Source organism: Panicum virgatum, chromosome 6K (assembly GCF_016808335.1).
Source record: "Panicum virgatum strain AP13 chromosome 6K, P.virgatum_v5, whole genome shotgun sequence".
NCBI classification, from domain to species: Eukaryota; Viridiplantae; Streptophyta; class Magnoliopsida; order Poales; family Poaceae; genus Panicum; species Panicum virgatum.
Genome location: NC_053141.1, coordinates 7,637,980 through 7,710,068, shown reverse-complemented (window position 1 = coordinate 7,710,068; position 72,089 = coordinate 7,637,980). Strand labels below are relative to the sequence as shown.

Here is a 72,089-nt window from a genome sequence, read left to right as displayed (position 1 = left end):
TATATTTCTTTAAGTAACAAATATCATAGGAAGTTATGAGAAATGGAAGCCAGCTCAAACAATTTCCTCATTCGAGCCGGGGCGTTAAGAAGCTGCCATATCAGAAGTATACATACAGGATGATGCAAAGACAGCGGCAAGAATATTCTCTTTTTATGTGCCCGTGACTTCGAAGCCAAAATTAATATTGGGCATACGTGGCAGCATGGATACGTACTTTACCCTCATATTCGCCGCCTTCTTTATTTTTTTAGAAAGACACCAATAAGGTGTCTCATATCTGATTCATATCAAGTAAATAATTGGTGGCATAAAAGAAGGACAACGACATAAAGAAAATAAAATTACATCGAAGAGTTCTCTCTTCGACTTCTTCAATCGATTGTTTGTTGTCCACCGAAGTTTGAAAAATGCAGTGGAATGATAGCATGGGAAAAAGGACGCCTTATGCCATCGTCACACAAGGTTTTGACCGAAGGGTAGTGGAAACGGAGTCGGTGCTGGTTTGGTCGACCACTGGTTCGGCCCAACCGACATAAGCCTCGTATGTGGTTTCAATTCTGAAATTTGGCTTCAATCCTTAAACGAGTTTCTCACAAAAATCTAAAATTTGAGCACATGGCTTCCTGATGACTTCACAAAATCATTACCTATACCGGTATTAGAGAATTTCGAGAACAATGCGAATCTAAAAATGTTGAAATTAATTGTCCTTTTCTACTATTGGTTGTAATTGGTCATATAAAATCAGGAAATATATTTTTTTCTGTAGAAATATTCCCGACCATCGTCTCGATGTTTGACTCGTCGGTCGTCGCATGAAGTCACAAGGTGGCGGTTATTCCGAGGCAATCAACATGCAGGGAGCGCACATGGTTTGACCCCAAGATAGCTGGAGTTGGGTGCTACACTGCTACTTCCACGTAACCACCTGGCAAACAATCACCAATAAACAATTCAGCCTCAGTGCTTATTATTTTAGGTTACGGAGAACCACCACTCACTGCTCTGCTATTTAAGTTGCAGCTTACTAAGCTAGCAAAGCCACACCAATCACCAGGAGCTTGCATTGGGAGCAACACCAATGGAAGACCACCAGCACTGCCTCTACCTCGTATTAGCTCTCGTCTCGCTGCTCGTCATCTTGCTCGCCAAGCGCCTGCGCTCCGCCGCGGCGCCCGAGCACGGCCTGCGGCTGCCACCGGGGCCATGGCAGCTGCCAATCATCGGCAGCCTGCACCACATGATCGGCAAGCTCCCGCACCACGCGATGCGTGACCTCGCGCGGCGCCACGGGCCGCTCATGCTGCTCCAGCTCGGCGAGGTGCCCACGCTGGTGGTGTCGTCCCGGGAGGCGGCGCGGGAGGTGATGAGGACGCACGACGCGGTGTTCGCGACGCGGCCGATGAGCCCCACCATGCGGGCGCTCACCGACGGCGGCCGGGGGATCATCATGGCGCCCTACGGGGCCCACTGGCGGCAGCTCCGCCGGATCACCATCACCAAGCTCCTCAGCGCGCGCCGCGTCAACTCCTTCCGCACCGTCCGCGAGGAGGAGGCCGCCGCCATGCTGCGCGTGTGCGCCGCGGCGGCGGCGGAGTCTCGCGCCGTGAACATGCGCGAGCGGCTGTCCGAGCTCATCACGGACACCACGATGCGCGCCGCGATGGGCGACCGGATCAAGGACCGCGAGGTCTTGCTGCGGGCGCTCGACGAAGCCATCGTGCTCGCCGCCGGGTTCAACCCAGCCGACCTGTGGCCGTCATCCCGGATCGTCAGCTGGCTCAGCAGCGCCGTGCGCCGCAGCGAGGAGATCCGTCAAACCTCGTTCGGGATCCTCGACGAAATCATCAAGGACCACCTGGAGAGGATGGAGCGCGGCGACGGCGGCGAGGTCGAAGACCTCCTCGACGTGCTGCTCAAGGTACAGAAGGATGGTGAGCTGCCGATCCCCCCTCGACACGGACGTCATCAAAGTCGCCATCACTGTAAGCAATCTTCAACTCATCAATCAATTCAATCCGATCCGTTAGTTCTGTACCGATTACTTAGAGATCGACACTCCGTATGATTGCTCGCAGGACATCTTCGCCGGCAGCGAGACGACAGCGCCGACGCTGGAGTGGGCCATGGCGGAGCTCGTCCAGAACCCCAAGGTCATGGAGCGGGCGACGGCGGAGGTGCGACGCGCCTTCGCCGCGCACGGGTCGGTGCGGGAGGAGAAGCTCGTGGAGGCGGGGCTCCAGTACCTGCCCCTCGTCATCCGCGAGACGCTCCGGCTGCACACGCCACTGCCGTTCCTGATCCCGCAGGCGTGCCAGGAACCCTGCCGCGTGCTGGGCTACGACGTGCCGCAGGGCATCACGGTGATGGTGAACGCCTGGGCGCTGGGCCGCGACGAGCGCTACTGGCCGGGGGACCCCGACGCGTTCCGGCCGGAGCGGTTCGAGGCCGGCGGCGGAAGCGCGGCGGATTTCAAGGGCACCGACTACGAGCTCCTGCCGTTCGGGGCCGGGCGGAGGATGTGCCCTGGCCTGGGGTTTGGGCTGGCCAACATGGAGCTCGCGCTCGCCAGCCTCCTCTTCCACTTCGACTGGGAGGTGCCCGGCGGCGCCAAGCTCGACATGACCGAGGCCTTCGGCATCACCGCGCACCGGAAATCCAGGCTCCTGCTCCGCCCCATCCTTCGCGTTCCTGTGCCAGGCGTCTAGGTCCTGATCATGTTTGTGATGTACTGTGTAGTGGTAAACTTTGTCATGTTATGTGCTGTATGGTTTGTTTTTGTGCCGAATATTCTTCTTTCATTATACTAGTTTGATATCTTTTGTGGAGAATCAATATTTATGAGTCGATTTTTTTTGCCAAAATCTATATGATTCCTAATGTTCCAAACTATAGATAAAAGTATTCTAGCAAAAAAAATAAATGTACAAAGAGCACACATCAATTTTTCTTAATAAATTAACTTTTGGGAACAATATATAATATAAGAAGACATTTACACCTTACTCCCTCCATATAGGATTTAGATGACGTTTTGGACAAGATTTGAGTCAAACATTGAGAATATAAATCATGAATAATTTTTAAGTTATTGAGTTTGAAAATGTGAAAATTATATGAATAGATTTGTCTTAAGAAATATTTTCATAAAAATATACATATATCACTTTTCAACAAATATTTTTATAAAAATAAGCGATCAAAGTTATACTTTGAAGACCGTGTCACTGTTCTAAACGTCATCTATTTCTTATATGGAGGGAGTACATATGTTTTGCTTTGTGTGTTCCCAAGCCGATATTTTTTCAGCGGTCGATGGATCTTGTTGTAAATCTTGTTGTAAGCAACAAATTTACCAATATGTAAAATTACGTGCAGAAGGGCAGTAAAGCTGCCTCCGTGAAGCCTTGCCTCGATATGTGCCGTAGTTTACTAGCCTCTTGTAACCTATAAAGACATCGTTATCTTTTGCAATAAAATTTCAGGCACACCTTTTCTTAAAAAAAAACTGGAGCCTGGCCAACTGCATGTGGAAAGAAGCCAAGACCAGGAGTATCTTGCAGATTTTCAACAGTGCTAGGTGCTAGGACATGACAAGTGTAATTAAAATAGAATGCTGCTACTCTTGTGGACTCCCAAGGATATCTTCTTCTCTTGATAGCTATAATTTTCGTAGCCGCTGCATGCAGAGCTGCACTTCCACAACTAATGGCCCTGTTTGGATACTCTAACTGGATTACATGTTAGAGTTAGTTTCTAGCTCATGACTAACTCTGAACTAACTCTAACTAAAATGGTGTTTGGATGCAAGGGTTAGACTACAATAAAAACACTTTTTCAATCATTTGGTTCTTTTAAATCCTCTTTCTTGCCGGATCTGGTGTGGCCACCTCTTTCTTCCCCTCTTCCCTTTCTCTCTCCACTGTTCTCTCTTTGCGCCTCCTCCCAGTGCCAGTCTCTCCCTCTCCCTCTCTCCCCGGCATATCCTCTCCGGTGGCTCCTCTTCGGCGGCGCCGCCCTCCTTCGGCCTAGCCTCCGCTGCCTAAATGGTGTCATGTTCGTTACAAACCCAAATAAGCACCCTTTGGAGATAGTTTTTTGGGCACCCTGTTTGGATTTTTTTTGGGTTAGAGTGGCAAAAAAGCCAACTCCAACTCTAACCCTGGTATCCAAACAGGGCCAATGTAGAGTAGCATCTCAACATCTAGTCCACATTCTTTCCCCGTCCTCACTGTTGCCCATGCCAAGTGTTGACCGTGTTGAAGTGCTTTGACAGGTACTGAAAATGAGAGTTGGAGGAAAACAAAGTGCTTGATCATCAGGTTTTGCAACGGAACGATGGGAAAATTATATATGATCTTCTTTCGGCATGCTTTCCTCCAATAATATCTCACCTTCAGTTGGTTACTGTGGCCACAGACAGTATGAGAAGCAGATGTGCCGTTTGAAGTGAGGAATACAAGGAACTGAACCCAATTTCATCCACGGGGAGAAAGTAAAGGGGGACCTTCAGGTTCCCCATGATGCAGTCACCCTACTCAGATGGATAGAAAGATATAAAAAAAATGTTGGCTATAGTTTGAGACCAATTTTGTAGTGGGCGAGCGTCCGCGGAAGAGTCCAGTGCGTGTACGGTGTACCGCGCGCACCATATATGTAAGCGTAAATCCAATTCTGAGGACGCTCGCCCCAAGCCTTGCTGGCGTGCAACGGACGAGCGGTCCACATGCCGCACGCCGCTCCCACCTGCTCGGTTATAGCGGTCACGCCAACTACTTCGACAGCCGCCTGCTCGGGGTATCGACTACTTCGACTAATCCATCGATCAAGCTAAGACGTGCTTTTATAAGCGTTAGTTACTAAATATTTTTAAGTCTCTGCGACCATATTCTCAAGTCTCCGCGACTGCTGCCGAACATGTCATGCATGTTCCCAACTTTCTATGTGGTCTGCCAGTACCTTAGGGTGCTGAGCGCCACTCGACGTGTCTCCGTGACCCTGCCAGTGCCTCAGGGTGTTGGGCGCCGCTCGGCATGTCTCCGTGACCCTGCCAGCACCTCCGGGGGCTGGGTGCCGCTACTCCACTCGGCGTGTCTCCGTGACCCTGCCAGTACCTCAGGGTGCTGGGCGCCGCTCGGCATGTCTCCGTGACCCTGCCAGCACCTCCGGGGGCTGGGTGCCGCTACTCCACTCGACGTGTCTCCGTGGACCTGCCAGTACCTCATGGTGCTGGGCGCCGCTCGGCATGTCTCCATGACCCTACCAGCACCTCCGGGGGCTGGGTGCCGCTACTCTACTCGGCGTGTCTCCGTGACCCTGCCAGTACCTCAGGGTGCTGGGCGCCGCTCGGCATGTCTCAGTGACCCTACCAGCAGCTCCGGGGCTGGGTACCGCTACTCCACTCGGCGTATCTCCGTTACCCTACCAGTAACTCAGGGTGCTGGGCGCCGCTCGGCATGTCTCCGTGACCCTACCAGCACCTCCGGGGGCTGGGTGCCGCTACTCCGCTCGGCATGTCTCCGTGACCCTGCCAGCACCTCCGGGGGGCTGGGTGCCGCTACACCACTCGGTGTGTCTCCGTGACCCTGCCAGTACCTCAAGGTGCTAGGCGCCGCTCGGCATGTCTCCGTGACCCTACCAACACCTCCGAGGGCAGGGTGCCGCTAGTCCACTCGGCGTGTCTCCGTGACCCTGCTAGTACCTCAGGGTGCTGGGCACCGCTCGGTATGTCTCCGTGCCCCTGCCAGCACCTTCGGAGGCTGGGCGCCGCTACTCCACTCGGCGTGTCTCCGTGGACCTGCCAGTACCTCAGGGTGCTGGGCGCCGCTCGGCATGTCTCTGTGACCCTGCCAGCACCTCCGGGGGCTGGGTGCCGCTACTCTACTCGGCGTGTCTCCGTAACCCTGCTAGTACCTTATGGTGCTGGGCGCCGCTCGGCATGTCTCCATGACCATGCCAGTACCTCCGGGGGCTGGGTGCCGCTACTCCACTCGGCATGTCTCCGTGGACCTGCCAGTACGTTAGGGTGCTCGGCGCCGCTCGGAGTGTCTCCGTGACCCTGCTAGCACCTCCGGGGGCTGGGTGCCGCTACTCCACTCGGCGTGTCTCCGTGACCCTGCCAGTACCTCAGGGTGCTGGGCGCCGCTCGGCATGTCTCCGTGACCCTGCCAGCACCTCCGGGGGCTGGGTGCCGCTACTCCACTCGGCCTGTCTCCGTGGACCTGCCAGTACCTCAGGGTGCTGGGCGCCGCTCGGCATGTCTCCGTGACCCTGCCAGAACCTCCGGGGGCTGGGTGCCGCTACTCTACTCGGCGTGTCTCCGTGACCCTGCCAGTACCTCAGGGTGCTGGGCGCCGCTCGGCATGTCTCCGTGACCCTGCCAGCACCTCCGGGGGCTGGGTGCCGCTACTCCACTCGACGTGTCTCCGTGGACCTGCCAGTACCTCATGGTGCTGGGCACCGCTCGGCATGTCTCCATGACCCTACCAGCACCTCCGGGGGCTGGGTGCCGCTACTCTACTCGGCGTGTCTCCGTGACCCTGCCAGTACCTCAGGGTGCTGGGCGCCGCTCGGCATGTCTCCGTGACCCTGCCAGCACCTCCGGGGGCTGGGTGCCGCTACTCCACTCGGCGTGTTTCCGTGACCCTGCCAGTACCTTGAAGCGCCCCGACCCAAAGATCAAGTCTAAACCATGTATTAATTACTAAATAAGATCTCCGGCATAATACATGTTACATCAAGTGGAGTCCAGAGTCATACAGAGAATTATTCAACACGTACACGAGGGGTGAAGTAACAACACAACACTACACAGAACAACCATAGGATAATGACTAGCATGACGGCATGGAGGACTAGCTCTTCTTCCATCACGGCTCCACTCGATCAGCTTGGGTGCGGACACGATCTACTCGTAGTCTTCTGGCACAAAGTCAGGATCCTCTGGAGAAAAATCAACAAGGGTTGAGTACAAAAGTACTCAGCAAGTTCCACCTCACCCTACGGGAGGGAATGACATGCACGACACACATTAAGCACAATGCATTAGCAATGCAACTAATGGTATGCAACCCTTCCCGACACAACCCACAGTAGGTAGCTCACTAGTTGTCAGGACCACACCGTAGCCTGTCCATACCGTGGACACGGACCATTCGAATGGATTATACACTCTGCAGAGGTCGTACATTGTACCCACATGCTCGACTGCCCGAACGGACAACCGACATAGCCGACACCCAGCCGTGGTCTCGCCCTAGCCCGGCCACACAAACCCTCGGGCCCTGACCCCAATGGTTTATACACGTAAACCATCCCCGCGACCGTCAGGCTAACCAGTGGGATTAGGCTAAGTCCGGCCCATACCGGAACCTGTGGTCGTACTAAAGTAAGCTATGTGAGATGTCAAAACAACTCGGTCCTTATAGTTCACCAGGGCAGCAACCATCCCTCAACATGTCAACTCGAGCCTACCACCACGGTAGCACTCACCTGCCAGTCTACCACCACGGTAGCGCCGGCTCCAGCATACACAGCTGCCCTAGTCTCAGCCAAAACCCTTCATATCCTAGTCTCAACTCTGGATATGCATAACTACTCATATGCATGTATGAGCACACTCAATCATTCAAGTTCCGGTATATGTAATCGATCCTAAACTAGAGCTACAACTAGATGTCCTCACATGGATGCAACCGCTCATGTAGGGGTCGATGAAACTTGCCTTCGCTTACGTACGCGTCGGCAGCGGCGGCTTCCTGCTCACTGTACGGGTCTTCTGGCTCCGGCTCGCGGTACTGGCCTTCGTACTCCTTGGCAGGCTCATCCTCGGTCACTCCGTGATCTACGGGCGAAAACGGCACAACCGGCAAACAAACACAAGCAAGCTATAAAATAAGCTCAAATGGAGATGAAAATGGGAAGAATAGATAGTATATGATTTGAGGAGAGTTTAGGAAAAAGAGTTACGTGAAAAGGAGTTAATATGAAGGAGATATTGAGTTTATAGTATTGGTTGGTATTTAATTCCGATAATAGAATGATTTGGATTAAGTGCTCACGGCCTGGCGGATGTTTTGGGCCTTTATTAGTGTTGTGGAGTTAATGGTCGGGGAGCTGCCTGCCATCTCACCTTGGCGCAGAACAGCTCGAGGAAGAGGGTCCACTGTTGGAGCTTTGTCTCGTGAGTGAGCTGGGCTCGTGAGAAGTGGTTCAGCTAGCGGAGCGAAGCGGCTCGGTGTGCTTGGGCTTGTTACGGGGCTCGTCACGGCCGTGCTCCTTTTATAGGCGAGGAGAGCAGCAGCGGCGTCGCGCAGGGACGGGCGACGGCGTGGGCTGCGGCAGCTCGTCGTCAACGCGAACAGTGGCAGCGCTGAAGGCGCGAGCGTCGAGGCGGCAAAGCCAGCGAGGACGCTGCAGCGGCGTGGGCGAGGTGGGGACACGGAGGTGGGCGGCACGGCATGGTGCCGGCAGCAGTGCGCGGTCCCGTCGTGGGGCCGGCATGTCGCGTGTGCGCGAGCGAGAGCGAGCGGGTGAGGTGGTTCGGCGGAAAAAATCTCGGCCGGCACTGTTCGTGGCGACCCCGATTTATGGAGAGGTGGGTGCTGCCATGACGGGTCATTTCAAAGTCTATGGTGTGGGTACTCTATGGCTTCCAGGGAAAGATGAAGTTATGGCGAAGGAGGTAGGCGCTGTAATGATTGTCTGGGAATTATGGCGTGGTACTGTGACTCGAGAGGCTTTTATAGAGACGAGATGATTTTTGTCGTAGGTGCAAGCCTGTGTATGCTGGTTACTGGAGGGAACGAATGTACTAATGCAAGGCAAGAGTATAGAATAGTTTGCATAGTAATTATGTAATACCTCATATATGACGTTAGTATTATTTTACGTTACTAGTTTAATTGCAACATAAGTTTTATTTTAGTGATTGTTGGAAATTGAGGTGCCCTGAGGATCTACACCAACTCACTTCAGAGTCGGTCAGCTTCTAGTTACTTAGTGTACCGGGTCCTTTTGACGGCAGAGCCGCCTTTTGCTTCCGGGAGGCAGAGCCTACCAACAGATGAAGCTGGCTTCCAGGTGGCAGAGCCAACCTTCGATGAAGCCTAGACTCTTTTGTGATCCCGGATGACAGAGCCAACATTCGATGGATCACAACTTATACACTAAGTACTAAACTTAACCGGGAGACTAACACTTATAAAGACGCTTACCTTATTGGAGCAACAAAGGAACACACACCTAGCACACTCTACCTATGCTCACTTCTACCATGCCCTTGGATGTGTGTGGGATGGAGTAGTATGGCATGGCAAGGGGTGGCACCCTCCTTATATAGGCACACATACTCTCTTGGATGAGTGACACATGTCACACTCTAGGAAGTTCCCTACAAATATCTAAGTTCCCTACAAATATCTATTTCTAGAAAATTCTAAATTTTACCATGACAAGAAAATATCCAAGGTTCATGTCCTCTTATGATTATTGTGGAACATTCTAGAACCTTGTCATGGTGAACAAAATTATGCCATGGTTTATTCTTATTTTTATAGAACATTCTAGAAGTTTGCATTGTATATTTCAACACTCCCCCTTAATCGTGATGAAAACTGGGATGTTACATACCTCAGGGTGCTGGGTGCCTCTCGGCATGTCTCCAAGACCCTACCAGTACCTCCGGGGGCTAGGTGCCGCTACTCCACTCGGCGTGTCTCCGTGACCCTGCCAGTACCTCAGGGTGCTGGGCGCCGCTCGGCATGTCTCCGTGACCCTGCCAGCACCTCCGGGGGCTGGGTGCCGCTACTCCACTCTGCGTGTCTCCACTCGGCGTGTCTCCGTGACCTTGCCAGTGCCTCCGGGGGTTGGGTGCCGCTACTCCACTCGTCGTGTCTCCATGACCTTGCTAGTGCCTCAGGGTGCTGGGTGCTGCTCTGCATGTCTCCGTGGCCCTGCCAGCACCTCCGCGGGCTAGGTGCCGCCACTCCACTCGGCGTGTTTCTGTTGACCCTGCCAGTGCCTCAAGGTGCTGGGCGCCGCTCGGCATGTCTCCATGACCCTGCTAGTACCTCCAAGGGCTGGGTGCCGCCACATGACCTGATGAGTCTCCGTGACACGGCTGGCTGTCTTACAAGGGATGGCCAGAAGCTACATAAGCCTTCTGGGATGCTCAGGCGTTCTAAGTATAAGAAAAGGAGCTCGACTTAATGACCCTCGAAACGCTTCTTCAAAACCTTTCGAGGCTCGGGGGCTACACCCAACGGGTGCGCTTAGGCGCGCATTTTTTTTCAACGAAGAATTTAAACCCAGAAAGGTGTGTCATGAGCACCGAACGACTTCGCAAGCAACATCAAGATTCAGCTCAGCCCTTCAGCGCTCGGGGGCTTGATGGAGGTAGACCTGGGTACCTCCCTGCCGAGTTGGGTCCCTGAGTCCAGGTGACTACCCTGCTCGACTACTCTGCTCAGACTACCCGGCGGACATGTACTCGGCTGGACGACGAAAGGGTCCTCAACGGATCAGGATGGAGGCTCAACATAAATGCCCATATATCTAGAGATTATAACCGACCTGCTACCTTGTAAACAACCCTAGATCTATGAGGAATGTTGAGTACTCTATCCTGCCTGTGATGAGTGAATTGTCAACCATGTGGTGTGATCGTGCGCTTGGTTTTTGGATTACAGGTACACGGGCGTCGAGTGTCGACGGAGAGTTGCCGCGGAGGAGCACGGGCCGGGCGGCAGCTGTGGCGTCCATTCCTGGATCGAGGGCGCAAGCGGCGACGGAAGGCGGGTTTCTTGGTTTGCGCCACAAAACCAAGGAGGCGGACGGCGGATGAAGACGCCAAGTCGTGGAGGCACAAGCGTCGGTCTCGGGACTGACGGAGGCGATGGGCGTCGACGGCTTCTAGGGCCTCGTTGCGGGCGAGGAGGTGACGGGCGTCGGGCGGCGTCTAGGGCCGTCAGAAGGCCGAGGCGGGAACGGCGTATAGGGCCACGGCGTGGAGCCGGGAATCTTCCCGCGTGTGAAGTTTTGGCGGTTTTCTCAAAACCGGCCACTTACCCGGGTTTCGTGGACCCTCCAAAACCGTGGACCGGAACTTCATCGACGTGGCGGCATCGCAGAAAAGACTTCGAGTCGAAGAAAGAAACTCCGTCGTCGATTGAGTTTGTACAGCGGGCTGCTGCAGACCCGACCGGTCTGGCCGCGGCAGCCGGGTATTTAAGTCGCCCCTTCTCGAGGTCGTGGGCTTCGAGTCTCTTGAGTCCTTTTCTGTTTACTCCTTCTCCTTCCTCGTGCTCTAGGTCAGGGCCAAGGTCTCCAACGCAAAAGAGGGTTAGGTTATAGCTAATCACTCAAATCTAGAGGGTGGATGATGGGCGGATGGCTCTAGCCTTTGTATAGGTGAATTCCTCTGAGATTAATGAATGAAATTCGTTTGAGATTCACCTTTGTGTGTTGATTCTTCGTCCTCTCCCTCCTCTCTTGCGTTTTGGGTTCAATTCTCCTCTTTTAGTGTGTTTTGTGTTCGGAGGAGACAAATCCTTGAATTCGTGGTTTGATGGACTCTTTGTGACGATTCTAAACCTTCTAGACTAGTGCTAAATCTACTGGAATCGAGAGTTCTCACGAATTGGAGTTTTTGGGTTCTTGAGAAAACTCCAATCCTCTTTGATCTTCCCTTGATTTCTCATGATCTGTTAATCTTTTGGGAAAGTTCTTTTGGGGATATGTTCACGGGGTAGATGCGAAGCTTTCCTCCAAATTTCGTTGGATTTAGACTTCGTTTGCTCGAGATTTACCATTTGAAGCTTTGTTTGCGGGCTGTCTGGGCGCAACCGGTCTGACCGGTCTGTGAAACCGGTCTGACCGGTCTGAATTTTCGAATCCCAGCCAGACCGGTCTGAGCAAGCGGTCAGACCGGTCTGACTCAGCAGAGCTGTAGTTTGGCGAGTTTTCTTGTTTTGCTTCCGCGCAGCTTCCTAGGGTTTTCGCTAGGAGATAGCTAATCCATAGCTACTCTCTCATATCCTAGGTTCGAGGGTTTGTGGTGAATTTTGAGATATAGGCCGACGGATCGATTTCGAAAGAAATTTTGATCGGCTCCCTTTCACCCCCCTCTGGTCGCCGGTTTCGGTCCCTCAATCTAAACCCTTACTTGTAATCCAAGGCTCCTGGACTATATAAAGGAGTCATGGGGGTACCCATAGGATCCATCTACAACACATCATACCACACCAGCCTCGACGGCCCCGGCCTCGGCGGCTCCACATCTCGAATACAAGGCAATACAGATCCACCCCAAACAGGATGTAGGGTATTACGCTTCCGAGCGGTCCGAACTTGTCTAAATTGTTGTCTTGTGTTACCATCAAGTTCATGGTTCTGCGATCCTTCATCTGAAATCTACCGCCGGGCATACCCCTGGTAGACTTGCCGGAATCACAATCCGACAGTTGTCCCTATCAACCCTAGTGTACTTGTGCATTTTGAGTTAGGCATGTGGTTCTGATTTAATCCCAACGGAAGTTTTTTGGGGGAAACTTCCGATGTGATGTTTTTTTGGGGGGAAAATTTTGAAACTAAACACGGCCTGAAGGTGAGATATTAATATTATTGGAGGAAAGCACGCCAACCGAAGATCATATTTTGTTATGTAACAGGACAAGTGACCAGATTACAAATGAGCCTATAGCCATTGTACAATTCTTGGGAAATACTTTCTTTTTGCCCTATGGGTAACCAACTAACCATGACAAATTTCACGTGTGAAATACACCTCCGATCCTTCAATGGAGAAGTCTTCATTCTTCAAAATGAAGTTGTTGCGTGATGTCCACGTGCTCCAGCATATTAAGATGAATATTTCCGTGAAAATAAAGGCTGTGAAATTTGTTGTCCGAGAGCTTCCAAAGCCGCCAGTGGTCCCGTACTTTGACTTTGTTTCCATCCTTCTATTGCAGAACCTGATGACCAATCACTTTGTTTAATTTTCCTCGAATTCTCACTTTCAGTACCCTGTCAGTCAAAGTACTTCAAGTCTTCAACACTAGCCATCGGCAACAGTGACGAGTGGAAAGAATGTGGACTAAACGTTGAGATATGCTACCCTGCATTAGTTTGGTGTGGAAGTGTTGCTCTGCAGTTGCCACCAAATTTAAAGATATCCTTGAGAGTTCAGGAGAGTAGCAGCATTCTATTTCAGTTAGACTTGTCTTTGTCCTAGCACCTAGCACTGTTGAAATTTGAAAAGCTGCACAGGTAGTCTGGTACCCTGTACTAGTATTCCTAGTTGTGGTCTTGGCTTCTTGTCACATGCATTTGGTAGGGCTTCAGTTGATGGCCTTGTGACAATCTTTAAGTACTTCATATATCAAGACTTCAAATCAAAGCAAGAGGAAAAACTTTCCGACTTATTCTTCACCAAGATCCCTTGGTCGTCAAACTCAAAAGGTGTCGAAGTCTTTGTTTTCGCCAAAGGATAATATATACCAGAAGAATGGAACTATAGAAGACGAGGCATATGTTCACGTGTAGTATCTATGTATAGATAGAACCATGAGATGTATAGTGAAATTTGAAAAAGATTTTAGTTTTCGGGTGGGAGTTGAACTTTTTTTTCACAATCCCTTTGTTTTGGTTGCGATGAGAAGGTTAAAGAGAGATGATTCTTATCTTCTATTTGGTTAGTGGATTTGGGAATGAGAAAATTATGTTTTAATTCATGATGAATAATTGTGATGCATTGATCGTCCACTTAATAAAGTACAATTCTCTTACAATTACCACCGCTAGTAAGTCCTCGGTGGGATTTGGCCTCCTAAATTTTCTTTCCGCCTCCTAAATTTTCTTTCCTTATCCCACTAAAACTTCCATTCCAAGTAATCAAACAAAGATTTTTAAGCTCTAACATCTGAACTTCCATTCCCTCCCACCAGTTACCCCAAGCAAACGTGCCAATGTCTCTTATATGAGGTAAAGATAGGAGCCTCTGATGTGTTTCAATGATGGATTAAATGGAGAGATGATGTTTGTAGGCTAGGAATCAAGGCCCCATGGTCTGTGGCTGAGAAGGAAGTTAGCAAGTTACTTCAAGTAAGTATATGTATTCTGCTGTTTGGATTTTTGTATGTATGGAATTCAGTATACTTAGCGGGTCATTAAGCACCAGAATTAGCTCTCACTGCTAACATTGTTTCTTGATGTTATTAGAAATGGGTTAAACATTAGAAATCCTAGCTCATGATCGGCTTCTAGGCCCATTTTCTGTAAGTTTTCCTTATTTACTGTACCAACACACCATAAATATTTTTTCATTTGAATATTAATATCTTCTGTTGCAGGTTACTGACCGTAACACATGTCAAGAAGTTTCGGGAAAAAAAACTCAAGTTTTTATTGACAGAGTACCAATTGTTTAATCATGCAACATCCGTATGATGTATTTCTAGGTAGACAATGTAATTCATGTTGAATAGCATTATATTGATGCACTTGTGCATTTTGAGTTAGGCATGTGGTTCTGGTTTAATCCCAACGGAAGATCCCAAGGCCAAGTTGGGCACTCCTGAGTGTGGCAAACTGGGAGAGAAATTTGTTGCATCTGCAAACGTTGATTGGTCCCAAGCAGCAATCAGTCCAATGTGGTGTGCTCAGGGGATAAATGCTGACTGCAGACCGTTGATATGGATGTTTTGATTGAGATGCCTGTGTATGGCCATGCAGTGCTCCTTTTCTCTCGGAAAATGCGTCGTGGGTTGTACGCCCTAGAACGTTCACAACGGTAACGTAGTGTGCTGATGTGAAGGTAAGAGATAAAAAAAATATTTTATATTATTGGGTCCACATGCTACTTTCACATATTCTTGAGCGACGTAAAATGTATCAGCTATTTGCTCGTCGCATGAGTTTAGGGTTTAGGGTTTATCCATTCCCTCCTCTCGGCTAGCTTTCTGTACAGACTATCGGTGTCCTCATCAAGACTCGTATCCTTTGCTGGCCAGATACATCCTTCAGTCGCTTCTCCCACCCACCATCCCGGATACCTCCCAGGTCGCCAACGGATGGATATAGTTTTCGTATTATAAAATTAGTGGAGACGCACGTATGTGGCACGTGTAATAAAAATATTAAATAAGAAGTTTATATTTATTTTATATTAAATAAGAATATTTATATTTTATAGTAAAAGTGTTCATGCATAGAGAACATATATAGTTCCAAAATGAATTTTGTAAATAAGAATATATAGTAATCGACAATTTAGTATCAATATTAAAAATATTTATGTATATATATGCAAGGGACGGATATGGGCCTAGGGACACTAGGATCATGGCTTTGGGCGTAGCCCAGAAATCCCTTTATGTCCTCTTGTTTTTCCACAGCCCAGTTTGTGTTTTCCGTGACCTGCGTCTTTTTTATTTTTGTATTTTTCAAAAAAAATTACAGAAATATATTTTTGGTTTTAGGTTTTACAGTTCTATACCCCTACCGCCCGGCAGGGAGGCGGCAGGGGGCCTACCGCCCGGCAGAGAGGTGGTAGGGACCTATATGTAAATAAAAATAAATTTATTTTGCGCAGAGGTTCTTGGAGGGAGCCTGCCGCCCCACCAGTTGGCGGCAGGGGGGGCGGCAGGCTCCCTCCCCAAATATAAAACTCCGCCCCTTCCCTCTGCGTCCTCATTTTCTGCCCACGAGATCCAGAGAGGGGAGAGTGAGAGAGGAGGGGTGAGGGAGGTAAAAAAACCAGCGAAGCCCTGCAAGATTTTGGACCCGAACCGCAGGTAACCAATATTTCTCAACTATTATAGACTTGTTTCTAAAATAATTATGAATTAGAATAGATTTAGTTTTTGGATAGTGAAATATAGAATAGTAAACTTAGAATGACAGTACCTTATTGTTATTACAGCATAAGGCAATGGCTGCCTTCAATTTTGTTGGATTTTCATGGACCGCAGAAAAATCTAGTATATTTCTTGAGACCATGACACATCTTTTAATCAGTAAGAAGTTGGATCCATTAGCGGATGGTACGATAGAGATGGTGTTGCCTAAATTAGTTGAGTTTAAAGATTTGACATTGTTTCGAGGTATTACAATGCAAGATTTAAAGGAACACCTGCTAGAACGTCGGAAGATATACATGAGGGTATGTGAACTAGTGAATCATCCTTATGTTATTGAATTCTTACAAACTACTTGTAAGATATGGATGCGGCCAAAGGTGTATGAGATGCACATTAAGGTAACTCTTATTCAGTTCTAATCACGTCCGTTATTTGTAATCCATATTTACGAAATAGTAAAATTATTGTGTAATTATATGCTAGGATTACCCCGAGGACACGGAGTTGATTAACAAATCGATACCAAATTTCCGTAAATTGGTATGTATCTTCGGTGGAGTTATGCCGCAAACTAAACGAAGGAGGTGTAAAAGATCTTCGTGTGATAGTTCTCGGCCTCCGCAAGAACAGATGACCGGAGGTTCGTCAAGTCATGCAGCACCACCTCGAGCACCTAGTTGTGTTAACTGGGATGACGATATGGATGACTTCATGCCCCCCAAATCATGGCCTCGAACAACTGATGTTCCTCCCCTTGTACATGAACCTAAAACCAGAAAAGAGAGAAAAGGAAAGTCGAGAGGTTCGTCAAGTAATGCTGCACCACCTACAACACCACCATCTGTCAACTGGGATGACGATTTATATGATTTGATGACATGATCTGTAACTTATGATGGACATCAGTTTTAGATTGTGATGTAAATTGTGACGGGACGCCTGTACCTTTAATTACAATACTTATATGTTTGCTATGTTTGATTGTAATGATTATATTTATGATACAATACCATATAAGATACAATGAACGAAATATAAATAGAACGTTAAACAAAATACCACATGACATATTACATTGAAGGTTTCATTCGTTACAACCAAATTCGAGACAAATACATAATATACTTAGTTTCGTACACACAAATACATTGCAAGCTGTTACGTGCACAACTAGATGCGGCGAATTCTTGTAGGTGGAGCCGATCCATCCGTCGGATTCTCGGAAGGTCCAGCCTCGGCAGCAGCAGTGGGTACTGAAAGCTGTGGGCACTTCTTGTAAGTGTGACCGTCCGCTGCATACAAGTTGCAATGTTTTTTCTTCTTTTTAGCCTCGGACTCATCCATTCCGTTCCGGATCCGACATGTCTGCCATCGGCCTATGCCCCGCTTCGTAGCTGCATCAGGGATGAGCATTGGATGGGGATTTTTTTTGAGTGAATGGGCCTAGAATATTGATGCCGTATATCTCATGACACCAAGTCTGTGCTGCGTCTTCTTTTGTGAAATATTGAGAAACATAGGACGCAGCATCTAACCCAGATACAGAACAAGCCGCGATGACATGGGAGCATGGTAAGTGATGCACCTTTTGCTTCTGACATCGGCAGAACACCCTCCCGTCAATGGTTATCAAAACTTCTTGAATTACCCTTTGTCTGCGGACACCCTGTCCGGTCCTGTCCCTGCATGATACCTCAAATCTTTGCTCATTTGTGCCCATCGATATGACTGAGTAAAATCGAGCCTTTTCAATTTTTTTCTCCATGTACTCATTGACACTTCTGCAAAAATGCACTCCTGGATCATTAAGTAAGGGAGCAGCTGATGTGTATCGCTCCCGAAAATACCTTATACATCCATACATGATGAACTCAACAATGCCAACAAGAGGAAATCCACGAACACGACACATTACCATATTGTAACATTCAGCATGGTTGGTCGTCTCGATCCCATAATGTCTCCCATCTGTGTCATACAGAAGTGATTCTGAGTGCACAACTAATGAAAATGGCTTAGCATGTCCAACTAATGAATCTGTAGAACGTCTCCTGCTGGATGATGAGGCATGGCTCTTAAGCAATTCAGCACTCATGTCATCAATTATACCCCACAAAGCATCAAACTTCCTCTGCTGATTCTGAGTGCACAATCGCTTGAACAAATTCATCAGATTCTTATTCTTGAACCGCTCATAAAAGTTAGCAGTCATATGCCTCACACACCACCTATTGACAACATCTGGTCATATAGGAGGTGAACATTGACTACCTTCTTGGAGCTGCCTTATAGCTGCAAGTAGACCTGCATGCCTATCTCAAATACTTTTTGTTTAGCCCGCCAAGCCTTTGCATAGCTGATCACGTACTGGAAATTCTGTTCAATGTCCCTAATTATCAATGCAGGCTCATTATCCATTTTGTCAAGAATCACCCCATACATCTTCTTAGCCACGAAAGTTGATGTGATATTACGATGATGTCCCACAACACCTGTCAATATACTAGTATGTGGTGTAGCAATTGAACATTCCCAGTGTGTCTTGAACTTTCCCTTGTATGCATGCACTCGCTATGTACAGTCTCTATCTGCACACCTCACCTCGTATTCTTTGCTACTAGACTTCAGTACTCTGAATTCCATCCTCAGAGATACAGCCCAGAGCTTCACAGCATCCTTCACATCCTCAATGGTACGATACTTTGCCCCTTGTATGACCTCATTCACTCTGTATTCAAACTCCGGACATCTAATATCTTGTGCCACTGGATTACCAAAACCCTATTTATGCCATTCACCTAACACTGGGAAGCGCTCATCGTCCTCATCGTCCGATAAGTCCCCACATTGCTCTATTATTTGTGCATCCTGGTCTTCTTTCTCCATGTCCTCCACAATTCCAAGTATCCGCTCGCCTTCATCTGCTAAATCTTGTGGTTCTGGTTCTGGTTCTGGAGCTTGCATGTTCTCTTCTTCTTTATCCTCTTCCATCTCTTCATTGCAGTCAGATGTTGTGTGTGTTGACTCTTCACCTAAATCACCGGTATTCTGATAAATCTGAATTACCATTACGAGAGGCCACCCACTTTCAAGAGCTGCGTGCATGTAATGTTGACATTCTTCCGTACTACTTATATGCGTCAACTCCCAGAAATCCACATTAGCTTCCCAGGAAGTCAAGGTATGAACCGTAAGTAAATGGGTCTTTGGATTCACATTGAACATCATGTGAAGACATTTCCGTATGGACTCAAAACTCCTCTCTAGGGGTTTATCTAGACTGCACTGTCTTCTTTCTAATGCTGATAGATTTACTCCATAGAAATCATGAGTAATTCTATAGAAGTCACCGTAATGAACTTGAAATGCCACTTTGCTCGACATATCTGGCCATGCAAAGACTTCATTTTAATTAATCTAATATCTACAAATATACTATGCCTTCAATTATAACCACTAATCCGAACCCTAAGTGCTTACAATAATAAAAAATAGTAATCATAAAATTAAACATACAAAAAAATCTGGAATGACAAAGTTGAGAAATATTGGTTACCTGCGTTCGGATCCAAAATCCTGCAGGGCTTCGCCGGTTTTTTTACCTCCCTCACCCCTCCTCTCTCCCTCTCCCCTCTCTGGATCTCGTGGGCAGAAAATGAGGGCGTAGAGGGAAGGGGCGGAGTTTTATATTTAGGGAGGGAGCCTGCCGCCCCCCTGCCGCCAACTGGTGGGGCGACATGGGGCCTGCCGCCTGGCAGGGGGGCGGCAGGCTCCCTCCAAGGACCTCTGCGCAAAACAAATTTATTTTTATTTATATATAGTTCCCTACCGCCTCCCTGCCGGGCGGTAGGCGTATAGAACTGTAAAACCTAAAACCAAAAATATATTTTTGTAAATTTTTTTTTGAAAAATACAAAAATAAAAAAGACGCTCCGTGACCTGCCCTAGACATGGCCGAGCACAGCAGCAGCGAAGGCCTGGCTACATCGCAGCCCAGTCTGCTTGGCAACGTGCTCGCTACCGTCCCACGCACCTGTAATATTTTTGTAATAATATTCCAAATTGAACATGAACCGGCAGAAATTGGAGAGAGGATTTTCGATAGCAACAAAGATCTTGTATTTGATGACAAAAATACTTTACAACACAAATAACTTGAAGCAATTTACTTGGACATCGAGAGCATGTATCGTTTAGGAATAATTCTACCATGTGTGTTGTATTTTTTTGTGAGCAGAATTAGTTTGAGTTTGCTAGCCCGCACATAGCTCAGGTTACTGTTAGTTTTAACTATTTATACGTGGCTGGACATGAGTTTGATCGCCCTAGCCGTGGATATTCACCAGCTCCGCCACTGCGGTGGCGATTAGTTTTGCAGGCACTGTCGCACTGATGACACATAGGATATTCAGGTCTTGTTTAGTTCTCTTCGAAATTTCAAAACTTTACGAAATTTTTCATCACATCGAATCTTTTAACGCATGCATGAAGTATTAAATGTAGCTAAATAAAATAACTAATTATACAGTTTGTCTATAATTTACAAGATGAATCTTTTGAGCCTAGTTAATCCATGGCAGGACAATAATTATCAAATACAAACGAAAGTGTTACAATACTTTACACCCAAAATTTTATGCATCTAAATAAGGCATCATCGAGAGGAAGCACACGCCAGCACTCCGCACGCGTAAAGAGAAGGCAACGCAAGCAGCCAAGCACTACATGGTGGCAGGAAGGTGGCAACCTTCCGTTCGCGAGCAAACAGAAACAGTATAGCAGTGGCCTCCCGTAGACTTTGAAATCTTCCAGCGATATATATCTACATAACCAACTTCTCTGTGTAAAGTTTAATCTGGACCACCGGATCAACATTTAAGCAGGGGACGCAGCGAGAGTGGAAGGAGATTTGCCAAAGTGTGATTACCCAAGCCAAAAATGAACAGTTAATTGTGAAATTTACCAAGCTTTTGCTACGTCTATCGAATAGGCTCCCTCCAGGCCGAGGACTTCTAAATCGTTTTCTTCTTTTCTGTATTGACCTGCTGCTGCTTTGTGCGATTAGGCCAGTCTCAGTGGGAGTTTCATAGACACAGATATCTAGACTGGAAGTTAGGTAACCGTGCCAGATGAGTTTTATGGTGATGAAACTCTCCTCGCATTCTATAAAACTACATCCTTCTCTCACCTAACCATGTCAGCAAAATTGATGATATTTAATGTCATGAAACTTTCCATAAAACCCCATTGAGACTGGCTTTATTGTACCATCAGTCGTCGGGGAGAACGCAACGTGCAATAACTACACTCTTCACGTTTATCTCGGCGCCTTTGAATTCTTCACGTCCATCCTGCTCCGTACACGCCTCCGGCCCGCGCCACCATCCGCCGCATGCACCACTGCCAGCATCCTGGCCGGCCCGACCATCCTGCTCCGCCATGGGTGGTTTCCAAAAGGTGAGCTTTGTGCTATAGCTCTCTATGATGCTTGACAATGCATATTTTTTGTGTGTGCGTGCTAAATTTCATTCCTTTGTGTGTGCGTGCAGAGAGAAATTGATGATCCATTGAGCATAATTTGAGCCCGCCGGCCAGCAGGTGTTTTGGAGGCCGAAGGTGAGGCTTTTCTTGTCTTAATGGAGGTCCAAATGCAGTTTTAGGCAAGTCATTAATTTAATTGTTCATGTTTTTGTATGTCTTTCGGTGTTGTTATAAGTATTTCAATATTGCCATGACTTGTATTCATTTTGCTTGGATATTGATAATTTTCTTGCTTAACAATGCAGATGGCAGACAGGAGGTGGATGTATCTCGAGAACCGTCTCTGTGAAGAGTATTTAAGTGGTATAAAGACATTCATTGCCGCAGCAGATGCGGACAAGTTGGATCGGCGCATGTCTGCCATTTGTTGCCCATGCATTGATTGTCAGAATGAGAGAAAGTTCCCAAGTTCATTGCATGCGCAGGCTCATCTGATCATTCGGGGATTCATGAGTGACTACTTGTGTTGGAACCAGCATGGAGAGGATGGTGTTAATGATCGAGATCTGCAGTGCGGTGATCTTATGGGTGAAGAAATCTCTGCTAGTCAGCAAACCGCTAGCCTGGATGGCGATGAAAGGCTCCCTGACAATCCAACCTACCAGAATGATGAAGCAGACTGTGACAATAATGAGACAGCAGCAGGACATGATATGAGTGAGGATGAGGTTGTTGATATTGGTGACAATTATGCTAGCATAGATGACAAAATGGAGGAGATGGTGCGTGATGCAATGTCATATGATGGGTACAGTATTGGGGATTTTGGGAAATTGGAAAAGATGGTGAGAGATATGAAGACCCCACTCTATCCAGGTTGCAAAGAGTAGTGGTCAAAACTCTTCACATCACTTAAACTTCAACAGCTAAAGGCCACACATCACTAGACTGATCGCGGCATCAAGGCATTGTTAGATTTGCTAAGCGACATGCTTCTGGAGGCGAATGAGATACCCAAGACCACTTATGAGCCGAAGCAGACTATTTGCCCTTTGGGGATGAAAGTTGAGAAAATCCATGCTTGTAAGAACGACTGCGTCCTATTCCGTGGTGACCATGCAGATCTCACTAAATGTCGAACACGGAATTGGCTGCGAGCAAGAAGTAAGCTGGTGATATCAGAAGGTGTTGCTACTATTGATTGGAAGACAGATGCAACTAGGAGACTTTCATAAGAAATCAAAGAGAAGCAAGCAAATATGGAATCTTCAGGTCTCACTTGGATCAGGGAGAATGATGTGCTTACTCAATGCTTGGGCCTCGAGCAACCTGGATGCGTGCGGGGTGTGTCCAGCTACACTGGCTGGAAGGAAGCATGGCCTGAGCACTCGGATATGTACAGAAAGAGAAGAAAGATCAGCTCAGCAGACTTGCTGGCAATGAAGGAGACAATGAAGGAAGAACTCAAGGCTGAGCTGACCAAGGATATCCTCTCCATGCTTGTAGCACAGGGTACGCAGATTGTGCCACTTTCTAGGAACACAAGCCCCGCACCCGGATGGAGGAGCAGCTGTGCATCTGCCTCTGAGGTTGCTAAACAGCACAATGGTGGTCCTTCAGACTAGGAAGATGGAGATGGAAATTGAAATGAACATGAAGATGAAATTCCAGACCGGATGGACATAGATCATGAAACTATAAGTGGCTTGAGTGATCCCACACCATGTGCCCTAATGCGTACTGTTGGTGGTCACCGATCTGAGGTTGCATGGGGTACGGTTTATCCAAGACAACTTGAGCTACATACAGTTCCGATTAATGCACAATGTGCAGTGGTCAAAGTCGAATTTGTAGCCGAGTGGCCTGATATTGTGCTTCCATTCCCTCCTAATGATGAGATCTCAACTATTGGAGAAGCTGTCTTCTAAAGGATACAGTGGCGATGGCGTGATATTGTGTTAAGGTCAAAGCAGATTTCTTCACAAACTGTGGCAAAAGGAAACAAGAGGAGTGCATCAGATGCAGCCAAGACCATTATGCCATCAAAGGAAACTGATGAATCTGCTGGTGCTCCCAAGACTGCTCTGGTCACTGCTGCAACCAATAATGCTCCCAAGACTGACACAGCTAAAGCCGATCCAAAGAATGTTGCTGCCAAGAGTGCTCCCAACACTGTTACAGCCAAGGGTGTAGCAGAAAATGCAGCTACTACAGACAAGAAAGAGGCTACCAAGAGTGCTCCCAACACTGCTGCAGCCAAGAGTGCAGCAGTAAATGCAGCTAGTGGAGAAAAGAAGGTTGCTGCCAACACTAGGGCAGAGAAAAAGAAAATGACTGAGAATAAGAAGCAGCCTAAGCAGAAAGGAATAGCACAGGCATGGACTAAGGCCAACCCACATTACAAATATGGATAGCCAATGTTGACAGCTGCTCAACTTGAGAGCGCCGGACCTGCAACCAATGCACTCCATAAGTACTACATGAAAGGTTGTGTAGCAAAACAGATAGATGTAGTGGTCCAGTACAAGCGTAACCATTTTCAGCGACAAGATAGCAACGAGTATTTTCTTCTTTGTTTCAATGACTTATATGACCTCTTCAATCTCGATGGGCTGGATGTGTCTTTACTCCGTATCTTCACGCTGTAAGTTACTCTAATCTGATTCTCACAAATTTTTAGTTCATTTGTTCATTTGTTGTCTAGGCACTATTTTTTTCTTAACTAGGAACATGATTGTGGAAACAAGGGAAAAGTCCGTGCCTGTGGGCTTATCCAGAGCTGATGAGCATGAGTACCATGGATCAAGACCGATCTTATGTGGTGGAGTATTTGGGAAAGGCCTTGCACAAATTTGCTAGGAAAAAACTTATAATGTTTGCACATAACACAGGTGGCCACTGGATTCTAGTGGTTATCATTCCAAAGTGGAACAAGGCTTTGTACTTTGATTCTCAAAGGTCCAATGCGCGGGATTATAGTGTGCTTAAAGAGGTCATTAATGAGTGAGTTCTTCCATAACCTTCAACTAATTCCCAAAATAATCTCTATACCCTAATAAAATGTTCCATGGTTGTGTGACTGTGTTCTTGTAGGGCTTTTCTTTCATACTTCACACTGAAGAAGATGGACTGCAGCTGGAGCTTGGAACATGTCACAAAGTTCCCGGTATGGTATACATTGCTGTGAAAGCTAGTAATGAAGCTGTGTAGTTTCTTTCTTCTCACTATTTTTATTTGGTCTATTTATTGCTTTTTTGCAGTGCCACCAGCAACCTCCCGGCAACGCATGTGGCTTTTATGTTGTCCTTCACATGGTCAAAGCAATGGAATTACTAAGTATGACCAAGGACCCTGAGGTATATCTCCCAAGTGATGGCTCCTTTTTTCCATGACTTAAAATTGAAATATGGATGGTTATTCTTAAAAATGGCATGACTGACATGATAGCTGTATTATGTTGGCCTGTTGGAGATTAGTTTTTTTTGAAATTCTGCTGCTTTTTGAGCAAATAGTTAGAGGGTTACATCAGTTTGGATTGCTCCTTTTCCTTTTTTGCTTTGAGAGGCTTAATGGTAGTCAAATATATATACTCTATGATGGCTATTTTATCTCTGCAAGTTGCTAATTCCTTGCTGAATTTGTGCTTCCAATGCAGGAGTTCGAAGTGCCGACAACCCCCCTCAACCATGATGATTTGCACCCCATTCGAGAAAAGTTGTCCTCCTTCATCATGGATCAGGTGATCTCGAAGAAGGGAGAGTTCCACTGCAATAATCCAGCGCCTAATCATGCTTAGACAAACTTGTTTTCATGGTCTTAGATGAACTGACAACACTGCAAAATTAGTTCTTGTGAAACTATTGGTGGTCTTGAAACTGTTGACGGTCTTGTACCTGCTTGTAACTGCTTGTTGAATGTTGATCTTGTAAATGCTTGTCGAATGTTGAATCTTGAACTTGTGATATCTGAATGTTGAATGCTTAATCTTCTACCTGTAATGTTTGAGCATATCTGTTAGCTGGGAATTTCTGTGTGTGTGTGTGCTAAAACTGAGAGAGAGCCGCAATGGGCCATAGGAGACGCGGAATGGTGACAAACTGTGTCTCCTATAACAGGCAGAAAGGAGACGTGTGACAAAATCAACGTCTCCTACAATCACACACAAAGGAGACGCGTGTCAGAAAAACGAGTCTGTCATTACAACCTATAAAGGAGACACTGCATACAAGCCGTGTTTTCTATCTCTAAAACATGAGACGAGGATTGAGAAAGTTAGGAGACGCAATATAACAGGGTCTCCTATAAGCACCCACTTAGGAGACGCGGATTCTTATACGCGTCTCCTGCTTAAACTATTATAGGAGACGCGGTTTAAGACACGCGTCTCCTACATTAGCAGTCATTGGAGACCGGGTTGTTGTTCCGCGTCTGAGAAACTATTCAGTGGAGACGTTGTATGAAATATTTTGGAGGCGCGGTTATACGCGTCCCCTTTAATAAGTATGGGAGACACTATTTTATTCTTAAACCTATAGGAGACGAGTCGAACTGCGTCTCCTATTGGTTCACATCGGAGACGCAAATTTGGAGACGCAAGTGAACCGCGTCTCCTATAGGAGTTAACACGCGTCTCCTATAAGCCTTTCTTACATAGTGAGAAGCCAGCTCAAACAATTTCCTCATTCGAGCCGGGGCGTTAAGAAGCTGCCGTGTATATCAGAAGTATACGTACAACATGATGCACAAGACAGCAGCAAGAATATTCTCTTTATACGTGCCCGTGACTTCTAAGCCAAAATTATTATTGGGCATACGTGGCAGCAAAGATACGTACTTCCCTCATCTTCGCCGACTTCTTTATTTTTTCAGAAAGACATCAATAAGGTGTCTCATATCTGATTCATATCAAGTAAATAATTGGTGGCATAAAAGAAGGACAACGACATAAAGAAAATAAAATTACATCGAAGAGTTCTCTCTTCATCTTCTTCAATCGATTGTTTGTCATCCACCGAAAATTGAAAAATGTAGTGGAATGACAGCATGGGAAAAGGACACCTTATGCCATCGTCACACAAGGTTTTGACCGAAGGGTAGTGGAAACGGAGTCGGTGCTGGTTTGGCCGACCACTGGTTCGGCCCAACCGACATAAGCTTCGTATGTGGCTTCAATTCTGAAATTTGGCTTCAATCCTTAAACGAGTTTCTCACAAAAATCTAAAATTTGAGCACATGGCTTCCTGATGGCTTCACGAAATCATTACCTATACTGTTATTAGAGAATTTCGAGAACAATGCGAATCTAAAAATGTTGAAATTAAGGGAGGCTGCTAGGTAGTCCTTGTCTACAGTTGGTTGTAATTGGCCATATAAAATCAGGAAATATATTTTTTCTGTAGAAATATTCCCGACCACCGTCTCGACGTTTGACTCGTCGGTCGTCGCATGAAGTCACATGCTGGCGGTTATTCCGAGGCAATCAACGTGCCGGGAGCGCACATGGTTTGACCCCAAGATAGCTGGAGTTGGGTGCACACTGCTACTTCCACGTAACCACCTGGCAAACAATCACCAATAAACAATTTAGCCTCAGTGCTTATTATTTTAGGTTACGGAGAACCACCACTCACTGCTCTGCTATTTAAGTTGCAGCTTACTAAGCTAGCAAAGCCACACCAATCACCAGGAGCTTGCATTGGGAGCAACACCAATGGAAGACCACCAGCACTGCCTCTACCTCGTATTAGCTCTCGTCTCGCTGCTCGTCATCTTGCTCGCCAAGCGCCGGCGCTCCGCCGCGGCGCCCGAGCACGGCCTGCGGCTGCCACCGGGGCCATGGCAGCTGCCAATCATCGGCAGCCTGCACCACATGATCGGCAAGCTCCCGCACCACGCGATGCGTGACCTCGCTAGGCGCCACGGGCCGCTCATGCTGCTCCAGCTCGGCGAGGTGCCCACGCTGGTGGTGTCGTCCCGGGAGGCGGCGCGGGAGGTGATGAGAACGCACGACGCGGTGTTCGCGACGCGGCCGATGAGCCCCACCATGCGGGCGCTCACCGACGGCGGCCGGGGGATCATCATGGCGCCCTACGGGGCCCACTGGCGGCAGCTCCGCCGGATCACCATCACCAAGCTCCTCAGCGCGCGCCGCGTCAACTCCTTCCGCGCCGTCCGCGAGGAGGAGGCTGCCGTCATGCTGCGCGTGTGCGCCGCCGCGGCGGCGGAGTCTCGCGCCGTGAACATGCGCGAGCGGCTGTCCGAGCTCATCACGGACACCACGATGCGCGCTGCGATGGGCGACCGGATCAAGGACCGCGAGGTCTTGCTGCGGGCGCTCGACGAAGCCATCGTGCTCGCCGCCGGGTTCAACCCAGCCGACCTGTGGCCGTCATCCCGGATCGTCCGCTGGCTCAGCAGCGCCGTGCGCCGCAGCGAGGAGATCCGTCAAACCTCGTTCGGGATCCTCGACGAAATCATCAAGGACCACCTGGAGAGGATGGAGCGTGGCGACGGCGGCGAGGTCGAAGACCTCCTCGACGTGCTGCTCAAGGTACAGAAGGATGGTGAGCTGCCGATCCCACTCGACACGGACGTCATCAAAGTCGCCATCACTGTAAGCAATCTTCAACTCATCAATCAATTCAATCTGATCCGTTAGTTCTGTACCGATTACTTAGAGATCGACACTCCGTATGATTGCTCGCAGGACATCTTCGCCGGCAGCGAGACGACAGCGCCGACGCTGGAGTGGGCCATGGCGGAGCTCGTCCAGAACCCCAAGGTCATGGAGCGGGCGACGGCGGAGGTGAGGTGCGACGTGCCTTCGCCGCGCACGGGTCGGTGCGGGAGGAGAAGCTCGTGGAGGCGGGGCTCCAGTACCTGCCCCTCGTCATCCGCGAGACGCTCCGGCTGCACACGCCGCTGCCGTTCCTGATCCCGCAGGCGTGCCAAGAACCCTGCCGCGTGCTGGGCTACGACGTGCCGCAGGGCATCACGGTGATGGTGAACGCCTGGGCGCTGGGCCGCGACTAGCGCTACTGGCCGGGAGACCCCGACGCGTTCCGGCCGGAGCGGTTCGAGGCCGGCGGCGGAAGCGCGGCGGATTTCAAGGGCACCGACTACGAGCTCCTGCCGTTCGGGGCCGGGCGGAGGATGTGCCCTGGCCTGGGGTTCGGGCTGGCCAACATGGAGCTCGCGCTCGCCAGCCTCCTCTTCCACTTCGACTGGGAGGTGCCCGGCGGCGCCAAGCTCGACATGACCGAGGCGTTCGGCATCACCGCGCACCGGAAATCCAGGCTCCTGCTCCGCCCCATCCTTCGCGTTCCTGTGCCCGGCGTCTAGGTGGATGTGAAGTACAGGATGCGAAGTCCTGTGTGCCACGTGGATGCAAGAAGCATCGGATGCGCTGCTCTCTTGCTCGCGCAACGTTTGTGAAGTTAATTATAAAATTATTGCAATAAGGCCCCCGGCATAAATTTTAGATTTCATGTTAGCAAGAATTGAAACTATGATGATCAAGCACGAAGGCGATCTTTGGATGACTGCTGATATGGATGTTTTGATTGAGATGCATGTGTATGGCCATGCAGTGCCTCCTTTAATTTTCTGTCGGAAAATGCGTCGTGGGTGTACGCCCTTAGGGTGTATTGAGTTCATGAAAAATTTGAATTTCGATATTGTAACACATTTTATTGTTACTTGACAAATAATATCTAATTATGTATTGATTAGGTTTGAAAAACTCATCTCGTGCTGAAGCACAAACAAACATCATCGTACATGGATTCCTTATCTTTTGAGTCTTTGTAGCTTATTATCTATTTTATATGTTGCTGACGGCCCGCGGGCATACACGGGCGCACTTTCTCTCCTCCGCCCGTTTCGGCATGAGCTGTTTAATGGCGCTCGAACTCATGCAAATGGCAGTAGAGCGGGCACAAAACAAAAGCAAGCATCATGTTCTCGTTACGGGTCTGGAGGAGGAGAAGGCTTCAAACAGTGCAATCTAGCAGACGACTGCCTCAACTGTGGTTGCATTGCGAAGCTGAGGCGTCCCCACATAAATAGAGACTAAATGTGATACAAATATTATTCTCAGGAGACTGATAACATATTTATTCAACAGATGGTTCAGTCACCGTACAAACCTCCGAGGAGGCGGACACTCGATACAAACGATAATAAGTAATAAAACAGCTACGGTGATACACCAAAGCACGACCTAGACGGTTTCCAGCTCGGGCTCCGAGTAATACGCTAGCAAAAGCATCTTGCAGAGGGCCAACACCACAGGCAAGGTTGGGCGCGGACGCAACCTCTACTCAACGTCTTCAATTACGAAGTCCGGATCTTCTTCTGAAGAAAAACCACAAATATATATCGGGTGAGTACGAAAGTACTCAACAAGTTCAACCCCATCCACGGAGGGGGTAACACAGATATGCACAGGATAAATCAAGGATAAGGCTGAGGGTTATTTGCGGTAAAGCTAGATTTTATACATGTAAGGGTTTATTTTCGAAAAGAGTTTTCTTAAAACAGTTTCTTACTTAACCGAATAAGGAGTGGGGTTGATCCTACGCAAAGGATCCAAGTTTTATTGATACTGGACTCCCCATCCGCAGTAGCTCACGGCACAACTGCCAGACACCTTCCCAAAACAACTCACACCACGGAAACATCCCTCCCAAAAGTCTAGTTGTATGACCAAACCGTAACGCGCCCAATATCGTGGGCACGGCTATTTGAACAGGTTTTACACTCTGCAGAGGTGTGCAACTTTACCCACAAGTGGGGTACCACAGCACGATCACCTTAGTGTCGGTGTAGATCCCAACAAAGTCATTACCCACCTTAGCTAGACCTAACTAACCAACACGGACTTCACCAAGCGGCCATTGACCTTTACTGAGGTTTAACCGGGGCATAAGTCACCACGACCTTATCCCTTCTCCTTGGTCACCCGTTGCTCTCAGCTCTACTGATAGCTATCAGACTAACTAGTGGGGTTTATGCTAAGCCGTTGCCACACACAATGGTCAAGTGGTTTGCACGATAGTTGAGTTAGGCAAGATGACACATCAACTCGGTCCTTAATTATGACGGGATTGATATCTCCCAACCTTCTTGCTCAACCATAAAGGTACGAGCCTCCTATATGACAGTTCACACAGAAATGCCATCCACCCATCCCATCTTAACAATTCTATTCTTTTATAACCCACTTACCTTTCACAAAACTCACACATTTTCCTTTTTATAAAACAGGTTGTAACCATTTTTTAGTGTAATTAAAATGAGCACAAGATCCTAAGTGGCATTCTAGCAGCGATTAACATCCAAATAGATTAACTCGTATTTAGATATTAATCTAGGTGGTCAAGGAATGGTTATAACAAATCAAGGGGTGGCTATCCAACTATGTTTTTAGCAATCAAAACATATGCAAGTATGTAAAATAGCCGATAGGTTGTGTTTATAAAACTGGGTTAAATATGTAATCAAAGGATGAGATTGAACTTGCCGTCTTCGAAGCCTTCCGGGAGTTCTTGCTCGCAGTACGGTTCTTCAGGCTCCGGCTCGCGATACTGCTTGGCGAACTCCTTGACGGGTTCTCCCTCATTCGCATCGGTATCTACGGCACACACAAACAAACACACAATAAACAAAAAGAAATAAATGTTTTATCGTTGAGCTCGAATCGGAGAAGGTTAATATATGGATATGGGAATAATATTTTTGGGAGATTTTCTAATGGTACGGCTGAAAATATATTAGAAATGACGTGGTAAAGTTTCGGGGTGATTGGAGAATTTTTTGTGCATGAAATGATAGGTCGGGGAGGCGTTTAGGGTTAAATAAGGATCTAGGGGCTTATTTGTAATTAGTTTTGAGAGTGAAAGGACATGATTATAATTTTGGAAAACATCCAAGCTACTCTGGAAATGTGCAGGGACCGATTGGTAATTATCTTGAATGGTGGAAGGGTTGATTTGGAATAATTAAAGATGGAGGGGGTTTCTTTTAAAAGGAAATAGAGAGAGAGGGGGCTCTTAATAGAATAGAAAGGGAGGGAGGGGATTTTGGGCAAATATGCCCTTCTTCTTCCTCCTTCCCGTGGGGAACAGAGGAGGGGGCTCCTGGGCACCGGCGCCGGCTCCTACCGGCGGCCCTGGACACGGCAGCGGCCGGGAGGAGGGGGAAAAGGGGGAGGGCGACACGGGGGATCGATTCCCCTCCTCAATTTGGGTGGTGGCAGCCTGTAGAGGCGGCGCCACGGTGGCGGGCGGCGGCCGGCGGGCGGCGGCCGGCGGCCGGCGTGTGTGGCGGCGGTGCTGCGGGGCCCGGCGGCGGCTAGGGCTAGGGGGAAAACGACGAGGGGAGCAAGGGCATTCTATTGCCCTTCTCACCTTGGGCTGGGATGGAGCGAGGAGGCGGCGCGACGGTGGCCTGCAGCGGCGAGCGGAGGCGTGCGTGGCGGCGGCGCTGCGGGCTAGGAGAGGGGCACGCGGTGGCGAGGGCGGTGATGGCGGTCGGGGCTGCGCGAGGAGCCTATTTCTAGGCGGGGTAAGGCGGTGGGGAGGACGGGGTGCGTCGGGCGGCCGGCGGGGCAGCTCGCGGCCATTAATGGCGTTCGGAGCGTCGCGGAGCGGCGGCTCGAGCGGCGAGGCAGCACAGGGTGATGGGACGGCTCGGGCAGGTGCAAGAGGGGGAGGCGGCGCTGTGCTTGACGACGGGCGGCGCGACGAGCATCTGGGCGCGTGGTTCACGTGGGAGCAGGGGCACGCGTGCGAGTGGACAGGAAGCAGGAAGGAGGAAAGAGAAGGAAGAAGAAAGGAGATGGAGGATGAAAAAGAAAAGAAGAAAAAGAAAAAGGGAAAGAGAAGAAGAAGAAAAAGAAGAGAGGGAGGAAAAAGAGAGCGAGAGAGCGGCTGTCGGCGGGATTCGCGGAGACGATCGACCATGCGTGGCGGTGACCGCGGGGTTGATCGAGCACGCGCGGCGGTCGGGCGACACGCAGCGCAACGCGCGGGACAAGGAAAAGAAAGAGAAGTGACAGCGATTGATTTCGGTGTTGGGCGGCGAAACACCGGGAAAAATTTTGGGAGATTTGGAGCTTGGACGGAAAAAGATTCTGAAACGATTCGAGCTCAGCGACGAAAAAGTTTTGAAAATTATATTTAGCGAGTGATTTGTTTTGGTGAATTTTTTTAGGATGTTACAAACCTACCCCACTTAAAATGAATCTCATCCTCAAGATTCGGCTGGTTTCTAAAGAGATGGGGAAACTCCTTCTTCAGGGCATCTTCGCGTTCCCACGTGGCTTCCTCTAGTCCGTGTCTGCTCCATTGCACTCTGCAAATCTGTACTTCTGAGTTCCTTGTTCTTTTTGTGACAGTGTTCAAAATTTTGACCGGTATCTCCTGGTATCGCAGGTCGGGCTGCAAATCTATTGCCTTTACTGGCACATGTTCTACCTCGGGTACCCTCAAGCACCTTCTTAGTTGTGAGACATGAAACACTGGGTGTATGTCTGACATTCCTTCTGGTAGTTAAAGTCGGTAGGCCACTTTTCCGACTTTCTTTAGTACTTGGTACGGTCCAATGTTCCAGGTGGCTAACTTTCCATGTACTTGAAACCTTCGGATCCTGTGAATATGTGAAACCTTGAGGTAGACGAAGTCTCTTGGATTGAAACTTATTTCTCGTCTCTTCTTGTCCGCGTAGCTCTTCTGCCTGCACTGGGCTGCTTTCAACTTTTCGCGGATTTTTGTTACTCTTTCTTCTGCTTCCTTTATGAGGGCTGGTCCAACTAATGAACGCTCTCCTACTTCTGACCACATCAGAGGGGTTCTGTACTTTCTCCCATAGAGAGCCTCAAATGGCGACATGTCTAAGCTTGCATGATAACTGTTGTTGTATGAGAACTTTGCATAGGGCAAACTCTGTTCCCAATCTTTACTATAAGTCAGGACACATACCCTTAATATATCCTCCATAATTTGGTTTACCCTCTCAGTCTGTCCATCAGTATGCGGGTGATAGGCCGAACTAAAATCCAATTTGGTCCCCATGGCCTTGTGCAGACTTTTCCAAAACTTGGAGGTGAACTAGGTCCCTCGATCTGAAATGATTCTGCTAGGCACACCATGCAGCTTTACTATATTATCAACATAAAGCTGGGCTAGCTTTTCTCCTCCATAGTTGGTCCGTACGGGTAGGAAGTGAGCGACCTTGGTGAGCCGGTCCACTAATACCTAAATGGAGTCATAACCTTTCTGGGTTTTGGGCAATCCTACCACAAAATCCATTCCTATCTCGTCCCATTTCCAAACTGGGATAGGTAGGGGTTGTAGTAATCCTGTTGGCTTCTGATGCTCAGCCTTGATCCTTTGACATGGGTTGCAATGGGCCATGAACTGGGCAATGTCTGACTTCATTCCATTCCACTAGTACTTTTGTTTTAAATCCAAATATATTTTGGTGGACCCTGGGTGAATGGAATATACTGAGTTATGAGCCTCGTCCATGATCACTTGCCGGAAGTCCCCTTCCTTGAGCACACAAATTCTATCCTTGTACCACAAGGTTTCCTTTTCGTCCACTCGAAAATCCGGTGCTTTGTTTTTTCCAGTATGTTTGCGGATTCTCATTAAACCCTTGTCCAACCCTTGGGCCTTTCTGATTCTGTCCTCCAGGGTAGGTTGGATACTCAGCTTGTGGCTGGAGCCTCGAGGGACAATGTGCACATTCAATCGTCCCATTTCTTCTTGCAGATGGGCATCCTTGGGTCCATAAGGTTTCCGACTTAAGGCATCGGCTACCACGTTAGCTTTCCCGGGGTGGTAATGGATTTCCAAATTATAATCCTTAACCAATTCCAACCATCTTCTTTGCCTTAAGTTCAAATCCGGCTGGGTGAAGATATACTTCAAACTCTTATGGTTGGTGTAAATCTCACACTTATTTCCAATCAAGTAATGTCTCAAAATCTTAAGGGCACGCACTATGGCTACAAACTCTAGATCATGTGTTGGGTAATTCTGCTCATGAGGCCTGAGCTGTCGGGAGGCATAAGCTACTACCTTCCCGTCTTGCATGAGGACATATCCTAACCCTTGGCAGGATGTGTCACAATAGATGACAAAGTCCCGGTGGATATCTGGTAGGGCTAGTACTGGAGCAGTTGTCAATCTTTTCTTCAATTCCTGAAAACTCCTTTTGCAGGACTCTGTCCAAACAAACTTCTTTTCCTTCTTAAGCAGCTCTGTCATGGGCCGGGCTATCTTGGAGAATCCTTCAATAAATCTCCGATAATACCCAGCTAATCCAAGAAAGCTTCTGATTTAACTAGCATTAGTTGGTTGCTGCCAATTGGAAACCGCTTCGACTTTCTTAGGGTCGACTGTTACTCCTTCTGCGGTTAGAATATGATCAAAGAAAGCCACTTTCTCTAGCTAAAATTCACACTTGCTGAATTTTGCATAGAGTTTGTGCGCTCTTAACTTTTCCAGAACTATCCACAGATGTTGCGCGTGTTCCTGGAAACTCTGGGAGTAGATAAGTATGTCGTCGATAAAGACTACAACAAACTTATCTAACTCATCCATAAACACCTTGTTCATGAGATTCATGAAATAAGCAGGTGCATTCGTGAGTCCAAAAGACATCACGGTAAACTCAAACTGCCCGTAACGGGTGACAAAAGCTGTCTTTGGGATGTCACTTTCCTTAACCTTGAGCTGGTGATATCCTGATCTCAGATCAATCTTGGAGAAGTACTTGGCTCCTTTTAGCTGATCGAAGAGATCATCAATTCTGGGGAGAGGCTACTTATTTTTTATGGTGACCTCATTCAGTGCGCGATAATCCACACACATCCTCATACTTCCATCCTTTTTCTTGACAAACAGAACTGGGGCTCCCCATGGAGATGAACTAGGTCTGATAAAACCACTTTGTTGTAACTCTTCTAGTTGTTTCTTCAGCTCTGCTAGTTCTGGGGCTGCCATCCTATAGGGTCTCTTGGCTATGGGAGAGGTCCCTGGGACAAGGTCAAGGGAGAACTCTATGTCCCGGTCTGGTGGCATTCCAGGAGTTCATCGGGGAAAACATCGGGGTCTGAGTATGGCAGGTCACTTGTATCCCATCTGAGTTGGTTAGGTGTACTACCTTGTCAGCACAATCTATGAGACCATTGTGTAGGCTTAACCAGTCCATTCCAAGGATCACATATATTCCTTTAGACTTAAGTACTACTAGATCGGCTAGAAATTCTACCCCACTTAAATTGATCCTTACCCGGGAACAACCCAGTTGACACTTGATGTCACCTCCAGGCGTTCAGGTTAATAGGGGTGTTTTAGTAGTACCGTAGGTATTTTATGTTTATCCACAAATCTTGACGATATGAATGAGTGTGATGCTCCAGAATCAAATAATACTGTTGCCAGAGTTGAGCTGACTAGGAACTCACCAAGTACCACTCCTTGTGCACCATGAGCCTCCTGTGCGTTGATGTGGTTGACGCGGGCTCGTCCATAAGGCTGCTGGCTGTTGTTGTTGTTGCCCTTGTTGTTGCTGCCGATGGGGACACGGTTGGCTCTGGATACAGGTGGCCTAGGCCCATTCACCGAGTTGGAGAATGTCGATGCAGCAGGCTTATTTTTGGCATATGGGCAGTTGGCAATGTAATGTCCTGTCTCACTGCAGTTGAAACAAGCTCCAGCATTGTTGTTGTTGGGGGTGACTTGGCTTGCATTGCTCTACGGGGCCTTCATGGGGTTCTGGTTTCTGAACTGTGTGTTAGGGGCCTGGGGGCCTGTCACTTGGGACTGGGTCCTATACTGTATTGGGGCCTGAGATCTTGGTGCAGTATAGCTGGAGCTTCTTGGTTTCTGGAAGCAGACCTGCTGGTGGGCCTTGCTTTCTAGGAACTTGTGCTTGTTTTCCTTCCATTCTTCAGCTTTGGCCCTTTCTGTGAGAATGGCCATGTTCATCAGAGTATTGAAGTCCGGGTATATCTGAGGGGTAAGCAAGGTCCGGAGTTCTGGGCTCAATCCTTTCTTGAACATGTCCTACTTCTTTTCATCCTTATCCACTTCCTCGGGTGCATAGCGGGCCAGCTTCATGAACTGGTAGGTGTACTCTTCTACTAATATGCTTTCTTGCTGCAGTTCGCGGAACTCATCCGCCTTGCGCTTCATGGTGGCCGGGGGGATATGATAGTGGCGGAACTTCTTCACAAATTCCTTCCAAGTGATGGTGGAGGCATCTTCGACAGCAGCACAGTAATTCTCCCACCAAGCTAAGGCAGTTCCGGTGATTTGGTGAGCGGCCAGGAGAACCTTGTCTCGATCTTGGCACTCGAACGGCTCGAGCTTCCTCTGGATCACACGCAGCCAGTCATCTGCCTCCAAGGAGTTGCTGGATCCGGCAAATGTTGGTGGCTTGGTTCTCAGGAAAGCTGTCAGCTTGTCATTCATGGTCTGCTCTCTTGGCCGCTTATTGACGAGGGCATTGGCCAGGGTTTCCAGTATGAGAGTCTGATTGTGTATTATCTGTGCCAGGTCCCCGAGGGATGGTGGTGGTGGCAGTGGCATTTCCCCTTGGCTTCCTTTTCCTTGCTGGTCTACCTCCTGCTCCTTCTGGTTTCGGTCTTGTCCATGCTCATCTTGCGGCCCTCCTGCGCCAGGGGCTGCAGGGGTCTGACTGTGAGAGGCTCTTGAACCACGTCAGGAAGACATCTGTAGATTGGATAGAGTCTTTGTGAGACTGGGATTAGGATTAAGTGATGTTTAAGTTATTTAATTTGTATTTTTTTTTAAAAAAGGCAGAATCTTTCTCCTACCGAAAAGTACACTAGCTAGCAACAAGCACACAGACAAGCAAACAACAGACACAAACAACTTCATTACTGTAAGGGGGTACAACACTGGGGTGAGACCGAAACGTGTACTACATGACCGGGTACAAAGGTCACCACTAAGGGTACAATTTAAACCAAAGGGCTGGGGGCTATTTCTAGGGTGGCTTCGGGGCATGCTACTCGCCGGGCAAGCCTTCTTCCGAGATGGAGTGTGCCTCTAGGGGAATGAATAGTCCTTGCTCGCCGTCCTCTAGGTTTCCATTTTCTCGGGGTTGCTCAACAGCTTCTTCTTCAACGGCGGCAGTAGGCACTTCAGTATTCTCTGGTGGGACTTGTGGGCTTCGCAAGAGTGGTCCCCATCCTATGATGGGCATCCCAAGTAGAATATGGTTTTCCCCAATTGCTGGGACTGGCGTTTCACTTTTGGTCCATTCTTGCATACGTCGGTCCCGGGCCTGCTTGAGGCTCTCCTGGGCAACTGCTTCGCTACTGACCGTGGCTACGGCTCTTGCCTCGGCTTGGGACACCCTAATCTGATGCATCCTTACCGCGAGCTCTGCTCGCTCGGCCCAGAGGGTCTGCTCCCTGAGGATGCTGGCTTGCTCGTCAAAGAGCTGATCCAAGGAGGCTAGGTAAGTAGCCACTTGGTACAGGGGATCCTCTTCATGGCGGCGCCATTCCAGGCTCCTCATGCGAGCTTCCCAAACTGGGGTTCTGATGGCCGGAGGAAAGAATCTCATTGGGGTAGGGGCGAGATGTCCTTCAAAAATCCGGCACAGGTAACGGGGTGCCTTCCTGATGACCAAGGGATAAGTGTCTTGGTAAATAAATCCAGTGGCAGTCACTTGCCATGGCTGGATGTCGGGGTAGCGGTCACTTTTGGCGATGACCAGGATCACCATGCAGCGGAGGGTACCGTGGTGCTTGTACTCCCTGCTGTAGTACCTTGGGCGTTCCGTAACGCCAAGGCTCTCTAGGGCATTGATCAAAAGGTTGGGAAAGCCATGTGCAGCTTGGCAAATGCCCTGGGCCCAACCATCCTCAGCCATCTAAAAACAAAGATAGGGTGAACAAGCTTTTCACAAATACTTAGATACAAAAGGGGATAGACGGTCTTTATTTCATCACAGGGTTGGGTACATGGTTCATGGATACATTATTAAGATAGCGGTTCTAGCCTGGACATACTACTCTCTACTCATGGGGATGCTTCCTCAAACCTGGTGCGGCGCTTCTTTGGTGGAAGGTAGTGCTCTTCATCTTCGGTCTGAGTACCCTTATCCCAATGGGTTTCTTCGGGTTCTTCTTCTAGCATCCCAGCTTCTGTCCTGGGAGCCTCATGGTTTTGCCATTGGGCTTGGAGAGCGGCTAGAGAGTTCTCGGCTTGTATGTCTCTTTTTCGTCGTAATTCCATATCTTGAATTGCCTTTTCTGCCCTGCGGATTTGGTGCTTCAGTTGTGCCGCTTGTTCTTGGTAGAGTTGGTCCAAGCCGGTGAGGTAGATGCATAGGTGGGGAGACCGTATCTTCAAATTCTTCTTCTTCCCTTCCAAGTCCTCTCATCTGAGCAATCCATGTGCGTCCTCTTCCTCTAGTAGGTGGGAAAAATCCCATAGGAGTCTGTTGGAGATGATGCTTGTAAACCACACGCAGACGTCGCAGGGCTTTTCGGGCAGCCTTTCGGTAGGTGTCTGGGAAGCAAAAGCCAGTGGTGGAGATGAACCAGAGTTCCACGTTGGGATAGCGGGTGCTCTTGCCCACGAAGATCATCATGTCGCACCGAAGGGTGCTCCTGGAGTCGTACTCCCGGTAGATATACTCCGGTGGGTCCACAACTCCGACGCATTCCAGGTTGAGTAGCAACAACTTAGGGAGGCCAGGCTCTGCGGGGCAGATTCCGCCACTCCATTCGTCGTCAGCCATCTGGAACCAGGCAAAGGCCAAAGGTAAATGTTGTGTGGAAAGATGGACTAGGCAGGGAAAGTCCTAGGGAAAATGGCTTAGAAGAGGTCCTCGATCCTTAGGGTCACGTCCTACGGCCAACCTACGGCTCTGATACCACCTGAGGCGTCCCCACATAAGTAGAGACTAAATGTGATATAAATATCAGTCTCAGGAGGCTGATAACACATTTATTCAACAGATGGTTCAGTCACCGTACAAACCTCCGAGGAGGCGGACACTCGATACAAACGATAATAAGTAATAAAACAGCTACAGTGATACACCAAAGCACGACCCAGACGGTTTCCAGCTCGGACTCCGAGTAATGCGCTAGCAGAAGCATCTTGTAGAGGGCAAACACCACAGGCAAGGTTGGGCGCGGACGCAACCTCTACTCAACGTCTTAAATTGCGAAGTCCGGATCTTCTTCTGAAGAAAAACCACAAATATATATCGGGTTAGTACGAAAGTACTCAACAAGTCCAACCCCATCCACGAAGGGGGTAACACATATATGCACAGGATAAATCAAGCATAAAGCTGAGGGTTATTTTAGGTAAAGCTAGATCTTACACATGCAAGGGTTTATTTTCGAAAAGAGTTTTCTTAAAACAGTTTCTTACTTAACCGAATAAGGAGTGGGGTTGGTCCTACACAAAGGATCCAAGTTTTATTGCTACCGGACTCCCCATCCGCAGTAGTTCACGGCACAACTGCCAGACACCTTCCCAAAACAACTCACACCACGGAAACATCCCTCCCAAAAGTCTAGTTGTGTGACCAAACCGTAACTCGCCCAATACCGTGGGCACGGCTATTCGAATAGGTTTTACACTCTGCAGAGGTGTGCAACTTTACCCACAAGTGGGGTACCACAGCACGATCACCTTAGTGTCGGTGTAGATTCCAACAAAGCCATTACCCACCTTAGCTAGACCTGACTAGCCAACACGGACTTCACCAAGAGGCCATTGACCTATTACTGAGGTTTAACTGGGTCATAAGTCACCACGACCTTATCCCTTCTCCTTGGTCACCCGTTGCTCTCAGCTCTCCTGATGGCTATCAGACTAACTAGTTGATTTTATGCTAAGCCGTTGCCACACACAACGGTCGAGTGGTTTGCACGATAGTTGAGTTAGGCAAGATGACACATCAATTCGGTCCTTAATTATGACGGGATTGATATCTCCCAACCTTCTTGCTCAACCATAAAGGTACGAGCCTCCTATATGACAGTTCACACAGAAATGCCATCCACCCATCCCATCTTAACAATTCTATTCTTTTATAACCCACTTACCTTTCACAAAACTCACACATTTTCCTTTTTATAAAACAGGTTGTAACCATTTTTTTAGTGTAATTAAAATGAGCACAAGATCCTAATCGGCATTCTAGCAACGATTAACATTCAAATAGATTAACTCGTATTTAGACATTAATCAAGGTGGCCAATGAATGGTTATAACAAATCAAGGGGTGGCTATCCAACCATGTTTTCAGCAATCAAAACATATGCAAGTTTGTAAAACGGCCGATAGGTTGTGTTTATAAAACCGGGTTAAATATGTAATCAAAGGATGAGATTGAACTTGCCGTCTTCAAAGCCTTCCGGGAGTTCTTGCTCACGGTACGGTTCTTCAGCCTCCGGCTCGCGGTACTGCTCGGCGAACTCCTCGACAGGTTCTCCCTCGTTCGCACCGGTATCTACGGCACACACAAACAAACACACAATAAAGAAAAAGGAATAAATGTTTTATCGTTGAGCTCGAATCGGAGAAGGTTAATATATGGAGATGGGAATAATATCTTCAGGAGATTTTCTAATGGTACGGCTAAAAATATATTAGAAATGGTGTGGTAAAGTTTCGGGGTGATTAGAGGATTTTAGGCGCATGAAATGATAGGTCGGGGAGGGGTTTAAGGTTAAATAAGGATCCAGGGGCTTATTTGTAATTAGTTTTGAGAGTGAAAGGACTTGATTATAATTTTGGAAAACATCCGAGCTACTCTGGAAATGTGCAAGGACCGATTGGTAATTATCTTGAATGGTGGAAGGGTTGATTTGGAATAATTAAAGATGGAGGGGGTTTCTTTTAAAAGGAAATAGAGAGGGGGGCTCTTAATATAATAGAAAGGAAGGGATGGGGTTTTGGGAAAATCTGCCCTTCTTCTTCCTCCCTCCCGTGGGGAATAGAGGAGGGGGCGCCGGCGCCGGCTCCCGCCGGCGGCCCTGGGCACGGCAGCGGCCGGGAGGAGGGGGAAAAGGCGGAGGGCGACATGGGCGATCGATTCCCCTCCTCGATTTGGGTGGTGGCGGCCTGTAGAGGCGGCGCCACGGTGGCGGGCGGCGGCCGGCGTGCGTGGCGCCGGCGCTGCGGGGCCCGGTGGCGGCTAGGGCAAGGGGGAAAATGACGAGGGGAGCGAGGTCATTCTATTGCCCTTCTCACCTTGGGCTGGGATGGAGCGAGCAGGCGTCGCGACAGTGGCCTGCGGCGGCGGGCGGAGGCATGCGTGGCGGCGGCGCTGCGGGCTAGGGGAGGGGGCACGCGGTGGCGAGGGCGGTGATGGAGGTCAGGGCTGCGCGAGGAGCCTATTTATAGGCGGGGTAAGGCGGTGGGGAGGACGGGGCGCGTCGGGCGACCAGTGGGGCAGCTCGTCGCCATTAATGGCGTTCGGAGCGTCGCGGAGCGGCGAGGCGGCACAGGGTGACGGGGCGGCTCGGGCTGGCGCGAGAGGGGGAGGCGGCGCTGTGCTTGACGACGGGCGGCGCGGCAAGCATCCGGGCGCGTGGTTCACGTGGGAGCAGGGGCACGCGTGCGCGTGGACAGGAAGCAGGAAGGAGGAAAGAGAATGAAGAAGAAAGGAGAAGGAGGGAGAAAAAGAAAAGAAGAAAAAGAAAAAAGGGAAAGAGAAGAAGAAAAAGAAGAGAGGGAGGAAAAAGAGAGAGAGCGGCTGTCGGCGGGATTCGCGGCGACGGTCGACCACGCACGGCGGTGACCGCGGGGTTGATCGAGCACGCGCGGCGGTCGGGCGGCACGCAGCGCAACGCGCGGGACGAGGAAAAGAAAGAGAAGTGACGGCAATTGATTTCGGTGTCGGGCGGCGAAACGCCGGGAAGGATTTTGGGAGATTAGGAGCTCGGACGGAAAAAGATTCTGAAACGAGTCGAGCTCAGCGACGAAAAAGTTTTGAAAATTATTTTTAGCAAGTGATTTGTTTTGGTGAATTTTTTTAGGATGTTACAGAAGCAAACTCCGTAGATGCTGGACAAAAGAGTACCTCGCATCACCGTGGAGAAGCCCGTTGCGGCGTCGAGATCTAAATGTGTAGGGTTTTAGAGGAGGAGGCATTGGATTAAGGACCGGGCATTGCCATTGCACACCAATGCCCCTCCTCCACCTTCTCCCCCGCGCATCTCCGCACGAGCTGCTTGTTGGTGCTCGACCTCGTGCCGACGCCTCCATCCATTCATTGCAGTGAGCCTGAGTAGTGGCATAGATAGGGATGGGAAACCGGGGTGAGACTGTGAGAGAAGAGGATTTCTATTCTTAGCGCGCACGACCTGCTGCTAGCCTGCCACGTTATTGCAGATCACGACTACCATCACTGTTGCATGCACGTATTGCGGGAATTGCTATGACCCGCATATGGACATATTAATTAAGATTAGCATATGCACTCAGTAAAAGAAGCATATAACATAAAAAACACTTTTAAAATTTTATTTAAATTACATTATTATATTTAATATCTTCAAAATAAGATAATATTTAAATATATTTGTATGTTTTTTAAATTGAAACACTTTGATGAAGCTAGAACAAATTTTATTACAAATATTGTTCCACCTAAAAATATAAATAAGTTGAAAACAAATAAAAAGGTTCAACGGAAAGAAAAATTTCATTCCGAATGTATTCTGTCAAAAATAGAAGTTGGTCGGAGACTTAAAAAAATATTTCAGAACAAAATAAAATATTTTAGAAAACATTATTTTGAAATAAACTAAAAATAGTTTATACAAAATATCATCTAAATATAGTTAAGTGTGGTCTAGTTTGGAAGATCTCATTGTAAAAAACACAGCGGTGCAATCGAAATTCAGTTTAGATGAATAATTTGTGAAATAGAGTATTTTTTTTGTTTGGATAAAAATATTGCATGCAAATATGGGGCCCACCACATGGTATTTGGACTTGCTCTTGGGCGTGCTGACTCTAGCTGGCTTTATGGATCGACTTGGCGGCGCGCGAAGAGCTGAGAAGCTCCGTGAGCTGCGGTGCGTACAGGAGGCAGTAGGTTTTAAGAAATCCGATACGTATTTGATCGCTCATCAAATAGTGGCCCTAGCCGTGGATATACACCAGCTCCGCCACCGATGATAGCGATTAGTTCCGCAGGCACTGTCGCAGTGACGACACGCTGGCTGCTTCCTGTTGGGCCCACGTGTGGGACGCCGCTTTTGAATGAGAGGAAGCACACGCCAGCACTCCACGCGCGTAAAGAGAAGGCATCGCAAGCAGCCAAGCACTACCATGGTGACAGGAAGGTGGCAACCTTCCGTTCGCGAGCAAACGGAAACAGTAGTATAGTAGTGGCTTCCTGTAGATTTTGAAATCTTCAGCGATATATATCTACATCACCAATTTCTCCATGCAAACTTTAATCTGAACTACCGAATCGACATTCAAGGGGGACGCAGGGGGAGTGAGAGGGAGATTTGCAAAAGTATGAGTACCCAATCCAAAAATGAATGGTTAATTGTAAAATTTACCAAGCTTCTGATACGTCTATTGAATAGGCTCCCCCCTCCAGGGCCGAGGACTTCTAAATCGTTTTCTTCTTTTCTGTATTGACCTGCTGCTGCTTTGTGCGATTATTGTATCATCTGTCGTCGGGGAGAATGCAACGTGCAATAACTACACTCTTCACGTTTATCTCGGTGCCTTTGAATTCTTCACGTTTATGTGTTTTCCGTACATAATAAGCGTCTCCTAATTAAAGAATTCTTAGGCTGCTGAATATGATAACCACAATCATTGTCATCAAATATGAACGCGCGCGTCATTGACTAGTTATAAAAGGAAAAGACCCGACACATGTTGCAACAGCCGAGCGCGCGTGTTGCCCGCTCTGATATTGTATTCAAAATAAATTAGCTAACTATTAGGGGAACAAAACACGAATCTTCCGATAAAACATGGTGCTGGCGGCTACCTAAAATATGGTTGCAAAACATATCCCAACCGATCCCTTTGTCTTGACTGTTAGACATTAAGCTACGGAGAATCCTAGGGTATAGTATTTACTAGCCGGTGTATGAAATATCGATACTTTAGTTTTTCAGGATTCATAGATTTTACTTATACATCTAGGCATAAATATATACGTAGATGCATAGTTTTAACTATAGAAAAGTTAAAATGGCTGATAATATATATATATATATATATATATTTCTTTAAGTAACAAATATCATAGGAAGTTATGAGAAACGGAAGCCTGCTCAAACAATTTCTCATTCGAGCCGGGGCGTTAAGAAGCTGCCGTGTATATCAGAAGTAAACATACAGGATGATGCACAAGACAGCGGCAAGAATATTCTTTTTATACGTGCACGTGACATCTAAGCCAAAATTAATATTGGGCATACGTGGCAGTAAGGATACGTACTTTACCCTCATCTTCGACGCCTTCTTTATTTCTTTAGAAAGACACCAATAACGTGTCTCATATCTGATTCATATCAAGTAAATAATTGGTGGCATAAAAGAAGGACAACGATATAAAGAAATAAAATTACATCGAAGAGTTCTCTCTTCGTCTTCTTTAATTGATTGTTTGTCGTCCACCGAAGCTTGAAAAATATAGTGCAATGACAGCATAGGAAAAGGACACCTTATGCCATCGTCACACAAGATTTTGACCGAAGAGTAGTGGAAACGGAGTCAGTGCTGGTTTGGCCGACCACTGGTTCGGCCCAACCGACATAAGCTTCGTATGTGGCTTCAATTCTGAAATTTGGCTTCAATCCTTAAACGAGTTTCTCACAAAAATCTAAAATTTGAGCACATGACTTCCTGATGGCTTCACAAAATCATTACCTATACCGTTATTAGAGAATTTCGAGAACAATACGAATCTAAAAATGTTGAAATTAAGGGAGGCTGCTAGGTAGTCCTTGTCTACAGTTGGTTGTAATTGGCCATATAAAATCAGGAAATATATTTTTTTCTGTAGAAATATTCCCGACCACCGTCTCGACGTTTGACTCGTCGGTCGTCGCATGAAGTCACATGGTGGCGGTTATTCCGAGGCAATCAACATGCAGGGAGCGCACATGGTTTGACCCCAAGATAGCTGGAGTTGGGTGCTACACTGCTACTTCCACGTAACCACCTGGCAAACAATCACCAATAAACAATTCAGCCTCAGTGCTTATTATTTTAGGTTACGGAGAACCACCACTCACTGCTCTGCTATTTAAGTTGCAGCTTACTAAGCTAGCAAAGCCACACCAATCACCAGGAGCTTGCATTGGGACTTGGGAGCAACACCAATGGAAGACCACCAGCACTGCCTCTACCTCGTATTAGCTCTCGTCTCGCTGCTCGTCATCTTGCTCGCCAAGCGCCGGCGCTCCGCCGCGGCGCCCGAGCACGGCCTGCGGCAACCACCGGGGCCATGGCAGCTGCCAATCATCGGCAGCCTGCACCACATGATCGGCAAGCTCCCGCACCACGCGATGCGTGACCTCGCGCGGCGCCACGGGCCGCTCATGCTGCTCCAGCTCGGCGAGGTGCCCACGCTGGTGGTGTCGTCCCGGGAGGCGGCGCGGGAGGTGATGAGGACGCACGACGCGGTGTTCGCGACGCGGCCGATGAGCCCCACCATGCGGGCGCTCACCGACGGCGGCCGGGGGATCATCATGGCGCCCTACGGGGCCCACTGGCGGCAGCTCCGCCGGATCACCATCACCAAGCTCCTCAGCGCGCGCCGCGTCAACTCCTTCCGCGCCGTCCGCGAGGAGGAGGCTGCCGCCATGCTGCGCGTGTGCGCCGCCGCGGCGGCGGAGTCTCGCGCCGTGAACATGCGCGAGCGGCTGTCCGAGCTCATCACGGACACCACGATGCGCGCTGCGATGGGCGACCGGATCAAGGACCGCGAGGTCTTGCTGCGGGCGCTCGACGAAGCCATCGTGCTCGCCGCCGGGTTCAACCCGGCCGACCTGTGGCCGTCATCCCGGATCGTCAGCTGGCTCAGCAGCGCCGTGCGCCGCAGCGAGGAGATCCGTCAAACCTCGTTCGGGATCCTCGACGAAATCATCAAGGACCACCTGGAGAGGATGGAGCGTGGCGACGGCGGCGAGGTCGAAGACCTCCTCGACGTGCTGCTGAAGGTACAGAAGGATGGTGAGCTGCCGATCCCCCTCGACACGGACGTCATCAAAGTCGCCATCACTGTAAGCAATCTTCAACTCATCAAACAATTCATTCCGATCCGTTAGTTCTGAACCGATTACTTAGAGATCGACACTCCGTATGATTGCTCGCAGGACATCTTCGCCGGCAGCGAGACGACAGCGCCGACGCTGGAGTGGGCCATGGCGGAGCTCGTCCAGAACCCCAAGGTCATGGAGCGGGCGACGGCGGAGGTGCGACGCGCCTTCGCCGCGCACGGGTCGGTGCGGGAGGAGAAGCTCGTGGAGGCGGGGCTCCAGTACCTGCCCCTCGTCATCCGCGAGACGCTCCGGCTGCACACGCCACTGCCGTTCCTGATCCCGCAGGCGTGCCAGGAACCCTGCCGCGTGCTGGGCTACGACGTGCCGCAGGGCATCACGGTGATGGTGAACGCATGGGCGCTGGGCCGCGACGAGCGCTACTGGCCGGGGGACCCCGACGCGTTCCGGCCGGAGCGGTTCGAGGCCGGCGGCGGAAGCGCGGCGGATTTCAAGGGCACCGACTACGAGCTCCTGCCGTTCGGTGCCGGGCGGAGGATGTGCCCTGGCCTGGGGTTTGGGCTGGCCAACATGGAGCTCGCGCTCGCCAGCCTCCTCTTCCACTTCGACTGGGAGGTGCCCGGCGGCGCCAAGCTCGACATGACCGAGGCGTTCGGCATCACCGCGCACCGGAAATCCAGGCTCCTGCTCCGCCCCATCCTTCGCGTTCCTGTGCCAGGCGTCTAGGTCCTGATCATGTTTGTGATGTACTGTGTAGTGGTAAACTTTTGTCATGTTATGTGCTTTATGGTTTGTTTTTGTGCCGAATAATCTTCTTTCATTATACTAGATTGATATCTTTTGTGGAGAATCAATATTTATGAGTCGATTTTTTTTTGCCAAAATCTATATGATTCCTGATGTTCCAAACTATAGATAAAAGTATTCTAGCAAAAAAAATAAATGTAAAAAGAGCACACATCAATTTTTCTTAATAAATTAACTTTTGGGAACAATATATAATATAAGAAGACATTTACACCTTACTCCCTCCATATAGGATTTAGATGATGTTTTGGACAAGATTTGAGTCAAACATTGAGAATATAAATCATGAATAATTTTTAAGTTATTGAGTTTGAAAATGTGAAAATTATATGAATAGATTTGTCTTAAGAAACATTTTCATAAAAATATACATATATCACTTTTCAACAAATATTTTTATAAAAATAAGCGGTCAAAGTTATACTTTGAAGACCGTGTCGCTGTTCTAAACGTCATCTATTTCTTATATGGAGGGAGTACATATGTTTTGCTTTGTGTGTTCCCAAGCCGATATTTTTTCAGCAGTCGATAGATCTTGTTGTAAGCAACAAATTTACCGATATGTAAAATTTCGTGCAGAAGGGCAGTAAAGCTGCCTCCGTGCAGCCTTGCCTCGATATTTGCCGTAGTTTACTAGCCTCTTGTAACATGTAAAGACATCGTTATCTTTTGCAATAAAATTTCAGGCACCTCTTTTCTTAAAAAAAACTGGAGCCTGGCCAACTGCATGTGGAAAGAAGCCAAGACCAGGAGTATCTTGCAGCTTTTCAACAGTGCTAGGTGCTAGGACAGGACAAGTGTAATTAAAATAGAATGCTGCTACTCTTGTGGACTCCCAAGGATATCTTCTTCTCTTGATAGCTATAATTTTCGTAGCGGCTGCATGCAGAGCTGCACTTCCACAACTAATGGCCCTGTTTGGATACTCTAACTGGATTACATGTTAGAGTTAGTTTCTTGCTCATGACTAATTCTGAACTAACTCTAACCAAAATGGTGTTTGGATGCAAGGGTTAGACTACAATAAAAACACTTTTTCAATCATTTGTCTATTTTAAATCTTCTTTCTAGCCGGATCTGGTGTGGCCACCTCTTTCTTCCCTTCTTTCCTATCTCTCTACACTGTTCTCTCTTTGCGCCTCCTCCCAGTGCCAGTCTCTCCCTCTCCCTCCCTCCCCGGCATATCCTCTCCGGCGGCTCCTCTTCGGCGGCGCCACCCTCCTTCGGCCTAGCCTCCGCTGCCTAAATGGTGTCATATTCGTTACAAACCCAAATAAGCACCCCTAGGAGGGGATAGTTTTTTGGGTGGGTTAGATACACTCTAACCCACCCTGTTTGGATTTTTTTGGGTTAGTGGCAAAAAAGCCAACTCCAACTCTAACCCTGGTATCCAAACAGGGCCAATGTAAAGTAGCATCTCAACATCTAATCCACATTCTTTCCCCGTCCTCACTGTTGCCCATGCCAAGTGTTGGCCGTGTTGAAGTGCTTTGACAGGTACTGAAAATGAGAGTTGGAGGAAAACAAAGTTCTTGATCATCAGGTTCTGCAATAGAACGATGGGAAAATTACATATGATCTTCTTTCGGCGTGCTTTCCTCCAATAATATCTCACCTTCAGTTGGTTACTGTGGCCACAGACAGTATGAGAAGCAGATGTGCCGTTTGAAGTGAGAAATACAAAAAAACTGAACCCAATTTCATCCACGGGGAGAAAGTAAAGGGGGACCTTGAGGTCCCTGAAACGAACATGGCACCATTTATGTCATTTCGAGTGATTTTGGTGATCGATTAACAACGCAATCAATGGGATTAATACTATTGTTAAGTGAACATTTCTAGATTCCGTGTTGTTAAGTGAACATTTCGATTAACAAGAATTGAAGAGACCGTGAAGAAATCAAAGTCAAAGAAATCAAGACAGAGATACTTCAGTAGCACCGGAAGAACCGATGCTATAGGCATCGGTGCATCCGATGGTTGTCGGATGATCCGATGGCCTGGCTTTTGATGCAAGCCTGTGAGGCACCGGTTGAACCGACGCATCCACGAAAGACATCGGTGCATTGGGCATACTATGTTCCAAAGACGATGTAAAGTGCCCAGAAGAAGATTCTTCAGCACCGGATGAACCGGTGATGCATCGGAGCAAAGCATCGGTGTAATGACGTCAGCAGAAGAGTTGAGTGCTGTGAGTGACCGGTTTAACCGACGGCTAAGCATCGGATGAACCGGTGGTCACTGTGTCAGCTGACAGAAGCTCAATGGCTACTTTGGGTCTGAGAGTGACCGGATGAACCGCCGCTACCCCAGGCAGAGGCATCGGTTCATCCGATGATACACAGATTTTCTGTTGACCGTTGGAGCAACGGCTACAAGACTTGGTGGCCTATATATACGCCTCACCCCGGCCATTTGAAGTTTGCTGGAGTTGCTGGACATCCCACACATACCCAAGAACATCTCCAAGCCATACAAGAGCATCAAGATTATATCCTTAGCCCTTAGCACACTTTGAGAGTGGTGTGTAAAGGATTAGCTCTTAGTGAGTGAGATTGCAAGGCTTCGAGCCTTTGTGCTGTGGTTCATTAGCGAACCAAAACAAGAGCTTGGTGCGCCGGCACCTTGGAGCGTGGAGCTCGCCGGCAACGTCATCGACCCTCCGACTTGGTGTGGAGCGGTGACGACACTTTGTACGGGGGACGTGGAGACCCCCAACCTTTGTGGAGAAGCTCCTTAGTGGAACCCGGGGGCAAGGTGACCGTGATTGTGTTTACGGAAGAGACTTGGTGGCCGAGTAGCAATACTCTTAGTGAGTGCTACAACAATGTGGATGTAGGTGTGCCTTTGTGGCTAACCAAACCACAGGATAAACACCCGCGTCAAGAGTTTGCTATCTCCTATCCCGCTCTTTAAGCTTCCGCATTTAATACTTGCAACCTTTGTGCCTTTATTTTCATAGAATAATTTTTTGTTAGGAAAGACTATAGGGTGCATAACTCTTTTGGGATAGGGGTTTCACACTAGAACAACCTAGTTGCACATCTAGATAGCTTGAATTAGTTTAAGTTTTGTGCAAACTAGTTTGACCCATATGTCAAGTTTTTTATTAGTACCTAATTCACCCCCTCCCCCTCTTAGGTGAGAGCACCCGATCACTTTCATTCCCCATGATGCAGTCACCCTACTCAGATGGATAGAAAGATATAAAAAAAATGCTGGCTATAGTTTGAGACCAATTTTGTAGTGGGGGAGCGTCCGCGGAAGAGTCATGTGCGTGTACGGTGTACCGCGCGCACCATATATGTATCCAATTCTGAGGACTCTCGCCCCAACCCTTGCTGGCGCGCAACGGACGAGCGGTCCACGTGCGGCAGCCGCTCCCACCCTGCACCGCGGCAGCCGCTCCCACCCTGCACAGGTACGTACTTGATTTTTTTTCCTTTTGTTTTTTTCACTTTTCCATTCAATTAGTTTTTTTGTCGTAGCAATATTTAATATTTGTACTCATGTGGATCCTTTATGTGCATAATCTATATACATATGTATAAATTTTTACTTTACATTTTGCTATACCTAGTATTTTTTTTTCTTTTTTCAGTCTTTTATGTTTACCTTATGTTTCCGAGATGTTCTTTTGAAAAATATTTTGTTCCAAGTATTCTAAATAGTTACCATGCTGACCTCCGCGACGGCAACCCGCTCGGGCACAACCACCTGCTCGGTTATAGCGGTCACGCCAACTACTTCGACAGCAGCCTGCTCGGGGTATCGACTACTTCGACTCATCCATCGATCAAGCTAAGACGTGCTTTTATAAGCGTTAGTTACTAAATATTTTTAAGTCTCTGCGACAATATTCTCAAGTCTCCGCGACTGCTGCCGAACATGTCATGCATGTTCCCAACTTTCTATGTGGTCTGCCAGTACCTTAGGGTGCTGAGCGCCACTCGGCGTGTCTCCATGACCCTGCCAGTACCTCAGGGTGTTGGGTGCCGCTCGGCATGTCTCCTTGACCCTGCCATCACCTCCGGGGGCTGGGTGCCGCTACTCCACTTGGCGTGTCTCCGTGACCCTGCCAGTACCTCAGGGTGCTGGGATCCGCTCGGCATGTCTCCGTGAGCCTACCAGCACCTCCGGAGCTGGGTGCCGCTACTCCACTCGGCGTGTCTCCGTGACCCTGCCAGTACCTCAGGGTGCTGCACGCCGCTCGACATGTCTCCGTGACCCTACCAGCACCTCTGGGGCTGGGTGCCACTACTCTACTCGGCGTGTCTCCGTGACCCTGCCAGTACCTCAGGGTGCTGGGCGACGCTAGGCACGTCTCCGTGACCTTGCCAGCACCTCCGGGGCCTGGGTGCCGCTACTCCGCTCGGCATGTCTCCGTGACCCTGCCAGCACCTCCGGGGGCTAGGTGCAGCGGCTCCACTCGGCGTGTCTCCGTGATCCTGCCAGTACCTCAGGGTGCTAGGCGCCGCTCGGCATGTCTCCGTGACCCTACCAACACCTCCGAGGGCTGGGTCCCGCTAGTCCACTCGGTGTGTCTCCTTGACCCTGCTAGTACCTCAGGGTGCTGGGCGCCGCTCGGCATGTCTCCGTGACCCTGCCAGCACCTTCGGGGGCTGGGTGCCGCTACTCCACTCGGCATGTCTCCATGGACCTGCCAGTAGCTTAAGGTGCTGGGCGCCGCTAGGCATGTCTCCGTGACCCTGCCAGCACCTCCGGGGGCTGGGTGCCGCTACTCTACTCGGTGTGTCTCCGTGACCCAGCCAGTACCTAAGGGTGCTGGGCGCCGCTCGGCATGTCTCCGTGACCCCGCCAGCACCTCCGGGGGCTGGGTGCCGCTACTCCACTTGGTGTGTCTCCGTGGACCTGCCAGTACCTCAGGGTGCTGGGCGCCGCTCGGCATGTCTCCGTGATCCTGCTAGCACCTCCGGGGGCTGGGTGCCGGTACTCCACTCGGCGTATCTCCGTGACCCTGCTAGTACCTCAGGGTGCTAGGCGCCGCTCGGCATGTCTCCGTGACCCTGCCAGCACCTCCGGGGGCTGGGTGCCGCTACTCCACTCGATGTGTCTCCGTGGATCTGCCAGTACGTCAGGGTGCTGGGCGCCGCCCGGCCTGTCTCCGTGACTCTGCCAGCACCTCCGGGGGCAGGGTGCCGCTGCTCCACTCGGCGTGTCTCCGTGACCCTGCCAGTACCTCAGGGTGCTAGGTGCCGCTCGGAATGTCTCCGTGACCCTGCCAGCACCTCCGGGGGCTGGGTGCCGCTACTCCACTCAACATGTCTCCGTGGACCTGCCAGTACCTCAGGGTGCTGGGCGCCGCTCGGCATGTCTCCATGACCCTGCGAGCACCTCCGGGGGCTGGGTGCCGCTACTCTACTCGGCGTGTCTCCGTGACCCTACTAGTACCTCAGGGTGCTGGGCGCCGCTCGGCATGTCTCCGTGACCCTGCCAGCACCTCCAGGGGCTGGGTGCCGCTACTCCATTCGGCGTATCTCCGTAGATCTGCCAGTACCTTTGGGTGCTGGGTGCCGCTCGGCATGTCTCCATGACCCTGCCAGCACCTCCGGGGGCTGGGTGCCGCTACTCGACTCGGCGTGTCTCCGTGACCCTGCAAGTACCTCAGGGTGCTGGGCGCCGCTCGGCATGTCTCCGTGACCCTGCCAGCACCTCCGGGGGCTGGGTGCCGCTACTCCACTCGGCGTGTCTCCATGACCCTGCCAGTACCTCAGGGTGCTGGGCGCCGCTCAGCATGTCTCCATGACCCTGCCAGCACCTCCGGGGGCTGGGTGCCGCTACTCCACTCGGCGGGTCTCCGTGACCCTGCCAGTACCTCAGGGTGCTGGGCGCCGCTCGGCCTGTCTCCGTGACCCTGCCAGCACCTCCGGGGGCTGGGTGCCGCTACTCCACTCGGCGTGTCTCCGTGACCTTGCTAGTGCCTCAGGGTGCTGGGCGTCGCTCGGCATGTTTCCGTGACCTTGCCAGTGCCTCCGGGGGCTGGGTGCCGCTACTCCACTCGGCGTGTCTCCGTGACCTTGCTAGTGCCTCAGGGTGCTGGGTGATGCTCGGCATGTCTCCGTGACCCTGCCAGCACCTCCGAGAGCTGGGTGCCGCCACTCCACTCGGCGTGTTTCCGTGACCCTGCCAGTGCCTCAAGGTGCTGGGCGCCGCTCGGCATGTCTCCGTGACCCTGCTAGTACCTCCAAGGGCTGGGTGCCGCCACATGACCTGATGAGTCTCTGTGACTCGGCTGGCTGTCTTACAGGGATGGCCAGAAGCTACATAAGCCTTCTGGGATGCTCAAGCATTCTAAGTACAAGAAAAGGAGCTCGACTTAATGACCCTCGAAATGCTTCTTCAAAACCTTCCGAGGCTCGGGGGCTACACCCAATGGGTGCGCTTAGGTGCACATTTTTTTCAACGAAGAATTTAAACCCAGAAAGGTGTGTCATGAGCACCGAACGACTTCGCAAGCAACATCAAGATTCAGCTCAGCCCTTTAGCGCTCGGGGGCGTGACGGAGGTAGACCTGGGTACCTCCCTGCCGAGTTGGGTCCCTTAGTCCAGGTGACTACCCTGCTCGACTACTCTGCTCAGACTACACGGCGGACATGCACTCGGCTGGACGACGAAAGGGTCCTCAACGGATCAGGATGGAGGCTCAACATAAATGCCATATATCTAGAGATTATAATCGACCTGCTTCCTTGTAAACAACCCTAGATCTAAACCCTTACTTGTAACCCAAGGCTCCTGGACTATATAAAGGAGTCTTTGGGGGTACCCACAGGATCCATCTACAACACATCATACCACACCAGCCTCGACGGCCCCGGCCTCGGCGGCTCCACATCTCGAATTCAAGGCAATACAGATCCACCCCAAACAGGATGTAGGGTATTACGCTTCCGAGCGGTCCGAACTTGTCTAAATCGTTGTCTTGTGTTACCATCAAGTTAATGGTTTTGTGATCCTTCACCTGAAATCTACCGCCGGACATACCCCTGGTGGACTTGCCGGAATCGCAATCCGACAGTTGTCCCTATCAACCCTAGTGTACTTGTGCAGTTTGAGTTAGGCATGTGGTTCTGATTTAATCCCAACGGAAGTTTTTTGGGGGAAACTTCCGATGTGATGTTTTTTTTGGGGGAAAATTTTTGAAACTAAACACGGCCTGAAGGTGAGATATTAATATTATTGGAGGAAAGCACGCCGACCGAAGATCATATTTTGTTATGTAACAGGACAAGTGACCAGATTACAAATGAGCCTATAGCCATTGTACAATTCTTGGGAAATACTTTCTTTTTGCCCTATGGGTAACCAACTAACCATGACAAATTTCACGTGTGAAATACACCTCCGATCCTTCAATGGAGAAATCTTCATTCTTCAAAATGATGTTGTTGCGTGATGTCCACGTGCTCCAGCATATTAAGATGAATATTTCCGTGAAAAAAAGGCTGTGAAATTTGTTGTCCGAGAGCTTCCAAAGCCGCCAGTGGTCCCGTACTTTGACTTTGTTTCCATCCTTCTATTGCAGAACCTGATGACCAATCACTTTGTTTAATTTTCCTCGAATTCTCACTTTCAGTACCCTGTCAGTCAAAGTACTTCAAGTCTTCAACACTAGCCATCGGCAACAGTGACGAGTGGAAAGAATGTGGACTAAACGTTGAGATATGCTACCCTGCATTAGTTTGGTGTGGAAGTGTTGCTCTGCAGTTGCCACCAAATTTAAAGGTATCCTTGAGAGTTCAGAAGAGTAGCAGCATTCTATTTCAGTTAGACTTGTCTTTGTCCTAGCACCTAGCACTGTTGAAATTTGAAAAGCTGCACAGGTAGTCTGGTACCCTGTACTAGTATTCCTAGTTGTGGTCTTGGCTTCTTGTCACATGCATTTGGTAGGGCTTCAGTTGATGGCCTTGTGACAATCTTTAAGTACTTGATATATCAAGACTTCAAATCAAAGCAAGACGAAAAACTTTCCGACTTATTCTTCACCAAGATCCCTTGGTCGTCAAACTCAAAAGGTGTCGAAGTCTTTGTTTTCGCCAAAGGATAATATATACCAAAAGAATGGAACTATAGAAGACGAGGCATATGTTCACGTGTAGTATCTATGTATAGATAGAACCATGAGATGTATTGTGAAATTTGAAAAATAGTTTTTTTTTTCGGGTGGGAGTTGAACTTTTTTTTCACAATCCCTTTGCTTTGGTTGCGATGAGAAGCTTAAAGAGAGATGATTCTTATCTTCTATTTGGTTAGTGGATTTTGAGTTAGGCATGTGGTTCTGATTTAATCCCAACGGAAGATCCCAAGGCCAAGTTGGGCACTCCTGAGTGTGGCAAACTGGGAGAGAAATTTGTTGCATCTGCAAACGTTGATTGGTCCCAAGCAGCAATCAGTCCAATGTGGTGTGCTCAGGGGATAAATGCTGACTGCTGACCGTTGATATGGATGTTTTGATTGAGATGCCTGTGTATGGCCATGCAGTGCTCCTTTTCTCTCGGAAAATGCGTCGTGGGTTGTACCCCCTAGAGCGTTCACAATGGTAACGTATCCTGCTTATGTGAAGGTAAGAGATAAAAAAAATTATTTTATATTATTGGATCCATACGTTACTCTCACATATTCTTGAGCGACATAAATTGTATCAGCTATTTGCTCGTCGCAAGGGTATAGGGTTTAGGGTTTATCCATTCCCTCCTTTGCTGGCCAGATACATCCTTCAGTTGCTTCTCCCACCCACCATCCGGGATACCTCCCAGGTCGCCAACAGATGGATATAGTTTTCGTATTATAAAATTAGTGGAGGCACGTGTAATAAAAATATTAAATAAGAAGTTTATATTTATTTTATATTAAATAAGAATATTTATATTTTATACTAAAAGTGTTCATGCATAGAGAACATATATAGTTCCAAAATGAATTTTGTAAATAAGAATATATATTAATCGACAATTTAGTATCAATATTAAAAATATTTATGTATATATGCAAGGGACGGATATGGGCCTAGGGACACTAGGATCACCTCTGGGCGTAGCCCAGAAATCCCTTTATATCCGCGCTTTTTTCTTTTTTATATTTAAAAAAATCAAAATTTTAAAAATATATGTCTTTTTTGAAAAATTTTAAAAATACCCCTGGTCGCCTCCCATAGGGCGACACGCCCTAAGTGTAATTTTTTTTCTTCAAATTTGCAACGAGGGACCTGGCCAAAAAAAAGGAGGCCTGTCGCCCCCCTCGGGCGACCACTGGGCCCCGCACACAGGCGCGGTAGGGGGGCCTGTCACCCCCCCTCGGGCGACCGGGGTACCCCTATATAAGCGTCCGACCCCCATTCCCTGCTCATTTGAGCCCGAAAATTCCACCAAAAATCCAGAAAAAAAGAGAGGGGTGAGGAGAAGGAAAGCGGCGAAGCCCTGCCGGATTCAGCACTTGTGATCTGCAGGTTAGTACATTTTGTTTATGTATTTTTCCATTGGTATTGTAGAGTAATTAAATTTAATTAGTTTTATAGTAGAACAATTTAAGTAGGAGTTTAATGATACTTTAGTTTTTAGTTACGTAATAGTAAATTAGTTTAGAAAATTAGTACTACGCATTTATTATTACAATTGCAGTACTATTAGAGATGTGTTTATAAATTAATTATGATTTAGAATAGAATTTGACATATGCAGTATAGAATTTGAGTGTCACCACGTAGTTATGAATACTTATACGTTGCAGTTGAATTTCATACTTAGTTTTTACGGATTATTGAATAGGGTAGTGAAGTAAAGAGTATAACTCGATAAATATTCTGTGATATACAGATATGTCGAGCAAGATGCAGTTTCAAGTATTTTATGGTGACTACAATGTTTTGTATGGGCCAAATGGAGTAGATCTTTCTGCCTTTAAGTGCACATCTAGCGCCATAGATAAACCTCTGGAAAGGAGTTTTGGTTCCATATGTAAGTGGTTGCAGCGTGGGTTTCGTGTTGATCCGTTGACACATGTGATCACTGTCCAGTCTCTTGTTAATTGGGACGTAGAAAGTGATTTATGGGAATTGATGATGATATACAGCACTGATGACTGACAGAAGTACATGCAAGCAGCTCTAGAGCGTGGGTGGCCTCTGGCCATTCTTGTTCAAATCCGGGAGAAGACACAAAATGAAATCCAACATGGTGCAGATCAAGCAACTCCGAGTATTGGAAGAGAGACCAATTATATTGAGCAAGATGAGTCAGAAGAGACAGAGAACCAAAACATGGGACCACAGGGCCTTACTGATGAGAGAGAGAGGATACATAGCATTGTGGATGAGATGGAGGCAGAAGACCAAACCGCAATAGAGATGGAAGAATATGAGGGCTCATCTGATGACGAGCAGTACTCATTGCCAAAAGAGTGGAAGGAGCATGGTTTTGGCAGTCATGTCGTAGAAGACGTACGAAATCAGGAGTGGGAGTACAGAGGGAATGAGGTAGTGCAAGGTGCATCATATCCAAACATTGAAGCCGTAAAAGATGCTGTGAGACTATGGGCAATATCATTGAAACGAGAATTCAGAGTCGTAAAGTCTGGCAGTAAAGAATATGAGGTGAAGTGTGTGAATGATGGATGTCTATGGCGAGTACATGCATTCAAGGGAAAATGGAAGTCGAACTGGAAATGTTCCATTGTGACAGAGCACACTTGTTTGCTGTCAGAAGTTCTTCCCTCACATCGCAATATATCATGCGACTTTGTTGCAAAGCAAATATATGGGTTGATTATGGACAACCTAAATTATGAGCCAAAAATGATTGTTCGATACATTGAGCAGACTTACCAGTACACCATTAGTTACTTGAAGGCATGGCGGGCTAAACAAAGGGTGTTCGAGATGCGGTTCGGCACATACGAAGCATCATATGATAACCTACCTCGAAATGTCCACACGCATGGGGTAATACTCGGTTGTTTCATTTCTTTATCTTCAAGGAGACACCTTATATGAAATTTGTTTTGCAGTCTTCCGATGCTCCAGAAAACTATGGTTTTACTAGGTGGGTCGATCCTGCACCAATTGATTCTGTTCAAGAGTTCATCGAGTACCTCCAGATAAAGATCTTTGATCTGGAATGCAAGGCGAATCATTATGAGGAAGTGAGCGAGGGTAACAAAGACGGCGAAGATGATGATACCAGCAATGCTGCCGGTTCACAGGATGAACCATGCACAATTCCTTACTGCAATTGCCCTTGTCACAAGAAGAAGGGCCCTGCGACTCCAGCACCACCGCCTGCACCACCTGCAATGGGTGGATACTGCGGAGAAGGCTCAACGCAGTTTGCTACGTGGGGGTACGGCTACTAGGACTACCCTAGTGCTAGTGACATGCTGCATCGTTGTGTTTGTTGTGATTTTTTTAAAATTACCTAAGGTTAGTCCGGAATATGTTTACCGTAGTTTGCAATGGGTTCTGCCATGCCACTACATGTGTCATGTGTGTTTCATTATCGTTGTATTATAATGTAAAATTTGATGGTTCACATTATGTAATGCATTTCTTAGTTCTTATTTCTTATCATTATATTAATTAAATGTGTGCTTTCTAGTATTCTAGTGACATGAAAAGCTCCGAAAATATTAAGGACAAGTTCAAACATTTCATAGATTCCCGGCTACAACTGCAAATTAATGGTAAAAGTTACAACACACAAAGTCAAGCTCTCAACTGAAAACATAAACAACTAATTGCAGTGGCATGGGCATGCGACAAGGTAATTTCTTGTTGCATCTAAACCTACCATGCCTTATGAAATGTAAAATGCCGGGATTACATGGTACTACTCTACTGAGTACACCGAGGATATTTGCCCTTCCTAATTGCTTCGGGGCCGGCTTCCTTCGCACGGCGTGCCCTCTCTCGCTTTCTCTCCCTGTCAGCTTCACGTTCGGCCGCCACCTTATGATCCACCTCCTTTATTCTCTTGCGGATCTTTTCTTGCACTTCTCCTCTTGCTGTTCCTCGTGCTTCATTCGGCGCCAATGTTCTGCAGCCCACCTTGCTTGTTGTTCCACAAAGTCCTTTTGTCTGCTGCGACTGCATGGTGTCGAACCACTGCATAAAATCACAAAGAGGCGGAGGAGACTTTGTCCAACAAAAAATAGAATCATAACTCAATGTTAGGTCACAAAGAAAAATAGTGTATGTTGTCCTGCTACCTTGTCCCGGTCTTTGCCATATCGCTTAGGTGGATCATATTCGTAGTTCTCACACATAAAGAACCTCATGCCGTAGTCATCTCCTAAAACCTCAGATTGCATGAACTTGCATAACGAACCGCAGAAGCACATTGGCACATCAATTTCTTCAGGTACGGTGGCTACACACATGCTCCACGGAATGTAGGTTGATCTTGACGAAGACATTGGCGCTATAGTGTGGTGCGCCAAATGATGAACAATGATTTAAATAATGCACATATCGTATACCAAATCGATGCGTGAAAATATAGGTACTGTCATAATTCTCTTGTCTTATACTGCAATATCAATAAGTTACTGTCATAATTCTATTCTAATGCATAATTAATTTAAAAACAAGTCTGTAATAGTACTCAAATTGTAATACTAAACGAGTGTTCTAAAGCACCAAATCTAATTCAGCTAATCCGCTAATTAAATAAAATTGTTATACAATATCAACAGATTCATACGGAAGTTACCGGTAGATCACAAGTGCGGAATTCGGCAGAGCTTCGCCGCTTTTCTTCTCCTCACCCCTCTCTTTTTTCCTGAATTTTTAGGCTCAAATGACAAGGGAGGAGACCCTGTCGCCCCAGGGGGTGGGCGACAGGCCCCTGTCACCCGTTGGGGGGCGACATGCCCTTTTTTTTTGCCAGGGACCTCGTTGCAAATTTAAAGAAAAAAAATTACACTTAGGGCCTGTCGCCCTATGGGGGGCGACCGGGGGTATTTTTGAAATTTTTCAAAACGGACATATATTTTTGAAATTTTGATTTTTTTAAATATAAAAAAGAAAAAAATTCCCTTTATATCCTCTTGTTTTTCCACAGCCCAGTTTGTGTTTTCCGTGACCTGCTCTAGACATGGCCGAGCACAGCAGCAGTAAAGGCCTGGCTACATCGCAGCCCAGTCTGCTTGGCAATGTGCTCGCTACCGTCCCACGCACCTGTCGGCCTGGTTGAAGACAACAGGCAGCGGGTATTTTCGTAAAAAAATAATATTTTTGTAATAATATTCCAAATTGAACATGAACCGGCAGAAATTGGAGCGAGGATTTTCGATAGCAACAAAGATCTTGTATTTGATGACAAAAATACTTTACAACACAAATAACTTGAAGCAATTTACTTGGACATCGAGAGCATGTATCGTTTAGGAATAATTCTACCATGTGAGTTGTATTTTTTTTTTGTGAGCAGAATTAGTTTGAGTTTGCTAGCCCGCACAGAGCCCAGGTTACTGTTAGTTTTAACTATCTATACGTGGCTGTACATGAGTTGTTTGATCGCCCTAGCCGTGGATATTCACCAGCTCCGCCACTGCGGTGGCGATTAGTTTTGCAGGCACTGTCGCACTGATGACACTTAGGATATTCAGGTCTTGTTTAGTTCTCTTTAAAATTTCAAAACTTTACAAAATTTTCCATCACATCAAATCTTTTAACACATGCATGAAGTATTAAATGTAGCTAAACAAAATAACTAATTATACATTTTGTCTATAATTTACAAGATGAATTTTTTGAGCCTAGTTAATCCATGGCGGGACAATAATTATCAAATATAAACGAAAGTGCTACAGTGCTTTACACCCAAAATTTTATACATCTAAATAAAGCCTCAATGAGAGGAAGCACACGCCAGCACTCCACACGCGTAAAGAGAAGGCAACGCAAGCAGCCAAGCACTACATGGTGGCAGGAAGGTGGCAACCTTCCGTTCGCGAGCAAACAGAAACAGTATAGTAGTGGCATCCCGTAGACTTTGAAATCTTCCGGCGATATATATCTACATAACCAACCTCTCTGTGTAAACTTTAATCTGGACCACCGGATCAACATTCAAGCGGGGACGCGGAGAGAGTGGGAGGAGATTTTGCAAAAGTGTGATTACCCAAGCCAAAAAACAGATAGTTAATTGTAAAATTTACCAAGCTTTTCTGTATGGACCTGCTGCTGCTTTGTGCGATTAGGCCAGTCTCAGTGGGAGTTTCATAGACACAGACACCTAGACTAGACTAGAAGCTAGGTAACCGTGCCAGATGAGTTTCATGGTGATGAAACTCTCCTCACATCCCATGAAACTCTATCCTTCTCTCTTCTTGCCACGTCAGCAAAATTGATGATATTTAATGTCATGAAACTTTCCATGAAATCCCACTGAGACTGTCTTATTGTACCATCTGTCGTCGGGGAGAATGCAACGTGCAATAACTACACTTCACGTTTATCTCGGCGCCTTTGAATTCTTCACGTTTATGTGTTTTCCGTACATAATAAGCATCTCCTAATTAAAGAATTCTTAGGCTGCTGAATATGATAACCACAATCATTGTCATCAAATATGAACGCGCGCGTCATTGACTAGTAATAAAAGGAAAAGACCCGACACATGTTGCAACAGCCGAGCGCGCATGTTGCACGCTCTGATATTGTATTCAAAATAAATTAGCTAACTATTAGGGGAACAAAACACGAATCTTCCGATAAAACATGGTGCTGGCGGCTACCTAAAATATGAATGGAAAACATATCCCAACCGATCCCTTTAATTTGTCTTGACTGTTAGGCATTATAAGCTACGGGGAATAATCCTAAGGTGTATTTAGTAGCCGGTGTATGAAATATCGATACTTTAGCTTTTCATGATTCATAGATTGTACGATACATCTAGGCATAAATATATATATGTAGATGCATAGTTTTAACTATAATTTAGAAAAGTTAAAATGACTAATAATATATATATATATATTTAAGTAACAAATATCATAGGAAGTTACGGACACTATGTAAGAAACAGACAAATGAGACACAGTATTCGGAGACAAGGAAATAAGACGCGTCTCCTATACGTAATAGGAGACACGTCCAGACACAACACGTCTACTCTTGGTGCATTCCCAGGGCCAAGGGATGCGGCCGGATAACCCGTGTCTCCTATGTCTGAAAATGGGAGACGCGGGTGTACAAGCCGCGTCTCTAACAGAAAAAGAGACTCGTTCTGACAAGCCGCATCTCCTATATTTCCAACAGTGCAGACGCGTACGTAGAAGCCGCGTCTCCTATAAGAACCCGCGTCTCCTATACCTCTGTTGATAGGAGACTCCCGTTTATACCCGCGTCTCCTATGTACTCATATCAAAGGAGTCGCGGCTTGTTAATCCCTGTCTCCCATGATTTTGTTGAAATGAGAGGTTGCTTAACCGCCCGCGTCTCATATCGCCTTTCGTCTCGGACAGGGCACATTCATTTTCTGTTCATGTCCGGCCGCGCGCCCGCACGTCCGCACGTCCGCTCGCGATCGCGGGCCGGCCGGCCACTTACACCAGTGGCTCCTGCATTGGTTTGGAGCTGCGCTCGCTTTGCCGGCCGGCCGGCATCGCCACCACTGGCTGGCGTGGCACAAATCAGCAGCACGCGCCCGCCAGCCACCCGCCACGGGCACGCCTCACCCGTCGGCCGGTGGCGCGCGAGCTGTGTTCAGGATCGTCCACCACCTCCGCGCTTGCACCACGCCTCTCCTACTCGCCCTCCGGCCCGCGCCACCGCTGCGTGCACGCCACAGCGGCCTCGCCGAGCGCGGCCAGCCGCCCGCGCGCCACGCGCACGCCTCGCCCGGCCGCCGGTGGAGAACAGGGAAGATCAGTGTCGTCCGGTGCCACGCAAACGCCTCTCCGTACACGCCCTCCGGCCCGCACCACCGTCCGCCGTGTGCACCACCGCCAGCATCCTGGCCGGCCCGGCCATCCTGCTCCGCCATGGGTGGTTTCGAAAAGGTGAGCTTTGTGCTATAGCTCTCTATGATGCTTGACAATGCATCTTTTTTTGTGTGTGCGTGCTAAATTTCATCCCTTTGTGTGTGCGTGCAGAGAGAAATTGATGATCCATTGAGCATATTTTGAGCCCGCCGGCCAGCAGGTGTTTTGGAGGCCAAAGGTGAGGCTTTTCTTGTCTTAATGGAGGTCCAAATGCAGTTTTAGGCAAGTCATTAATTTAATTGTTCATGTTTTTGTATGTCTTTCAGTGTTGTTATAAGTATTTCAATATTGTCATGACTTGTATTCATTTTGCTTGGATATTGATAATTTTCTTGCTTAACAATGCAGATGGCAGACAGGAGGTGGATGTATCTGGAGAACCGTCTATGTGAAGAGTATTTAAGTGGTATAAAGACATTCATTGCCGCAGCAGATGCGGACAAGTTGGATCGCCACATGTCTGCCATTTGTTGACCATGCATTGATTGTCAGAATGAGAGAAAGTTTCCAAGTTCATTGCATGTGCAGGCTCATCTGATCATTCGGGGATTCATGAGTGACTACTTGTGTTGGAACCAGCATGGAGAGGATGGTGTTAATGATCGAGATCTGTAGTGCAGTGATCTTATGGGTGAAGAAATCTCTGCCGGTCAGCAAACCGCTAGCCTGGATGGCGATGAAAGGCTCCCTGACAATCCAACCTACCAGAATGATGAAGCGGACTATGACAATAATGAGACAACAGCAGGACATGATATGAGTGAGGATGAGCTTGTTGATATTGGTGACAATTATGCTAGCATTGCTGACAAAATGGAGGAGATGGTGTGTGATGCAATGTCATATGATGGGTACAGTATTGGGGATTTTGGGAAATTGGAAAAGATGGTGAGAGATATGAAGACCCCACTCTATCCAGGCTGCAAGGAGAAGTGGTCAAAACTCTTCACATCACTAAAACTTCTACAGCTAAAGGCCACACATCACTGGACTGATCGCGGCTTCAAGGCATTGTTAGATTTGCTAAGCGACATGCTTCCGGAGGAGAATGAGATACCCAAGACCACTTATGAGCCGAAGGAGACTATTTGCCCTTTGGGGATGGAAGTTGAGAAAATCCATGCTTGTAAGAACGACTGCGTCCTATTCCGTGGTGACCATGCAGATCTCACTGAATGCCCAGAGTGTGGAGCCTCTCGTTACAAACGAAGGAATGACGGGGGTGATGAGGGAAGGGTGCACGGAGCTCCTCAGAAGGTAGCATGGTATTTTTCATTAATACCTCGCCTAAGGCATTTGTTTGCATCAAGCAAGGATGCAAAGCTTTTGCGTTGGCACATGGAAGGGCGCAAGATAGATACTAATATACGCCACCCGGCGGATTCAACATAGTGGCACCTCATTGATTGGAAGTATAAAAAATTTGGTGATGACCCAAGGAGTCTTAGGTTTGCACTAAGCACAGATGGAATGAACCCGTTTGGTCAGATGAGCAGCTCGCATAGCGTTTGGCCGGTGTTGTTATCGATCTACAATCTTCCGCCATGGTTGTGTAACAAAAGGAAATACATGATGATGTCGATTCTTATCTCAGGTCCACATCAGCCTGGGATTGACATCGATGTGTATCTAAGACCTCTTGTGGATGATCTCAAAACACTGTGGTCACATGGTTTTGATGCGTACGACGGATACAAGAGGGAACCCTGCACCGTACGTGGTTTGTTGTTCTGCACGATTACTGATCTATCGGGTGGCCGTTCTGTGTCTGGACAGTGTAAAGGTGAAAAGGAATGCGCTCATTGCCTAGATGACACAAAGACAATTTGGTTGAACAACTCAAAGAAACGGGTGCACGTGCGTCATCGGCGTTTTCTTCCCAAGTCCCATGTGTATCGAAACATGAAACACCAATTTGATGGCACAAGGGAGATGGAAAATGCTCCAAGGAATTTCGATGGGGAGCATTAGTATGACCATGTCAAGGATCACCCCGTTGCCCAAGGGAAGAAAGGCAAGACCACCCTTACAAAATGCAAGCGAAAAAAAGAATGAATTACCTGAGCCGAAGCAAAGGTGGAAAAAGAAGTCAATTTTATGGGAGCTACCTTACTGGTCATTCTTATGTGTCCGCCACAGTATCGATGCCATGCATGTGAAAAAGAATGTCTGTGGCAGCTTACTTGGTACACTCATGAATGACAAACATAAAACCAAGGACCATGAAAATGCAAGAAAAGATCTAGAAGAGTTGGGCATAAGACATGAGCTCAGTCGCGACGGCACCGGAGGACAACTCCCAGCATCTGCCATAACTCTAACTGTGAAAGAGAAGAAGGAATTGTGTGATTTTCTTCATAGTGTCAAAGTTCCTTCTGGCTATTCATCAAACATCCGAAAATTTGTGCACGCAAAGGAGCAGAAATTTCTTCCCATAAAAGCTCATGATTGCAATGTCATGCTCACCTCAATGCTTCCTGTTGCTATCAGGAACATATTGCCGGAAAAAGTACGAATGACTATCATGAGCTTGTGTTTCTTTTTCAATGCAATATCTCAGAAGGTGATTGATGAGGAGTCACTCGATGAGCTAGAGAAGAGACTGTTTGAGACAATTGTTCTCCTTGAAGCATTCTTCCCACCATCATTCTTTGACGTATCAGTGCATCTCATTGTCCACTTGATTAAGGAGATAAGATCTTCGGTCGGTGTTCCTACATCATATGTATCCATACGAGAGATTCATGAGCACTCTGAACAAGTATATAAAGAGCCGGGTTCATCCCGAGGGTAGTATGGTTCAGGGGTACTCTGTTGAGGAGGTGGTTGACTGGTGCCTAGATTTCATTTACCCTACAAATCCAATTGGCATATTGAAGGCTCGCCACGAGGGAAGGTTAGCAGGGACGGGTATACTTGGGGAGAAGACACTCAACCCAGACGCGGATGCATTTCGGCAAGCTCATTTTCTTGTGTTGCAACACACAACGGAAGTGTCCCCATACATTGATGAGCATAAAGCGCACCTGCGAATAGAAAATCCAGACCAGAGCGAAGCTTGGCTAGAGAGGGCACATATGAATGGATTCAACATTTGGTTTAGAGACTGAATACAAAACTCAGACTCTAGCACAAATGATGCTCTTAGAAGTTTGGCGGTCGGTCCTCTGTTCACAATAACTAGCTACCAAGGTTATGATATTAATGGTTACACTTTCTACACCACCGGCCAAGACAACAAGAGCACTTTTCAAAACAGTGGAGTGCGAATAGAGGCTGTTAACAACGACGACGAGAAGATAGCATACTATGGACAAATAGAGGATAAATGGGAGCTTAACTATTCGGACTTTAAGGTGCCAGTTTTGAGGTGCCGCTGGGTTCAGGGCGCAAAGGGTGTCATGAAAGACCCGTATGGGTTCACAACTGTTGGCCTGGGGAAAGTTAGGTATAAGGAAGAGCCATTTGTACTTGCAGATCAAGTATCCCAAGTCTTTTATGTTCCTGACACGAGAAACAAGAAAAGGCACGTGGTGCTCCCTGGAAAAAGATGGGTAGTGGGTGTTGAAAATGTTGTGGATGAGGAGTACAATCAGTTCGATGAAGTCCCTCCATTTGGTACTTGCAACCTCCCTGTGCTCCTGGATAGCGAAAAAAAACCCTTACTTGCGGAGCAGCCACAAGGATAAAGGAGTCGCCAAGGCAAAAGGCAGGAAAAAAAATGCAAAAATGGCAAGTCAAAAATGGGAGATAAATTGTAATATAAGTTGTAATAAGTTTGGTCTCATATTTGTAAGATAATTTATGTATAAATTCTAATTATGTATAAATTTATGTAAGATAAGTTAGGTCCCAAAGATTGTAATATAATTTATGTATAAATTATATGTGCAATATGATGCTTGTAAGATAATTTATGCTTGTAAGATTGTAAGATAGTTTATGTGCAATATTTAAGATTGTAAGATTGTAATTTGGCACATCCCAAACTGAAACTGAAACTGAAACTATTGTCTATATAGGAGACGCGGTTTTGTTGACCCGCGTCTCCTATTGTTCTGTTCTGAACAGCTCCATAATATAATTATTCAGATAGGAGAGACTGATAGGAGAAATTTAGTGGACCCAAATATATTTAATATGCAACAAGATTGCAAATATCATTCAGACAGGCACACAAATACTAGTATATAGGAGACAGATATATAGGCACAGGCATATTTACACAGATAGGTGCAGTACATAAGTAGCAGTACATAACTAGAGGTTCATCAGCACTACATAATCCAGGCACATAACCAGCAGTATCATTAACCTACTTATTTACAAACCAAAAGATATGTCACAATGCATCATCTAGGCACATAAACAGTGCATCAACAAAATTCCTATCCTGCATGAAGTCCATTGATCTTGCTGACTTCCTGCATATTCTTCAGCTATTAGCACCTGTTGGGGCAGTCCCACCAGTGATAGCAATCATCCGCGTTACCACCTTCCACTTGTTGGATATCTTCAGCTGTTCTTGCTTCAGTTCTTGTTCAATCATGTTCTTCTGTGCTTGTTCCTTTGCAAGCTGGTCGACTAGTCCACTGATCTTGTTGACTTGTGTTTGTAGTCTGTTGTGCAAGGCAGTGATTTTCTTAGCATTCTTAGAAGGGATTGCCTACATATCAAATTCAGAATGTTAGTTTCTTTATGGGATAGCTCTTCTGCATATAATTTTCTGAAAAAAAGAACACCAACTCTGACCAAGATTTAAATACTATCATCACTAAAGGTAAAGTTCTTTCGGGTGCATCTCAGTTAACTTGGACATATATGTACCCCCAAACCATTTTTTTCACATCAAAACATGCACATTACATAAGCAAGAAGCTCAGGGCTAATGTTCTTAGGCAACATATCCACTGAAAATTACCAACCATTTCAGAATACTATCACTACAAGAGCTCAGCACCATTTCAGCAAAAGAACATTATCAATGGCAACATATGCACTAAAAATTACTAACTATAACTAGGGCTTCATGTTAACACATCCAAAAGCCAACAGATTGGCACATCCATATCAAGTAAAAAGAAAGTGCTAGAGTCCTTATTTAAGAATACTATCACTACAAGAACTAGAGTCCAGATTACAAATTCCATATTACAAATTACAATTATAAAGTGCTAGAGTCCTTCTTAGCATTTGAGTGCCTTAGCTCATTGGCAAACAAAGAAAGAGTAACACATTGGTAGGTTACTAACTAGATAGTAATAATCGTCACTTAATACCAAGTAATAATCTACAAAATCCCTATCCTAAGGTAATAGCAAGGGCAAATCATCACTACATTTAATCAGAATTAACAAAATCCCTATCCTCAGGTAGTAACCATCCTACTCGAGAGCAAACCTAGGATCGAGAGCAGAACCTGCTTCGTGCAAACGCGTGTAGTGCGCATCTCGGGGCCCTCCATGGCTGGAACCGGCTGCTTCCCCCTTTCCCTTGTCGGCATCCTGGGTCAAATCGATGACGACCTTGGCCCATCCTCTGGTGCGAGAGCTCGGGCCGCCGGTTGGAGCCGCCATGGCCGACTTCACGTCGCTGTCGGAGCCATCGCTCGAGGAGGTGGGAGCGCGCCAGAATCCATGGCCCTCCATGGCTGGAACCAAGCGCGCTTGCCCGCTCGCCGAAGCCTTGTCGTTGTGGGCGCCACCCCATGAGGGGGAAGCGCTGTGGAGTCGTCGTCCCGCCGTCTTCTCAGCGCCGCCGGTCTTCTTGCCAGCGCCGCCGGCGGAGCAGAAGCGGCCATCGCCATCGCGTGGTTGTGCGCGAGCTGCCGTAGATCGGCAGAAGAAGCCGCCGTGCGCCATCTCCGCCGTGCGCCGCCTGTCAATGGAAGGGGAGGACAAGCGCCGCCGCAAGTGGAAGGGGATGGGGAGATCGATGGCAATGTAACGATGGCGATGGGGGGAGCGGAGATTGCAATGGCGATGGGGAGAAGTGGAAGGGGACTTGGGAGCGGAGGGGTCACGGGTTAGGTTTTTATTAATAAGTGCGATAAGTTTAGTACAAAAGAAAACGATTTGGCTCTTGAACTGAAATTCTTGAGTAGTGCAATGGTATAGCTGTTCGTTCCAGTGTGCCAGGTCGCGGGTTCGATTCCGAACTGGCACACAATTTTTTGCCTATTAAATGAGTCATAGGAGACGCGGTTTTCCCATATATTTTGGGCTTTCGAGACAAGAGGCCCAATAACTTATCGGGTTCTGGGCATAGGAGACGCGTTTAGAGCGCCCCGCGTCTCCTATATGTTTTGGGCCCAAAAGGCCCAAGACGCTGGGCGTATAACCAACCCTACCAGCATAGGCGCCGCACTCCTCCAGTCCTCCTTCCCTCTGTAAGGATTACCGGGGTGTCCGACCCTAGAGGGGGAGGGGGTGAATAGGGTCGCTAATTCGCTTTCTAACCTAGGGCTCAATCTACTTGCATAAGATAAACCTATCACATCCTACATATGCTAGTTATGACTAAGGTTTATCTATGCTACTCTCTACTTATCCCAAAAGACTTGCAACCTATAGCCAATCCTAATCAAACTAACTAGGAAAGTAAAGGCACGCAAGATAGAGTAAGTGCGGAAACGTAATGCGGTAAGTAAAGAGGTAAGTGTAAGAGGGATGCAAACTCCCGAGTAGACACGGTCATGTAACATGGTTTGGCTCAAACGCCTACGTCCACGGGACACCGAGGCTCTTCCAATCACCGTCTTGCACTAGGCCACCAAGGCGCACCGGCAAGCAAAGGCAAGTGCCCACAAGACACCGAGTCTCGTGCACCGCCACCGTCTCTCTCGGTCACCCGGCCGAAATCCACTACGGAGCTTCTCCACCAAGGAGAGGGTCTCCTCTTCCCCCATACAAAGTGTCGGCACCGCTGCACACCAAGTCGGAGGGTCGTCGATGGGAATGCTTTGCTTGCCTTGGCAAGACTTCTCTTAAGCTAGCTCTCTCAAGAACTAAGCATATACAAATGCACAAAGCACTCTCTCAAAACTTCTCACAAGCTAGATATGACACTAAGCACTTTTAGGATGGTTGGTGATGGATCTTTGCTTGGGCAGCACTTTCTTCAGCTCTTGAGGCTTCCAACACTTTGCTGCAACCGGCCTTGGGGGGTATATATAGCCCACAAACCCCAAAAGAGCCGTTGGAAAAGTGGCTGACAAAAAGCGCAAACACCGGTTAATTCGATGATTCACTTTGTGTCATCACCAGTTTAACCGGTGAACACCTTTTTTCCAACTAGCCATTATACTTCAATGGCTACCTTAATCAACCGACGTAATTGACCGGTGAATGTAACTTCATCGCCGGTTTAACCGGTGAATGTAGCTGTCCCAGAATTCCCGAAAAACCAACTCTCTGGACAACTACAACGATGTAATTGACCGGTGATTTATCGATTCAACCATTGTATGTTTTTCCTTGGTCTTCATCTGCCAATGCACCGACGTATGTCTTTTCTTTATCGTCGGTTTAACCGGTGTATAGTTTTTCCTTCGGTCTTCATCTGCCAATGCACCAACGTATGTATTTTCTTTAGCGTCGGTTTAACCGGTGTATAGAAATGTTTCTATTTATCTCTTGATGGCTTCTTGCATTGAGTCTTCGTCGGTTTCTTCAACTTTTTCTTCATGTTTTCATCCCTTGGACCTAAGGGCTGTATATAATCGTCTTTAACACACACGTTAGTCCAAGTGTTGGGTTGTCATCAAATCACCAAAACACATATTGAGGAAATATGGCAACCATGGCATGAGAGGTCATTTCCCTAAAAGGGGCCATTTTCCTTACACCCTCTCCTCCCCTCCGCTCGGCCTCGCGCTTCTCCGCCCGGCCGCCCACCAGATCCGGCGCAGGCATCCAAGATCGAGCACGACCCACTCATCCTCCCCTCCCGCCACGCAGGCGCAGGCGTCCAAGATCTGGTCGGAGTGCAAGATCCAAGCAGGCGCAGGCGTCCAAGATCCAAGCACCGCTCCACCGCCGCAGGGCAACTCATGGGCGGCCGAAGGCACTCGTGCGGAGTGGAGCTTGCGGGTGGAGGTCCATGGCAAAGCTCCATGGCTGAAGCTATCCTCGCGGTGTCCATGGCGGTGGCATTAAGGAGCCGGCCACCAATATCCAGATAAAGGTCAGTGGCACCATCGTCCCTTCTCCCTCTGCTGGTCTAGAGTTAGGCCAAGTATCTAGGGTTATGCCAGTAGTCTAGGGTTTATAATGATGATTAGGCAGTAGTCTCTTGCTGTTGGTTAGGCCAGTAGTCTAGGGTTTAGTCTCTTGCTGTTGGTTAGGGCATGAAATTCTTGCTGTTGGTTAGGCCACTAGTCTATGGTTCAGCCTCTTGCTGATGATTAGGGCATGAAATTCATGCTGTTGGTTAGGCCACTAGTCTAGGGTTTAGTCTCTTGTTGTTGGGATTCTGAGAACACTAGTGACTAGCTTCTAGTTGGATGAACTGAGAATACCTTAGCTTCTATTTGCATATGAACTTTTTTAGGGCATTTATTTGCTTATGAACTCAGAATTTGTGATTAGCATTCCACATATTCAGTATGCTTGTGGTGTCTATTTGGTTTGTCACATGATCACAATATAGTGGTTTGTCACATG

The 72,089-nt window shown here is 47.9% G+C and overlaps 2 protein-coding genes and 2 pseudogenes across 3 annotated transcripts; all 4 read left to right on the top strand.

Annotated features, from left to right (window-relative positions):
- The first annotated feature begins 1,004 nt into the window (after positions 1–1,004).
- LOC120711540 lies at positions 1,005–2,983 on the top strand (annotated as a pseudogene). Its single transcript, XR_005690313.1, has 2 exons — positions 1,005–1,988; positions 2,082–2,983. The product of XR_005690313.1 is annotated as a desmethyl-deoxy-podophyllotoxin synthase-like (transcript).
- A 23,950-nt stretch (positions 2,984–26,933) lies between these two features.
- Positions 26,934–28,882, top strand: LOC120711539 (annotated as a pseudogene).
- Positions 28,883–45,668: 16,786 nt separating this feature from the next.
- On the top strand, positions 45,669–47,471 carry LOC120711538 (dolabradiene monooxygenase-like). Its single transcript, XM_039997095.1, has 2 exons — positions 45,669–46,620; positions 46,714–47,471. Exons 1-2 carry the CDS (start codon positions 45,718–45,720, stop codon positions 47,341–47,343), a joined length of 1,533 nt encoding a protein of 510 aa, XP_039853029.1. The 5' UTR covers positions 45,669–45,717; the 3' UTR covers positions 47,344–47,471.
- Positions 47,472–63,426: 15,955 nt separating this feature from the next.
- On the top strand, positions 63,427–64,818 carry LOC120713193. The gene is made up of 4 exons (XM_039999199.1): positions 63,427–63,444; positions 63,775–63,884; positions 64,006–64,075; positions 64,135–64,818. The coding sequence occupies exons 1-4, from the start codon at positions 63,427–63,429 to the stop codon at positions 64,816–64,818; spliced, it is 882 nt and encodes a 293-aa protein (XP_039855133.1).
- The last annotated feature ends 7,271 nt before the right edge of the window (positions 64,819–72,089 follow it).

What these genes read in the sequence shown, in the direction of transcription:
- LOC120711538 (XM_039997095.1), top strand. Translation starts at nt 45,718, where the DNA reads ATGGAAGACCACCAGCACTGCCTCTACCTCGTATTAGCTCTCGTCTCG. An exon ending in TCATCAAAGTCGCCATCACT is followed by an intron (nt 46,621 to 46,713) that starts GTAAGCAATCTT and finishes GATTGCTCGCAG; the next exon opens with GACATCTTCGCCGGCAGCGA.
- LOC120713193 (XM_039999199.1), top strand. An exon ending in GACAAGTTGGATCGCCACAT is followed by an intron (nt 63,885 to 64,005) that starts GTCTGCCATTTG and finishes TGTTGGAACCAG; the next exon opens with CATGGAGAGGATGGTGTTAA. An exon ending in GGGTGAAGAAATCTCTGCCG is followed by an intron (nt 64,076 to 64,134) that starts GTCAGCAAACCG and finishes CCAACCTACCAG; the next exon opens with AATGATGAAGCGGACTATGA.